This window comes from Cibotium barometz, chromosome 25, assembly GCF_041138505.1.
Source record: "Cibotium barometz isolate CiBa-2024 chromosome 25, ASM4113850v1, whole genome shotgun sequence".
NCBI classification, from domain to species: domain Eukaryota; kingdom Viridiplantae; phylum Streptophyta; class Polypodiopsida; order Cyatheales; family Cibotiaceae; genus Cibotium; species Cibotium barometz.
In genome coordinates this window covers 23,632,465-23,704,553 of record NC_141070.1, presented here as the reverse complement: position 1 = coordinate 23,704,553, position 72,089 = coordinate 23,632,465, and the positions used below count along the sequence as shown (strand labels likewise).

At 43.9% G+C, this 72,089-nt stretch overlaps 1 protein-coding gene and 1 long non-coding RNA gene across 6 annotated transcripts; both read right to left on the bottom strand.

Annotated features, from left to right (window-relative positions):
* Positions 1-2,004: 2,004 nt before the first annotated feature.
* On the bottom strand, positions 2,005-12,579 carry LOC147624369 (uncharacterized). 2 transcript variants are annotated; one of them, XR_015269088.1, is made up of 2 exons: positions 12,347-12,567; positions 2,005-2,434 (listed from the first exon to the last, which is right to left on the bottom strand). It is a non-coding gene; the product is annotated as an uncharacterized LOC147624369 (long non-coding RNA). The 2 variants fall into 2 exon arrangements; XR_015269089.1 differs by lacking the exon at positions 2,005-2,434 and adding an exon at positions 2,453-3,829 and having other exon boundaries at positions 12,347-12,579.
* A 19,787-nt stretch (positions 12,580-32,366) lies between these two features.
* LOC147624368 (PHAF1 protein At3g51130-like) lies at positions 32,367-57,087 on the bottom strand. Of its 4 annotated transcripts, none has more exons than XM_086819356.1 (14): positions 56,940-57,087; positions 56,740-56,816; positions 52,098-52,172; positions 51,916-51,983; positions 51,672-51,777; positions 51,497-51,548; positions 51,222-51,397; positions 50,774-50,836; positions 50,481-50,528; positions 50,268-50,381; positions 50,070-50,169; positions 33,220-33,290; positions 32,900-33,004; positions 32,367-32,796 (listed from the first exon to the last, which is right to left on the bottom strand). In XM_086819356.1, the coding sequence occupies exons 1-14, from the start codon at positions 56,995-56,997 to the stop codon at positions 32,740-32,742; spliced, it is 1,170 nt and encodes a 389-aa protein (XP_086675482.1). In that variant the 5' UTR covers positions 56,998-57,087; the 3' UTR covers positions 32,367-32,739. The 4 variants fall into 4 exon arrangements, with proteins under 4 accessions (XP_086675482.1, XP_086675480.1, XP_086675481.1 ...); XM_086819354.1 differs by having other exon boundaries at positions 51,488-51,548; positions 56,940-57,084; XM_086819355.1 differs by having other exon boundaries at positions 33,220-33,287; positions 51,488-51,548; positions 56,940-57,084.
* Positions 57,088-72,089: the final 15,002 nt, after the last annotated feature.

Here is a 72,089-nt window from a genome sequence, read left to right as displayed (position 1 = left end):
CAACCTTAACTCCATGAGAGACTACTCACAAAGCTTCAAAACATCAAGTGAAGATCGTGCTTGCACAAATAAGACCAAACCTTTATCCATCACCATATGACCTGTCTCCAAACTTACTCCAATTGATATATATGCCAATGGTAAGTTTATGTTATTTTCAAACTTTAAAAAAAACAAAGTGCAACCTTAACTCTATTAGAGACTACTTCCAAAGCTTCATAAAATCAACTCCCTCACCCACAGCATAGAATATGTGATTTGGCACCGTCACTCACATCATGAGCACCAAGAGTAGGTGTATGTTCATGCATAAAGATAGAGTGCGCACACAAAGTTGAGTAGACATTTCTGAATCAAGGCTGCCACTCTGCTCTCAAGGCATGCTTCTTAGAAGTGATATTTCCCAAAAAACCTACGTGTGCAATCTTTACTCCATGAGAGTATTCTCAGCTTATCATGCATAGCAAACACTATGTGCCACTCACAGTAACACCACCCAAGAGTTTGACATGTTCATGCATAAAGATGTCACTTTAGTCGACAAATCTTCATAAATGAACCATCAAACTGAGTTTCTATCACTTCTCCAGAGGTGAAGAGAAGACTCAACCATGATAAAGGCATAGACATCATCCATCATAGAAGGGATGTGTTCAGGTGAGGAAAGGAGCAATCGCCTGATGCCCTGGAGTCCGAACTGGGCTGCTTAGAGACAACCTGAGCGAACTGCATTTCAAACTCTAAAGCCTTCAACACAGGCAGCAGTAGCATCACTATTGCACTGGGTTCACCCATGCAGCAGCAGCAAGGTGTCTGTGTTTGAAGGCCTGCACCTCTTGCAATGCTCCTCCCCAATAGACCTGGGATGTAGCAGATCTACCCAATAAGCAGTTTGGGTTTATTGTTTTTTCCTCAGCTGAAAAGGTGAAGCCCCTCAGCTGGGCAGTGGGATGTGTACAGTGAAGACCTGAGAGAGAGAGAGGTTATTGGCTTGCCACCATTGTAGAAGGCAAGTCTTGGCGTTGTATTGCCCAACTTGCATTTTTCTCTTTTTTTTGCCTCTTCTATCGCTTCTCTCTACAATATCCCATGGACCCAAAAATGCTTCTAAATTTCTCCAGTAGTCCCCTCTCTCTCTCTCTCTCTCTCTCTCTCTCTCTCTTATTAGGCAAACCCTTCTCTTGAATTATCATGTTGCTAAATTTCTTAATTAGACACCCTTCACTTGTACCCCATGAAAAGTGCATGTCTACACAGGCAATCTTCAAACTTACGAAGCTCTTCCTTGGAGCCTTTTCATTGAAAGCTGCCTCTGTTGGCATGGCAGTTCCCATAATGATATGCACTCATCATTGTTACATCCATGCTGGGCCCACACAAGCATGAAGACAGGCAAGTATAATACATGCGTTTGTTGTCAGGCACTACTGCTTGCTGGATGGGAAACCCAAAATGAGTGACTGGTCACTGGTCACTGTTGGGTGGGGATACCTCACTGGTCACTGTTAGGTGGGGATACCTCACCGGTCACAACAGCTAGATTACTTGCTTCGAGGGACCACCACTTGCTACAACTTCACAGCTGAGTGCACGGGATAGGGCTGCCCGTAAAGGTTTGAGCCCGGCTGTTGAACTGCCAGTGATGGGCGTGAGTTCATCTGAGCAAACTGATAGTGATGGCAAGAAACATGGTTGAGGTTGGACTACTTCGTGTTGACCTTTGCTCTGCCCCAAAAAACACACACACACACACACACACACACACACACACACACAGCACTAACTACAAGGGGCCCAGCAAACCCCCTATCAAATCTACAGTCTCCTCAACCACATGGTAAGAAAATTCCATGCAATAAAGTACATGCATTACCTTTCATATACCAGAAATTTGATGTTCTGAATTTAAAAAATGAGATTATTTGATAATGCCAAAATGGGAAAAGGTGCACAATAACACCAAATTAAAAAAGACTGCTTCACAAACTTTTGGCTGACAAATACTCGCTTTGTGAACAACAAGAATCTTGAATTATGAAGGTCGCGGAGATGGCCATTTAAGCATAAGCTACTGATTACCTTCCACAATTAACGATTACCTTGCATAATCTACACATCACCCCTTTGACACTGAGAAGGTCAATTAAGCACACACTAAAGATTACCTTGCACCATTAATTATTACCTTGCACAATCTACACATCACCTTTTTGACATTCTCCCAGATTTGCCGCCTCATAGAGCACGATCATGTTGAGATGGCAAAGATAGGGATGTCTCCTCAGATAGCCTTTTAAAGGCAGGAGATGACATACCACACAATCCTATATCAATCTCTGATTCATAACCTCCCTGAGACTACTTCTTGTCTTCCTTGGGAGCAGCTCTCTCATCCGGCTGCCTTTCAAATTCCTTTGGTTTCACTCTTTCAGCTCTGCCAGGGTCAAGTCATGATCAGGGATATCAATACATTTAACTGCTACATTAAGAAACCATCTGCAAATGCAAAATATAGATACAACCACAACCCCTATTTTGTGCAAGAGAAACAATGAGGTACTACTTCAAAAGCCAAAATTCGTACACACCCAAAAAACCCTACATAACTATACTAAAGCTTCAACTTGAGAGGCAAATGGCTGTTGATAAAGCAACAACAGGGTCTGGTGGACAGCTTGCAGCAGCAGGACAAGCTCAGACTCAGGCTCTCCAACAAACGCTGTCACCGATTTCTGCACTTTTACTTCCTCCTAGCCACTTATACCACAATTTCTTTCTCAATGTCCAATCACAAGCCTGAATCAACCATGATCAGCTCATGATTCCATCAGTTTTGGGCTTAGTTCCCAATGTTAAGTTGAATACATAGTTGCCTCTCAATAAGAGAAGTTTATAATTGTGGCTGTTGGAAGAAAGGACTTATCTCTGTGGTTGTTATGGTCAGTGTGTACTTGATCTAAGAGTGAGTGAATGGCTGCTAAGCCGTGTTGTGTGTGTACTTGATGAACATAGTGTGTGTATGTCTGTGTGTGAACCCACTCTTATGAGTGAGGTAGTGTGTTTGTGTATGAACCACCTCTTAGAGGGGTTATAATAATATCTAGATATTTGTGTGTTTGACATAAGCAGTGATATCATTGAGGCAACTTTTGTAACCTATAAAGGTACATGTACTTCATTGAATTAAAAAAACAACTATCAAATCATTTGAGTCGTGTACTTCTCACTCTCTCTCTCTCTCTCTCTCTCTCTCTCTCTTATCACTGTCGTCTTACTCTCCAAATCCATGGCTGTCATCTTCAAACCCCCATAGCTTCTTTCCCTCTTTCACACAAGGGGCTGTCGTCCAACAATGGTATCAAAGCACCCAAGTCTACTACTACATGTCCATGGCTCCTTCAATTCCTATGTCCAATATCTCCTACACCTTCTGCTGCAACTACTCCTACTCGTGAGTCTCCACGCTACCATCATCAGCAGCGGTTGTGAACCTCCAAGCGCCATTTCTCTCTGCAGTAGCAGACGTGGACAATCTGCTTGACATTACGTGCCAGCGTTTGCTCCTTTTGCTCCTTTTGCTGCCGCCCCTGCTTGACATTACGTGCCAGTGTTTGCTCCTTTTGCTGCCGCCCCTGCCCTCGGTGTCCCAAGCTGAATGTTCAGCCCATCATCCTCTCCTTGACAACTACCTCCGTGTGCTACTATGTGCTAAGCACTTTGTGCTGCCTCCACCTAAGCCTGTGCTGTGCCATCTTCATCAAACGTCTGCTCACGTCTAGTCAACCCAAAGCAGCAGCTCAACAGCAACAAGCCCTACATCTACAGCAACCTGCAAAATTCGACATCAAAATAAAACAAAAAAAAGGTACAAAAATATTTGGGGGTTTTCAAGAATCTACCATTTGAAGTGCTCCTGCAAAAAAATCCGGAAGTGAAATCTGGGGCTTTTTTTTTCCCCACAAATCCTACTTAATCAAAGCATTAATCTTAAATCCCCCAGCATTTGTCAAAATTGAGAGCATATATCAAGTATTGGGGGGTTGCTACATCCTCCTATAGCATCAGTTTCAAAAAGCCCTAATTTTTTGGAAACCCTAATTTTTCCCAAGGGATGAGATAACTTTGTGTGTGTTTTTTCTATGTTGGACCAAGTTGTGTTTTGTGTTGTAGATCAAGTGTTTATCATGGTTGTAACCACCTCTTGTCACCTTATGATGAAGGCCATGTGGATTGTGAGTGATTTGGTTGGCCCTTCTTAGCTCTACCCAAGGTGCACCAATGCAGGTATTGTTAGAAGTCATCTCCTGTCTTTATCAGACACCAGGGCCTCTGTTGTGGGTGTGCCCGCCCTTTGTAGGTGTTTTCTCATTTTTCCTCACTCCCCGTCATGGTCACAAGGGACGGGGGACGGTGACGGGGGACGGCCATAAGTAGGGAACGGGGACGGGGGAGGGAACGGCACTCAAAAAATACTTTTTTTTTTCTACTCTACACTTATTCTACTTTGAAAGTACATCAAAATGAGCACAAATTTACACTAAAATGGTAAGCTTTTGAGTCATATTAATAATTAAGTAGATACAAAATGAGTCATGACTCAAGAGTCAGGACTCAGGAGTCAGAACTAAGGCTTAAGGAGGCAAAATACATGGACACAGGCGACTGGCTGCAGGCGATGACAGGTGTTGTCACCAATTGGCCAACCATTTGGTCTTTCCATTTTTTGTGTCTCGTTCACTTGAGGCCAGGCCGGTGTCTCATGTGAAGAGGCCAGTATTTCTGCTTGACATGGATGGGAGCTAGACTGGTGCCACTCGTGTGTTCGCAGGAAGGTGTTGTATGGACGGGAGCCAGACTGGTGCCACCCGTGTATGACCTGGACTGTGTACCTGGACCGGTAGAAACGGTCGGTTTGGACCGGGTTGGAAACGGTGTTTCAGAGTTTCCGCGAGGTCGGAAACGGCAAGAAACGGAGTTTCTTTTGAATTTATTTTAGACATGTAAAAAACATGCATAGAGACATCCTATTAAATAAACTTATGTCAAGAGATGCAAAAAACATGCATAGAGACCTCAAACAAGACACATCAAAGACTCAAGTGGACATTAGAATCATAACACTTAACAGAATGTAGATATAATGGACATGTATGATGTCGCGGCAAATTCATGTGAACCATAAAAAAACTGAAGACTGAAGGCTGAAGGCTGCAGGAAAGGAGGAGCGAAATGAAAAAATCGCACGCGGCCCCCCCCCCTCTCGTTTAACCTGCCAAAAAAAAATGTACGGAAACGGCGTTTCCGTCGGTCTGCCGTTTCCGGAAACGGCCGAACCGTTTCTAGAGGGCGGAAACGCCGTTTCTAGTTACTATGGTCACGCCATGGAAGAACCAGTATTCGTGCCGTGTCTTGCCTATGGGACTGTCACTCCATAGGGAGGCTCGTGCCTGGAACTGTGTCTTACCTATGGGACTGTCACTCCATAGGAAGACCAGGATTTATGTTTTACGTTGTGCCATTTTGTGCCCGACAGATATTTTGTACTTGTTCCATGAACGGGGGATATGTCCATGATACTGTTTGCACATGCACTCATGTTTTGCATGCTTTAAACTGTTTTCGCATGACTTGTATTTTTGTGTTTGCCTGTTTGACGTGTCACTTACTGAGCGGGGACGCCTGCCAGTGAGTCGTGAAGTTTGCTCTGTCTTCTGACGTGTTTTGTTGCATGTGAACAAGTGGTAAGTGTATTGCACATGTTGGTTTAATAGTTTATTCTCTAACCTTTCATTTTATAAAGTTATATGTTCACACTCACTTAAAAGTGGGCACCCACTTAGGGGCCAAGGTGGGGAGCCACACTTAACTTGTGTGTGTGTGGGGGTGGGTGCATGGTCACCTACCCACACCACCATAGAACTGGCCGCCCACATGCAAACACTGGGAGCCAGCCAGCTCTAATGGTTTACTCCCCTCCAACACATTAAAAAAAAAAGCGACCACCCTTCAAGGAGGAGCACCGGCAATCGTTTCCACCATCTTTCGTAAGAGAGGACAGCCGGCGACTACATCTGGCGCATGCTCGATCTCCTTTAGGCAGCTCTTTCCCGTGGCTCTCAGGCGGCTGCAACTCCACAAGCGGTTGTGTGCTTTCCCATATAGGCGGCACAGGCTGCTGTTCCTTCAGCAGGCGGAAGGCTACGCTTCTGCTCCATCTGAGGCTGCTGCATATCTGTATAACTAGGAGGGGACTGTACAAGAACTGCTGCGCTGCTTCTTCATACAGTCGACTGTGTGCTGCGCAGGCTGCGCTGCCTATTCTGCAGGCAGCTGTGTGTACTTCTCCAGCCAGGCGCTGCGCTGCCTATTCTGCAAGCAGCTGTGTATACTTCTCCAGCCAGGTGACCACATAGGAGGTGTGTGCGCCTCCAGTCAGGCAGCCATACAGGCTGTACTGCCAACCACAGCACGCGGCTGTGTATTCATTCTCCAGCTGTTGTGTTCCTACAGCTAGGCGGCCGACGGCTATGCTCTGCAAACTAGCGTCTACTTCTCCATCTCCAGTGGGCTGTTCAATCTATCAATAGGCGGCTACTATGCCTCTTCCTTCCCCACAAGAAGGTGGCTGTGTCCTACACAGCGGGTGGCTATTCTCCTTGGTAGGTGGTTGTGCCTCCTTTCCAAAGGCGGCATCTCCCTTCTTCAAGTGGCTACACCTCCAACACAGGCAGCTCCTCCTCCTCCTCTTTGACAGGCTGCTGTGTCTTCGTGTCTTCCACTAGTAGCTGCACACAGGCAGACACATCCGGGTATTGGTCTTCTATCTGCAAGCTACAAGTAAGTGAATTTCAGATTTAAGTAAAGAACTTTGTGGTAAATCTGATAAGGGATTCTCTCTACGGCTAACACCCGTTTGGTGCCGGGTAGTCCAAGCTCTTGGAGAACCACGGTCCAAAGGTGCTGAGATCGGGAGAGCCAGGTGTCAGTACGAGCGCGCCTGTTTGTGCGTGGTCTTGGAACACCAGTGGGGCGCTCTCCGCGGAGTTCAGTGAAGGCACAGGACCGTAGAGACTGGACCACTCAAGTGGTCGCTCTACTTCGAACATCAACTTCGAGACTGGACCACTCAAGTGGTCGCTCTACTTCGAACGTCAACTTCGGGCCTTTTTGTTTGGTACTGTATTCATTTGTACATGGACATCATCTGGTTCTTTGAACTCATGGAGCATTGTACTTGTTAAATACTCCCAATAAATATATCATATATTGAGGGGGGGGTCGGCCCGTTTCGGCCCCAGTGCTGGTGTCCATCTATTTCATTTCATTTCATTTCAAATTCCAGTTGTTATTAAGTTGTCCATTTCAAATTGTGATATTAAGTTGTGCTATTACGCGTGTGGGTGTCCAACGGAGTCTATCCCCACTTGACGGGATCGCTTTCATTGGTATCAGAGCCACATTGTTTCCCTCTTCTTAGTGGGGAAACGAACCTGTGCATTGGACACCCCGCTTCTACCACACTTAATGGACAGCCCAGACAACCCTTTGAAAGTGCCTAATTCAAGGGGCCTATCAAGTGCCTCGCGTGGTTCTGATGCTTTACAGGGAAGGCACAAGCCCCTTGAGAGGGTGAATGATAGTGATTCAAGGGGACAACTGTCTCAAGGAAAGAGTCATGCAAGAAGAAGAGCCTGATGCAATGGTAAACGAGACTTTTGAGTCCATGGCACGGGAAGTGGACAAGAAGCCAAGGGAGTTGGCACTTTCCTACCTCCTCCGCAAAGGTGACATCAAAGAGGGGGAAGATGGAGAGCTGAAATTCAGAAATCCACCTCGCTTGAACCATGGAAATCACGCATCTCAAAGGTTGAGGTCATCTATGCAAAGGGAAGAGGTGACAGTCACCTCTCGTCATGCATCTTCTCCACAAGGCACAAAGCTTGACAGGTATATGTATGCTAGTGCTCATGGAGGGCATGATGGTCGCATGCATTCACGACATGTATTCCATGGTAGGGGTGACAGGTCTGCTACTAAAAGAGCTTTGCCTACTGAGTTGTCTCATGGAGAGACATTGCCTTATGCAGGAAAGTCACATACATCTGATTCTCACGTTCGTGGAGCACATGCCACCGTGCTTCATGAAACTTCCATGATGGCCCATGAAGCCCATGCAATAGGACTGCCCCGTTGAATAAGGGGAAAAGAAAAAGAGAGGACCATGAGCCTCATGCTAGAAAGTTCAAGAAGAACAGGTTTGGCTTGACTCCTGAGAAAAGGGAGCAATATGCGAAAGACGACGGGAAATGTTTTGCATGTGGAAGCAAAGAGCATATGTTTCGGCAATGCCCCAAACGTAAGCAAGATGCAAGAGGACAAGCAATCTAAGCTTGATATGCATGCAGTTCCCGATATGCAGGGTAGTGTTGATCATGCTGGCAAAGAGGGATATTCCATCCCTATTGTATCTCACATCCGTATCAATAAAGCAATAAAGAAGAATTTGGTAGCAGATGCATTGTTCAGGAGGCCATATGTGGCTGTAGTTTCAGTAGTCTCTCATGGGGACTTATCTGCCATGCGAAATTTATATCATTTGGATACTGATTTTTGCTATATATGGACTGATTTGATGGCTGGTCACACCCATGCCTCTTAAGTTCAGGGATGTCACCAATTGGCCGACCACTTGGTCCATCTCCAGTTTTTGTGTCTCGTTAACTTGAGGCCATGCCGGTGTCTCATGTGAAGAGGCCAGTATTTCTACTTGACATGGACGGGAGCCAAACTGGTGCCACCTGTGTGTTAGCAGGAAGGTGTCGTATGGATGGGAGCCAGACTGGTGCCACCCGTGTATGACCTGGACTGTGTTCTATCCATGGGATTGTCACGCCATGGAAGAACCAGTATTTGTGCCGTGTCTTGCCTATGGGACTGTCACTCCATAGGGAGGCTCGTGCCTGGAACTGTCTTACCTATGGGGCTGTCACTCCATAGAAAGACCAGGATTTATGTTTTACATCGTGCCATTTTTGTGCCCGACAGATATTTTGTACTTGTTCCATGAACGAGGGATATGTCCATGATATTATTTGCACATGCACTTATGTTTTGCATGTTTTAAATTGTTTTCGCATGACTTGTATTTTTGTGTTTGCCTGTTTGATGTGTGTCACTTACTGAGCGGGGACGCCTGCCAGTGAGTCGTGAAGTTTGCTCTATCTTCTGACGAGTTTTGTTGCATGTGAACAAGTGGTAAGTGTATTGCACATGTTGGTTTAATAGTTTATTCTCTAACCTTTCATTTTATAAAGTTATATGTTCACATTCACTTAAAAGTGGACACCCACTTAGGGGCCAAGGTGGGGAGCCACACTTAGGGGCCAAGGTGGGGAGCCACACTTAACTTGTGTGTGTGTGTGTGGGGGTGGGTGCATGGTCACCTACCCACACCACCATAGAACTGGCCGCCCACATGCAAACATTGGGAGCCAGCCAGCTCTAATGGTTTACTCCCCTCCAACACTCATTAAAAAAAAAAAAGCGACCACCCTTCGAGGAGTAGCACCGACGATCGTTTCCACCATCTTTCGTAAGAGAGGACAGCCGGCGACTACATCTGGCGCATGCTCGATCTCCTTCAGGCTGCTCTTTCCCGTTGCTCTCAAACGGCTGCAACTCCACAAGCGGTTGTGTGCTTTCCCATATAGGCGGCACAGGCTGCTGTTCCTTCAGCAGGCGGAAGGCTACGCTTCTGCTCCATCTGAGGCTGCAGCATATCTGTATAACCAGGAGGCGACTGTACAAGAACTGTTGCACTGCTGCTTCATACAGTCGACTGTGTGCTGCGCGTAGGCTACGCTGCCTATTCTGCAGGCAGCTGTGTGTACTTCTCCAGCCAGGCGCTGCGCTGCCTATTCTGCAGGCAGCTGTGTATACTTCTCCAGCCATGTGACCACATAGGCTGTGTGTGCGCCTCCAGTCAGGCAGCCATACAGGCTGTACTGCCAACCACAGCAGGCGGCTGTGTATTCATTCTCCAGTTGTTGTGTTCCTACAGCTAGGCGGCCGGCGGCTATGCTCTGCAAACTGGCGTCTACTTCTCCATCTCCAGTGGGCTGTTCAATCTATCCATAGGCGGCTACTACACCTCTTCCTTCCCCACAAGAAGGTGGCTGTGTCCTACACACCGGGTGGCTATTCTCCTTGGTAGGTGGTTGTGCCTTTACATCGTGTCATTTTTGTGCCCGACAGATATTCTGTACTTGTTCCATGAACGGGGATATGTCCATGATACTGTTTGCACATGCACTCATGTTTTGCATGTTTTAAACTGTTTTCGCATGACTTGTATTTTTGTGTTTGCCTATTTGATGTGTCACTTACTGAGCGGGGACGCCTGCCAGTGAGTCGTGAAGTTTGCTCTATCTTCTGACGAGTTTTGTTGCATGTGAACAGGTGGTAAGTGTATTGCACATGTTAGTTTAATAGTTTATTCTCTAACCTTTCATTTTATAAAGTTATATGTTCACATTCACTTAAAAGTGGGCACCCACTTAGGGGCCAAGGTGGGGAGCCACACTTAACTTGTGTGTGTGTGGGGGTGGGTGCATGGTCACCTACCCACACCACCATAGAACTGGCCGCCCACATGCAAACATTGGGAGCCAGCCAGCTCTAATGGTTTACTCCCCTCCAACACTCATTTAAAAAAAAAAGCTACCACCCTTGGAGGAGGAGCACCGGCGATCGTTTCCACCATCTTTCGCAAGAGAGGACAGCCGGCGACTACATCTGGCGCATGCTCGATCTCCTTCAGGCTGCTCTTTCCCGTGGCTCTCAGGCGGCTGCAACTCCACAAGCGGTTGTGTGCTTTCCCATATAGGCGGCACAGGCTGCTGTTCCTTCAGCAGGCGGAAGGCTACGCTTCTGCTCCATCTCAAGCTGCTGTATATCTGTATAACCAGGAGGCGACTGTACAAGAACTGCTGCGCTGCTTCTTCATACAGTCGACTGTGTGTTGCGCAGGCTGCGCTGCCTATTCTGCAGGCAGCTGTGTGTACTTCTCCAGCCAGGCGCTGCGCTCCCTATTCTGCAGGCAACTGTGTATACTTCTCCAGCCAGGTGACCACATAGGCTGTGTGTGCGCCTCCAGTCAGGCAGCCATACAGGCTGTATGGCCAACCACAGTAGGCGGCTGTGTATTCATTCTCCAGCTGTTGTGTTCCTACAGCTAGGCGGCCAGCGGCTATGCTCTGCAAACTGGCGTCTACTTCTCCATCTCCAGTGGGCTGTTCAATCTATCCATAGGCAGCTACTACGCCTCTTCCTTCCCCACAAGAAGGTGGCTGTGTCCTACATAGCGGGTGGCTATTCTCCTTGGTAGGTGGTTGTGCCTTTACATCGTGCCATTTTTGTGCCCGACAGATATTTTGTACTTGTTCCATGAATGGGGGAAATAAATACCTGCGGGGGTGCCACGCTTTGGGGCCAATTGATCTTTTGTGCAGGTGCACTCCAGCTCCACTTATTCTTTTTCTTCTTCTTCCAAGTTTATTATTCCAATTCATAAAGAGTCTTAAGTGTGATTAAGTGTGCTCACCGCCCGTCAAGATTCTGAAGGCCGGTTTCACTAATATCATGTGGGACCACCAATTTGAATCCTCAACGCCAACAAGAAGCCGCAACTGCACCCGTTAGTATGAGGGTAATCCACCCCCACCGGCCAGTCCCCTCCTGCAAAACTGGCCTGAGGCAGTATAGCCTCGAGGTAGCCACCCACTCTACATATAGCCCTGTCCACAGTCCCCAGCCTTTGCATGTGGGGTACAAACCACCACAACCCCCCTTCACACAAGCAAACCTTTGGATGTGCTTCCCATATAATAAACAGACACTCATTGCAACAAGTCTTTATATGCAAGTCTTTAAGATTCCTAGTGCTAAGAAACAAAGCAGAGGGCACAATTGACAATCCTAGAATGTGCTAATAGAACGTGATTCATATCCTCGAAATCCCCACCTCATTCAGCCACTCTTCTACCTCGTAGTGTGTGCAGGATTCTGGCACATCAGTTTGCCAATGTGGCCTCCCTCCCCAATCCCACGACGTCAAGCTATGGCATGTGGGTTGCACAAACCCCACCTGACAAAGGGTCCTCGTCACTGACGAAGCTCCAGGCTCCTGACGCCATTCCCGAATACGTCTAACCACCGGAACCCTAGTTTGTACGACAGATAGTACCTATTCTACGCCCCCGAAACCCTAACTAGTACAAGTACTTCGTCAGATGTAGAGAATCCAGCAAAAACCCTAATTCGTACAATGGGATAGTGCGTTACGTACTCTGCTGCGGAGCCAGACGAAGCTGCTTCCTTCTCGAGCCAGTTGCGAATGTGGCGCACGTTTCTGCTCAAAGTCGCCGAAGAGTGCCGGAGATCGCTCCTGATGATCATCCACACAGCGCCCACCCCCAACACTGTCCAGAGAAAGTTGCTCAGCGCCATGGTGTTGAGAAAATGTAAACCCCCCCCCGCTATATATTTGATCCGTAACTAATTGAATAAATTTTGCCGCTACCATTGTTGCTTTAAGGACGCACTTCTCTTCTCTCTATAATCTCCTCTCTCTATAATATAAGGGGGCTTGCATTGGGTGCCACGTGTCACAAAATTTAGCCCCTCCCCACGTAGTGCCATGCAAGCGTTTGGGTTGGGCCCTCACCTATAAATGCCGCCTTGCCTCCATGCAGACTAAGGTATTCATCCGCGCTCGCCTCCCTCCCAGTCTGCACCGTAGAGGTTGCCGAGTTGCCTCAGGTATTCGTCCGTCTCACCGCCCTCCCCTCCCAGACTGTTGCAAAGGTTGTCGCGTTTGCTCCGGATTCAAATTCCTTCATCTTCACGTCTTTATTCCTTCCTTGAAGTGCTTCCTCGCTGCTAGTCATTTTGCTCTCTCTCTCTCTCTCTCTCTCTCTCTCTCTCTCTCTCTCTCTCTCTCTCTCTCTCTCTCTCCCCCTCTCTCTCTCTCTCTCTCTCTCTCTCTTCGCCCGCCTCTCTCTCTCTCTGTTCGTTATGTTCCTGCCTTTCCACAGCCCTCCGTCTCCCTTTTCGCTTCACTGTTCGCCCGCCTCTCTCTCTCTGTTCACTTCGCTGTTCGCCCGCCTCTCTCTCTCTCTGTTCGCTTCATTGTTCGCCTCTCTCCCGCCTCGGCTGGCTCATTATGTTCCTGCCTTTCCGCTAGGCCTCCGCCTCCCTTTTCGCCTCATTGTTCGCCTGCCTCTCTCTCTCTCTCTGTTCGCTTCGTTGTTCGCCCACCTCTCTCTCTCTCTCTCTCTCTCTCTCTCTCTCTCTCTCTCTCTCTCTCTCTCTCTCTCTCTCTCTCTCTCTCTCTCTCTCTCTCTCTGTTCGCTTCATTGTTCGCCTCTCTCCCGCCTGGGCTGCCTCGTTATGTTCCTGCCTTTTCGCTAGGCCCTCCGCCTCCCTTTTCGCTTCACTGTTTGCCTGCCTCTCTCTCTCTCTGTTCGCTTCACTGTTCGCCTCTCTCTGTTCGCTTCACTGTTTGCCTCTCTCTCTATGTTCGCTTCACTGTTCGCCTCTCTCCTGCCTGGGCTCGCTCGTTATGTTCATGCCTTTCCTCCGCCTCCCTTTTCCCACCCACCCTTTCTCAGGCCCCCAAGACAGCAACATAACTCTCTCTCTCTCTCTCTCTCTCTCTCTCTCTCTCTCTCTCTCTCTCTCTCTCTCTCTCTCCTCCCTACCTGTGGAAGTGCTGCAAAGTAAGCTCGAGGAATGGCTCCGAGTCTCCAAGAGAAGCTCAAGGCCCTCGAGACGGCAATGAAAGCACTAATCAAGGAGAACAAGAAGACATCCGATTCCAACCTCAATGAGGTGGAGAACAAACTATACCGGCACATCATGGCCCTCGAAGCATGGGTCACGGACCTTGAACAAGAGAACACAGCACTCAAGGAGGAGGTGAGTGCATTGAAAGTGGAACTGGTAGCCGTCAAGAACACCGAGAAGGAAGAAAGGAAGATCAATGACAACACTCTCACGGCCATCAAAGAAGAGATCTCTAAGGAGATCACAAAGGACATGGAGGGAAAACTCAAAGCCAAGCAGTCAGGATGGGTTGAGGTGGTGAAGAAGAACATCCATAAAGAAGTGAGGGAGGTGACTCAAAGGGAAGAACACCAAATCATTCACACCACCATTGAGGAGGAGATGAGGCATGCCCGCTGCCTCAACATTTGAGTCACAGGTATAGCCGAGACACCCGACTCCACTCTCGAGAAAGATGGACAGCTTCTATGCATGAAGCTCGGCTATAGGGAAGAGGACCCTCTCCCCTTCACCAAAGCATGGAGAGCCGCGAAAGACTCAACACGCAAGCGAGCCCTCATCCTACAGTTTGCAAAAGAGATGGAGAGGGTCACCTTCATGAGAAAGAGGGTGATTCTACGAGGATTACAGGGAGATCCCATCTATTTGGATGACAACCTTACAAGGATGCACATAGAACACAAGAAAACATGCATGCCGAGAGTCCTACAGGCCCGGAAAGAGGGCAAGAGAGCATTCTATCTCGATGGCCGTGTCATCATCAATGGCAAGGCCACCGATTAACGCCAGGCGGCCTATGGGACATCGGCTATGGAGGATCCAGATTCACAGATACACATAGCAGTTCGGAACTGCTATGGAACACTTTGGACACATCCTGGGAGGATGGAGGAGGTCATGGAGGTTCGGGACATCATACTACTTACAGAGACACCACCAGAGCCCAGAGAGGGGGCTACCCAAAGTAGAGGGCTATGAGTGGGAGTTTACATACAGGGGGAACCACATGGGAGAGCACATCGTGAGGATCTAGAGGTATAGCGGTACTCTTCAAGTGAGAGCTATAGGAGCGCCTACAGGTGGTGGCACGTGACCAGGAGGCTAGATACATGTGGATTAGACAGCAGCTCTCAGCAGACAGGGTGTTATACATTGCTCTATGCTACTTCTCTCCTAAACGATCGAGATATGCCATGACAGCAGAGGATGATAGTAGAGGCGAGGAGGAGGACACAGGGCCATTGGGAGAGTCACCATATGCATCCCTTTCAGATGAGATCATACACTACTCCAACCTGGGGGAAGTCCTCCTTATGGGGGACTTCAATGCACGGACACAAAGCCGACAGTGCGACATTTATGATTTCAAGCACCCCGAGGTGATGCACACACTAGAGGTGGAGGACACGGGAGCCTGCAAGGTGTCAGAGGACATGGGGCCGGATATAACACCAGATATGGTCATCACTTACTTGAGCTGCGAGCACGACACCATCTCGTTATTTATAATGGGATGAGACAGTGGCAGGATTCAGGAGCACTGACATGCTTTCCACGTTCATGGGGGGTAGCACAGTGGACTACATCATGGGGTCCATGGAGACCACATAGGCAATGACATCTTTCACCATCCCCTCCTGTCCTATTGGTGCAGATCACACGTACCTCTTACTGTCACTGGCGAGCTCCACACCAGCACCCACACAGGCATCGCATACAACCTCCTATCCTATTGGTGCGGATCACACATACCTCTTACTGTCTCACTGGCGAGCTCCACACAGCCCACACAGGCATCGCATACAACCTTCTACTTCACCCATGACTTGGCAGACATATATGAGCATCATGTATATGACAGGCTATTCCAGATGGATGCCCTGTCACCTCTAGACACACTCACCACCCAGCTGTCATCTCTACTACATACGGCCGCCACCCGCAGCTTTCCCCATCATACACACATTGCACACACAGATAGATCTGGGAGCATGCCCCATAATGGGTGGTATGATGATGAGTGCAGAGAGCTATATAGACACCTCCGTGCCCAGAGAGCACTGGGGACCATTATACAGAGAGAGGTGAGCCGACAGATGAGGATCCTCACGCACTGTAAGAGGCGTGCATATGAGGAGGCACAGTACTGGGATATATACCACCTACTCATGAGCAGAGATGCAACCACTGCATGGCGCAGGATGAGAGAGCCTCGCCCTCATACCCCGATTGAGGATCCACACGCATGGCACACATATGCAAAGAACCTCTACCATATCCCTCAGCACCAGCCGCCCATACCACAGCCACCACAGGAATCCCGCCCTACCACCTCTACTTTCTTTACCGCCTCGATGGTAGAGAGAGCTATCCACCGGTTACAACATGGGAGATCGGTTGACCACACAGGTATACAGAGTGAGCATCTTATTTATGCAGCTAACACACTGGGACCCTTTGTTGCTATAGTGGAGGGCCTACCAGCTGAGTGGACTATGCACACCATCATGCCTCTCCCACAAAGTGGGAGACATGCTAGACCCCAGCAACTACAGGACTATCATGATTGGTCATACATTGGCCAAACTTTATGGCGCAATGCTCGAGGTAGAGTTGAGCTCATATGCAGAGAAGGAGGGACTGCGAGCACCAGGGTAGGCTGGATTCCAACGAACTTTCTCCACTATTGACCATATATTCACTCTGAGATGTCTGATTGACCAGGCTAGGGCGCGGGAGAAGAGATTATACTGATGCTTTGTGGATTTCTGCAAAGCATTTGACATGGTGCCAGGAGAGACTCTTCCAGCGCACAGTCATTGGGGATCCCATCAGAGATGGTTTGGGGCATCTATGCTTTATATGAGGAGGTCTTAGGGCGCATACGATGCCCCAGGGGGCTATCGTATGCGCCCTAAGACCTCCTCATATAAAGCATACGATGCCCCAGGGGGCTATCTGATGTTATTGCTAGCACCATAGGTGTGAAGCAAGGATGCCCACTCTCTCCTACACTATTTGGGCTATACATCGATGAGGTGGCTGACTTCATTGGTCACGGTGTTGGGGAGGACAGGGTAGACATCTCAGGTACCACAGTCCACATTATGCTATATGCAGATGATATTATTCTGGTTTCTGAGTCACAGATGGGACTACAGCACCACATCTCCATGCACTCAATGACTTCTGCACACAGAGGGGGCTTACAGTGAACCTTGGGAAAACCAAGGCCATGATTTTCCACACCTTAGGGCCGGTTCGACGATAGGCCATCTTCACACTAGCAAGAGGACAGGTAGAGGTGGTAGACTCATATGTGTACCTGCTGGGGATTACATTTTGGACTCCGCCAGGAAGATTCACTATGGCATAGGCAGCCAGGGATAGAGACTCACATGAGGGTATGCAGCTCTGGCCATGCTAGAGAGACAGTGTCACCAAGCACACTTCTAGGAGCCCCACACAAAGGGGTAGTTGTTTGACACACTAGTCACCCCTGCTTTGATGTATGCTGCACAGCAGTATGGGCACCTGGGCTCGCCACCTCCACATGGTCTCAGATAGAAAGGCCTTAGATTCTCATGCTCTCACAGATGATCCGCCAGCAAACCCTCCATCCCACATGACATTGTCCGGACGGAGTTTGCTGCACCTCCTATGCTAGTAGAGGCCCTCTTCCAGACGATCTCCTTCATACAGAGGATCACAGATATGCCATCAAATCGACTCTCACATAGAGCTTTTGAGGCGTCCAAGCAGCTCGCAGAGAGTGGAGATAAGAGATCATGGTATTCACAGATGATACAGTGGCTCACTCAGCATGGTCTTGACATAGATCACCTGCCACCTTTCCAGTCTGATACACATGCACCACACATCCAGCTCTCTCACAATGAGAGGAATAGAGTCCTTCGGCAGGATTTATGGTAGCGATACACTCAAGAGACTTGGATTACACCCAGTCAGCCTCTACTGCGCCGAAGATGCTATACTACACAGAGATCAGTTTATACATATCTCACCGGATGGATTCATACAGAGACCTGGATACATGGATGTGTACATGCCTCACAGTGCCCAAGTGGTGATTGGCCAGCTCAGTGTGTCATCACACCAGCTTGAGATTGACGCAGGTAGGGCAGCATGGATCCCCAGAGCAGAGAGGATATGCAGACTATGCCAGGAGGAGGTTGTTGAGAGTGAGGAACATTATGTATGCAGATGCAGAGCATATAGTGTCATTAGAGAGAGATACACCACCATCTTCAATGGTGGACATCTCTCACTCCGCCAGATCATGGAGTCCGCAGACCAGCGCAGATTTGGCCAGTTCTTGCCAGAGACACAACGCCACAGAGAGACACTGCTTACGGACTCATACCACAAGGAGAGGTGGGCGACAGCTCTAGCTCACTGATTTCTTCCAGAGATCTATCCCAGTGCCTATTCTGACACAGGAGGGGGTTACACTTCAGCGCGCTGCGGACCTCCGAGCCAAACGGAGACCGAGAGCACCAGGCTACCAGACTCCTAAACTGCATCATAGGGAGATCAGAGAGATACGGGCTCGACATCAGCACCATATCCAGGAGTGGCTAGCTCACTTACACTGACACCCGAAGATCATGCTCCGAGCCAAACGGAGACCGAGAGCACCAGGCTACCAGACTCCTAGACTACATCAGAGGGAGATCAGAGAGCTACGGGCTCGACATCAGCACCAGGAGCGGCTAGCTCACTTACACTCACACCCGCAGATCATGCTCCGAGGTATTTTTGCCTCGCCATCGCCTATGTATCACATATTACACCCCCATTATGGTACTGGTTGGAGCTAGACAGATCTGCATTGCATTCTTGTATACCCTGCGCATATAGGTTGCATACTAAGCCTCTAGCAGTAGTGCTCCATCCATCACACCCCCCCACTAGCTCAGTACTTTCATAGTTTATTTCATGTTCATTTTGTCCTTTTTTTCTGGATATCCAGAAGACATTGACAGTTGTACATTGATTTGTCTCATAGGTCGAGTTCGGCCTCTAGTAGACGTTAATATAGCTTTCTCTCTCTCTCTCTCTCTCTCTCTCTCTCTCTCTCTCTCTCTCTCTCTCTCTCTCTTTCTCTTTGGTGTTGCTTACTCTCTGTTTTTGTGCAGGTTTCACGCTCCTCTCCTCTCCTCCAGATTCATACCTAGTTAGCTCCTCGCTAACGTGCTTTTTGTGGTTGGCCATTTTGCTAGGTGAGCTCTCTCTCTCTCTCTCTCTCTCTCTCTCTCTCTCTCTCTCTCTCTCTCTCTCTCTCTCTCTCTCTCTCTAATGAGATGAGTTGAGCCGGTGGGCAGAGAGGCAGGGACATAGAGCAACTAGATAGGCTGGTTTTAGGAGGGGATACACCACACTGGATCATATACTCACCCTCAGAGCTATTATTAAGGAGGAATGAGCACGAGGACGAAGGATATATTGTTGTTTTGTGGACTTCCACAAAGAATTTGATATACGGTACCACATGCCAGGCTTATGTGAGGAGACTACAGGATATTGGTGTCCCCGAGGAGATGCAGTGGGGAGTATACACTTTGTATGAGCCAGTGAGATAGGTAGAGTACGTGCCCCAGGGGGCGGATGCAGTGAACAGTACTATTGGGGTGAAGCAGGGCTGCCCGCTTTCACCCACGCTCTTTGGGCTATACATTGATGAGGTCTCAGACTATGTGGATAGATTGGATGGCCCAGGGGTGAGCCTAGCTGGGGTGTTAATACCCATCCTATTATATGCAGATGACATTGTGCTTATCTCAGAGACTCCTAAAGGACTACAGAGACACTTGGATGCATTGCAGTCTTTTTGTGTGGACAAAGATCTCACAGTGAACCTTGGTAAAACCAAGGTTATGATATTTAATACCACACAAGCATGGGTGACTAGAACACAAACGCAGTTTACGTTTAGAGGAGAGCCAGTTGAGTATGTTAGATCCTATGTGTGTACCTAGGGGTGACCTTCAGAGGGCCGCCGTTTTCTATGAGGGAGGCAACAGAGGCTAGACTAGCACAAGGATTTGCAGCTTTGGGGGCACTTGAGAGACAGTGCATAGACAGTTTCAAGAGCCACGCACGAAACTATGGCTATTTGGCACTCTGGTTACATCGACACTTCTCTACGGAGCGGAGATATGGGGGCCTAGTCTTTTTCATAAGAGGAGGGAGCCATTGGCAGGACAGGATGGGGACCAAAGAGAGACTATTACGATGGATGGCAACATATGGAGGGGCCATTAGTGATGATGATTGCACGCATGATTCGGAGCAAGTCATCTATACTACATGAGATCATCAGGGCAGAGATGGGGGATGCCCCAGTGGTTACTGAGGCTTTGTTCCGTGCAGTTACTTTTCTCCATAGAATATGGGAGCTCCCTCAGCAAAAATACCATCGCCTAGCCCTCACTTCCTCCAAACAGCTTGCAGATGAGGGAGACACCCAGTGTTGGTATGCCCAAATGCGCACATGGCTGGCCTTGGGGATGGCATGAATATTGATGCACTCCCGCCTTTTGCTTATAGCCTGGACTGCCCATTCTTAGATCTCAACCGTTCAAAGCTGAATCGGGTGATCATGATGGACATTGTGAGACTAGATACAGAGAGGACATGGGTCAGGCCCCCCCAGCCATTGGGCACACGAAAATGGCACACTACCATAGTCATTTTCATGCTTACATGGACACACACCTCTCACATGGTATTCGGAGTGCTATTTGGACAGATTCGCACCTCTTCACACTGGTCGAGGATAGAGATAGGTCGATATGAGGATATAGCACTAGAGGACCACATATGCCACCTTTGCCATCAGGAGGTGGAGTTGGAGGAACACTATATATGTCATTGTACTGTCTACTATGAGATTCGAGGGAGGTACCACTGCCTATTCCGTGAAGACTTTGGACCTTTGCATCGTCGGATCATGGACTTTGAGGACCAAAGGTGCTTAGGGCTCTTCATATTTGAGCTTAGACGCCACAGAGAGAGCCTATTGAGGGACAAGAGGGCAGTGGAACCAAAGCCACCTAGATAGAGAGCCCTCAGATTTTTTCAGAGCCAGCACTATAACCCCACCAGCTTCTACTCCCCCATCTAAAGGCCTACCTGGCAGACCACCCTCCAGAGGAGTCACCTTGGAGAGCGCCATTGCCATCTGTAGAGCGAGACGCCCACGACCACAAGGATTGCGTCCATGACTCCCTCACCATCGGCAGATTCGAGCCATCATTGCCCGCCACCACCAGAGGAGTTTACCGCGAACGATTTAGCGACGATTTAGCGGTTCAGCTTTCAGCTCTTAGCTCTCTTAGGATGTTACTATTTTCATTCTTTCTTTTAGATTTGTTATGATGAGACATCATCATCATCAGTTGTACCTTGTTTTGGCCATTTCGGCCTTTAGGAGACGTTAATATATCTTTCTTTCTTTCTCTCTCTTTCTCGCATTGCTTGATTGCTTCTATGCATGAGTGTGTTGGATATGTACTTATTAGATATGTTGAATCTTTATCATTGATGGATGCTTTGGAGAGAAAATGTGATACGTACTTAGTAGATATATACATTGCTTTTTAAATATACATGATTTTAATATACATGTTCTTTAATTTTTAAATATACATGTTTTTAATGTACACATTGCTTTTTTTTTCATGTTTTTTTTGTAACTACATGTATTTATTTACATATCACATCTACATATGTGCCCTACATCTACTTACCTATGTTAACATCTTACTATTTATGTATGTAAATATGACTGAAACAGATGGAAGAGGTGACTCACATTTTTTTGAGCACATGAGGAGCACTCTTTCATTTGAGGAAAGGGTGAATTTGGCTATAGAGTTTAAGCATCGCTTTATTAATAGTGGATGGGTTGAGGCATGGCGGGTTGAAGATATATACATTGCTTTTTAAATATACATTATTTTTATGTACATGTTCTTTAATTTTTAAATATACATGTTTTTAATGTATACATTGCTTTTTTTCATGTTTTTTTTGTAACTACATGTATTTATTTGCATATCACATCTACACATGTGCCATACATCTACGTACCTATGTTAACATCTTACTATTTCTGTATGTAAATATGACTGACAGAGATGGAAGAGGTGACTCGCATTTTTTTAAGCACATGAGAAGTACTCTTTCATTTGAGGAAAGGGTGAATTTGGCTACAGAGTTTGAGCATCGCTTTATTAATAGTGAATGGATTGAGGCATGGTGGGTTGACGCTGCTGGATGGGATGATATTGATTAAATTATTATACGTTTAGATTCAGAATAATTAGATGAAAATATAGCCCTCATGTATATTAAAGAAAATCTAGGCTTGATAAATTTTTATGAAATAGACTATAATGTCTTTAGTGACAAAGATCAAGTACTACAAGTATTTGATAAAGTTATTAAATGCATTCCGAAGCATAAATTCATTAAAAATTAAACATGGGTGTGCCTTTCTTTTTGTGACCATTGGTGCTAGAAGTTTTCTTTAAGTATTTGAATAGTTTGTAATTTTAATGTTTTTGTATATATATTATCTTTGTCTCTCATTCCTTTTCTTCTACTCTCTCTCTCTCTCTCTCTCTCTCTCTCTCTCTCTCTCATCCAACCAAAAATGAAAAGTTCATGGATTTGATGGATGGCATGATGTTAATCTACGGTATATTTATATAATGTTAGACCCCTATAAGCTAGATGACAATCTCTAGCTGCTCTTAATCAAAGAGGCATTAGGATTACCAAATTGCTCTTATATTGTGGGTAGCACATGTAAGGAAAAGCGCTTCATTTTTAGGGAAATACTGAAGTGCATTCCTATAAGAAAATTGATAAAGATAATGATCTAATAATCTTTGAGATTATTAAATGGATGTAATGTTAGACCCCTATAGGCTAGATGGCAATCTCAAGCTGCTCTTAATCAAAGAGGCGTTAGGATTACTAGATGGCTTTTATATTGTGGGTAGCACATGTAGGAGCTCTGAGGAAAATAAATACTAAAGTGCATTCCAATAAGGAAATTGATAAAGATAATGATGTAATAATCTTTGAGATTATTGATGGATGTCTCTTCTCTCTCTCTCTCTCTCTCTCTCTCTCTCTCTCTCTCTCTCTCTCTCTCTCTCTCTCTCTCTCTCTCTCTCTCTCTCTCTCTCTCTTATTAAAGGGTTATACTAGTCTTTTGCAAAACTACTACAAACTCATCCTCGAAGACTCGAGACTTATGTAGCACGAGTCCTTTTTCAACATCGTTTTAGAATCTACTTGATTGCCACACTACCCTCCCTCCCTCCCTAGGGTGGAGGCTCTGTATCACTTTTTGGTCCCATAGGTCACTATATTGGGCTCCTGTGGATGATAAAATATCATCAGCATCAGCATCATCTCTCTCTCTCTCTCTCCCTCTCTCTCTCTCTCTCTCTCTCTCTCTCTCTCTCTCACACACACACACACATGTAACACACAAATAGTTACTCTTGCCTTTTGTGTGTGTGGCGCAAAACGTAGGTGGGTCAGTGTGAGAGAAATAGAGAGAGAGGGAGAGAGAGAGAGAGAGAAAGAGAGAGACCATCAATTTTTTATATTTTGGTTTCTGTGTGTGATTATGTAGAGGCAAGGCACAAGGTTGATAGCCATCATTGTTGGTGGTTTCGAATATCATTCTCTCTTCAACTTGAGGTTAGTTTTATTGTTGCCCTTTCTCTCTCTATCTATTTGTGTGTTTGCAATTAATGTGTGATGCATAGATTCAGAGATTTATTTATGTTTGGTTAGTTGAGAGAGCGAGAGAGAGAGAGAGAGAGAGAGAGAGAGAGAGAGAGAGAGAGAGAGAGAGAGAGAGAGAGAGAGAGAGAGAGAGAGAGAGAGAGAGAGAGAGAAGAGACTGCATATTAATATGTTTGGTTAGTTGAGAGAGAGAGAGAGAGAGAGAGAGAGAGAGAGAGAAGAGACTGCATATTAAAATATTTTCTATATCTCTTTTTGTCTCATTGGATGTTTATTATATTGATATGCATGGCTCGCTTATCTAGAAACTTTTCATTTATTAGACCATTTCCTTTGATTGTAGAGAGAGTTCTAGAGAGAGAATATATGGACCTAAGAGAATATACATACGTTAAGAATCAAGCTCTGTTACACATGCAAGACCTCTTGCAACAATATGAAAAATGGCTATATAATTTTGAAGGGTTGATATACGTTAAAAATAAAGAAGAACTCACCGTGCCCCTACAACCATCTCAAGAATTTGAACCACCCCTTGAGCAATAGATGGGGCGCCTCGCGCTTGTGGATCTACATGGTGGCTTTATCTCAATGTCAACCATTTATTCCACATAATGTAGGTATATTTATATATATCAATTCAATATTACCGTATATATAATTTAATGAAGGACCTAAGAGAATACACATACGTTAAGAATCAAGCTCTGTTACACATGCAAGACCTCTTGCAACAACCATTTATTCCACATAATGTAGGTATATTTATATTATGTGGAATAAATGGTTGACATTGAGATAAAGCCACCATGTAGATCCACAAGCACGAAGCGCCCCATCTATTGCTCAAGGGGTGGTTCAAATTCTTGAGATGGTTGTAGGGGCACGATGAGTTCTTCTTTATTTTTATAATATTTGTATAAGTAAATGTTTTGCTTTTAACTTGTTTTCATTTACAGTGGCATTATTAATTTTTCTTACTTCGTTCGAAATACTTAACGTCAATAGAGAGAGAGTGTGTGTGACCTCAAAATCGTGCATAAATGATTAGTGAAGTATAGTGTATTGATATCATGGGTACTATTGTTTAGGATGGATGTTGTAAGAAGATCATTTTCATTTATTCATGGCGATGGACAAGATATTGAAGGTATTAGTCTCGACGTTTGCTATAATATAGTCATCATTGTTTACCATAATCTATTTAATCTTCATGGCTCAATTGTAGAACCCCCATCTTGGAAAGGACAAGCAACAACATCTCTAGCGATCAAACTATTAGAGTGCACGTGTGTATTATGGTACGAAAACTTGCTTTTATATAGTTTTGGCGTTTAATTGTAAACAAAATTATTATTGATACATTTTTTTGAAACACGAAATATCTTTATTTTTTGGAACCTAGATTATTGCTAGGTTTGCAAGGTCCAGACACTTATAACGAGAGCTTTGGGCTCCTTGGAATTTACAATCTAAGATTGCATATCACCTTCATGTACATGTAATGTTTGTAAACACCTAATAAATTAGATTTTTGGTGTATAGGCACTAGACATTACAGAATTTTTCGATTTGCTATTTATAAGTGTTCAAACGCCATTCGTCTCAAATGTTGATCCACTAAATGAGTTTTGTAAGGTTTTATCTTTCAGCTTTTTTTCTTTAAAATTATATCTTGTAGCTAATTTTATTATCTTTTATATATATATATATATATATATTTGGAAAAATGGAGACAAGGAGTATAGGCTTCCAAGGAGAGATAATCCAGTCGCTCGAAGATTGTTTTAATGGTTTGCTCACATGTGTTAAGATTGCCACCACTACACTGGGTTGGAATGCTACATGTATATGCATGCCAAGTTTGGTGCTTATTCAAAGAAAAGTAAGTGCTTTAGGAGCTCTGATATATATGGCAAGCATGGTGTGTTCATATATATATATATAGGTTGTCAAGTTGAGGACCATGAGGCCCAAAATGGGTTTCAAATATAAGGCCTTTTTCTCCTCTTCCCAAGAGGACGAGTTTGTGTTTTTATGCATGCACGAATACTCTTGCCTGTCGGAGACGGGTCGTGCCACTAGTCAAAATAAGAATTAGATCATTTTCTATTTAGTATGGAGGAGAGAAGTTTGACACGTGGATTTAAAAAAACCATCTAGTGGTTGTCTATCATATGGCAATTTGTTCAAACAAAGCTTTCATTAGTGAGTTGCAATGTGGATGGACATTTTGATCAGTATTATAGCATTTATCCATATAGTTAAAAGAAGAAGAAGAAAGGACTTTCTCTCTTCGCCTGCCTAACCCTTCCTGATGTGATTCTATTTTTCAATACAACCAAACACCCTCATCATTATGTGTCTAATGCATAGAACTAGTCTCGCTTCATTAGTGATAGTGGACTAAGTTATTGGGCTCATTGTGACATGACTTATGCTTCTATTACCACCTCCATGCCTATATAATAAGCGTATTTCTCAAAATTAGTGGATTCAAGTCATGGGCTGAACATACTTGGATAGTGAGCTCATGTAGTATGGGATCAAGTCCCAAATCAAGTTATGACCAAACACACTCCGATAGTTAGTATGGGACACCGGGTTTTGGGCAACATGCATGGTCAGTGTATTTCTAACCTTAGGCTTGGGGTGCTCCAAATAGGGCTATTGTTGAGTGGTGAGCCTTACCACATCAACCCGTTTGATTGTGGTCTTGTGTGTGTGTGTCTGTGTGCAAGATGGTGTTTTGAGAGCTACTCGAGTGAAACTTTTATGGAGCGCCTATTTTAAGCAGTATCAAAGTTTCTTTCTTGTGGACACATCCTATCTTTGCTTTTTTCTTCCCATGATTTGGATTGCACCAAAAAGAGGAAACATGAAATCTCATTAGCCTAAACTTCAACATGTAAGCAAAATTTTACTCAAAGATTCTAGGGGAGAAGCAAGGTGGGCATGTGGATTTTGATAAGAGGCACATGCTAGGCAAAGTGCATGCTTTCTTTGGGTGCAAGTCGAGATCCTCTCTTGATTGTTTCATGTTGCATGTGACTTGCTTCTTGGAAAGGGGTTACCAAGCATTTGGCTACTATTAACAATAAGAAGTAGCATCATCAAGGTGCCCCTTATGGGTCACTATCATGGTTGGAAACTCAAGTTGATTTTGTGGTGTATAGAGGTGTACGAAGGTGTATTCTAAAAAAACATTAATTGTTAGGACCTCTTATTCACTTTGGAGAATAAATCGAATTGGCCACGTATATTAGTTGGATAGAAGCTTAGACTTCCCACAAATTAACAAGACAAGCATAACATAAATGAATTGCAAGAAGAAAAGATAAACATCACCATCAACACCAACTGGGTCGAATCTCCCCCCCTCCCTTCACGCATGAGTATTTTATAGTTGTACTACAAAATTTATCCCTTGGAGCTAATAATAGTGCCACATACAAAATTGGGCTTTTACATGCCAAAAATAGCAAAGCACTAAAGCTTGTTCACAATAGTGTATAAACCCAAAAAAAATACTAGTTCTCATGCACTAAAAAATAATCGACACCCATACACATCATGAATGGATAAAATAATATATGCAACCATGACATAAGACCATCTAAAAAGAATAATGTCCGAGTGCGAAAAATACTCGCACTAATGTACTCAACAAAATCCCTACAACACCTCAATCAGTGACCCTCGTACAATGTGACACCTTGATCGATGACCCTCGTACCACTCATTACTCGTGCGACACCTCAGCCCACAACCTCGCACACATGTGAAACCTCAATCGGTATCCTCGCATGCGTCACCTACATACAAAATGACAATCAAATCATGTTAGCTGATAAGGCACAAACACATAACACCAAAATACACTAGCATAGTATCAACACGGAAAATATCGCCCCCAATACATAAACACTAGTTTGGTCCCATTATGCATATGTCAATAACACTAACACATTAGTATTTTATTGGTGAAATCACTCACGATACCAATAAGTTAGCATGACACTGGCTTCTTGAGCATCTCCAATTTGCCATAGAGGGCATCTACTAACATATGTCAGGACCTCTTGTTCACTTTGGAGAATAAATCAAATTGCCCACGTATATGAGTTGAGAAGAAGCTTAGACTTCCCACAAATTAACAAGATAAGCCTAACATAAACGAATTGCGAGAAGAAAATATAACCATCACCATCGACACCAATTGGGTCAAATGTTCACCCTCATGCATGTAGCTCCCTTCATGTATGAGTAATGTTGTGTTGCAAAATTTAGCCCTTGGAGCTAATAAAAGTGCCATGAACGAAATTGGGCTTTTATATGCCAAAAATAACAAAGCACTAAAGCTTGTTCACAACTAATGTGTAAATCCAAAAAAAAAATATAGTTCACATGCACTAAAAAATAATCGACTCCCATACACATCATGGACAACTAAAATAATATGTACAAACATGATACAAGACCATAGTATATCCAATGGTGTATATCCAATTAGCCATAAAGGGCATTTGCTAACATTAATCTATCAAGCTTGCACTTTTTGGTGTTGGATTCACTTGTGTGATGGCATTGAGATTTGAGAGGTAGAGTGAGCTCCATGGCTACATTGTTTTGTATGCTAGTCAAGCCATGACATAGAGCATGTCTAGAGTGATAGCCTTGTTGCATGGCAAGCTATGACATTTGAGATGCTCGATGTCTTGGCTTTCCAACTAGGTTGATGGAGTAGTTGCATTTTCCTAGTGACAAGGAAAGCAAAGGTAATTTGGAAAAGCATGCTTTTGCTAAAAATAGATTCTCATTTGGCTTGTTTTTTTGCCACAGCTACTACTTATAATCAATTGCCTCAACTGAGTTGTTAACATTTTCATTAAAGGTTTGGAACCTCAATGTTGTAGCACATATTATATAGTCTTTAGCATCACGATACTTGGCTAAATTGATATGTCACTTTGTTGACTTTGTATCAAGACAATCATATCTTGTTTCGACTTGTTTCTTTTTGTGTGTGCTTTTCATAATATTGACATATACTTTACGTGTTATTTTTACACCTCCTCTTCCATCTATATACACACGTTGAATCTTGATTAGCATTGTTGTTGTGTATGAGCTCCACTTTCTTTATGTGTAAGAGCTCCACTCTCTTTATATGTAGGAGCATCATTGTTGTGTATGAGCTCCACTCTCTTTATGTGTAAGCTATATCCTTTATCATTACTAAGATTATCTGCTTAATTATAACTTTGATTACTGTTAGTGATAGCATAGCTATCCACTCCATTATTTTTTTATTATATTAGAGCATCTTCTCTAGGTCTTTGAATCCCTTACTTAAGGCAATCACTTAGGAAACAAGACATACAACTGTAAGTTTACAAGACTCCTCCACAAGCCTCATGCTTACAATAAGAACTTCATCAAGTTTCTCAACAACTTCAAAGCTTAAAGTATGCAACTTTAGCTAAAGTTCAATGGCAATACCAATTGTCTCATACTAGGGAAAATATGAACTAAAAAAGGATCTCTTTACTCAAGATTTAATCCATTTTGTAAATAAGAGAGATCTAAGGTAGACTAGGGGGGGGGGGGGGGGGAAGAGAGTACACATTGTATCCTAAAGCCCTCAAAGCTCATTAGACCAACTTTTAGGTGTGCTCATCATTTGCCCAATTTATTCACTACTTTTTTTGCCTCTTTTTGTGGGTTGTAACCTCATTGGCTACCAAAAAGTGACCTAAAATTTTAAAAATTTTGTATTCCCACCAAAGACGCCCACAACATTGATGGAATGAGTTCATCAATTCAATAATCAATTAAATTACTAGCAACAACTAAAGAAGAAACTTGGATTACAAATGTCATGGACTTGGGCATGCTTAAATACCCCTTAAATGGAATGACGTGTCTTGACCCCTAGGATATCCAACCACCTCTTCATATTTATGTTGGATATAATAATCATTATAATGAACCTTAGTCACAACCATACAATGTTCTAAACAAATAGAGAATACCTTAAGTACTTAACATTATATTTCAAATCTCCCCCTTCATGATGAGCTTATACCCACTCAAAATTGAGTTTTCCAAATGGCTTTGTGATAATATCTGCTACTTGTTCTTCTAAAGCAACAATAGATAAGTGCCTGCTTTTTTGCTTAATTCTTTTCATGAACAAAATGATAATGAACTTCAATGTCTTTTGTTCTTACATGAAAAGGGGATTCTTTCTTAGTTAAATCTTCTTGATCCTCTTTGATTTTACCAAGTAATCTCCTCAACCAAACACATTCACACACCACATTCTTGGCTAAATTTTACTCCACATTAATAGAAGATAAATCTACAGTTGCTTGCTTTATGCTTTTACATGAAATAAATCCAGAGCCAAGAGAAAATGCATATGTGGATATTGATTTTCGACTATCATTATTGCTTGCTTGATACATTGATTTTTTATTAACACAAAATCCTAAAAGAATAAAATCACAATATGATGTGTACTCAAAATCCAAATTAAATGTTCCCTATAGACTCTTGAAGTATACACTTTGCTACTCCTAAAAGAATAAAATCACAATATGATGTGTACTCAAAACCCAAATTAAATGTTCCCTTTAGGCTCACTTTGTTACTCCCTAGCATGATTCTTTCAAATCAAGCATATGTTGACTTATATGGTACTCACAATAGAAGCTATGCCAAGACGAGTAAATGTCACATAGACAATGCTCTTGGCAAGTTGTCTAAAAAGAGTACAATCAGTACTTGATTTATGTGTATTCAATTCCATTGGAGGAGTCAAAACGGAGTTGGTATCCATCATGTTGAATCTTTCCAAAAACTTCTCAATGTAATTCGATTAAGTAAGAAACATACTTGATTATGTACTTCTCAATTCACTTCGATTAAGTAAGAAACATACTTGATTCTTGTCTCCAAAATTCAATCCTAAGGCAATAATGAGATACACCTAAGCCTTTTATATCAAACTCGCTTGAGAGAGTTTGTTTTACTCTTCCAATGGTCACATTGCAGCTACTTGTGATGATTAGATCATCCACATATAAAAGAAGTAACATAATGTAACCATCCACATATAAAAGAAGTAACACAACGTGACCATATTTGTAAATTATATGATGTTTTTGATCAACTTACTTATGATAACTCCATTCTTGAGGAGATACTCATCCTTGAGTACCAAGCTCTTGGATCTTGCTTCAAACCACACAAAGCTTTTGTCAACTTGCATACAAGATGTTCTTTTCCTTTTTTCATATATCTCTCTAGTTGTTGAACATTTACTTCTTCTTCAAGCAAGCCATTAAGAAATGCACTCTTCAATATATCTTCTTTTTAAACATATCCCTTTCCTACTAACCTCATCTTGTATGTGTTTACCATCTAAGTTTTACTTCAGCTTGTAAATGCATTCAATTCCTATTGTCTTCTTTCCCTTTGGGAGTCACAAAAGCTTCCATCAATCATTCTTCAAGATGGAATTAAACTCATCATTCATGTTTCCTAACTTTGGCAAGCTTCTACATAAGATGTTGGCTATGAATTTTGCAACACATTTGACATTAATACAAAATTTACATACATATTTGTCTTTCTCTCACTAACAAGACACTCTTTGAAGCTTATTCACTGATTTTGGATTGATCTTTGTGCATGCTATCTTTAGTAATCTTCAAGTACCATTTTGGAGGCTTCTTCACCACCTTCAAAGGTGACTCCATTTCATGATCATTTGCATTTTCTCTAGGACTAAAGTGATATCATTCATACCATCTTTATGTTGAAGATTTTTGTTATTACATCGTTATCATTATGAAGCCAAGATAGTCCTGATTTTGATGTGGAAATCAACACTCTTTTGTTCATTAAAAATGACGTCATTGTTGATGATAATTTCTTGGACAACGTAAACATGTGAAAACTTATAAAGGAGTGAAACTTACAAAGGAGTCATTACTTTCAATACCTTTGTTGGTCTCAGATGCTCCAAGAACCATCTGATGGCTTACTTTGTTTATTCTATTCTAATGACCTTAGAGACCACACCTTTGCTAGTTTTGATCAACCTTAGGATCAAGCCTTTCAAAGATTCCTTTGAAGCAAGAATAAATCGTTCCATGGCATTAACTCTACTTATTCATCTTTGAAAAAAAGCCTAAGAGAGCACACATTGTCACTCGTTTTACTACACTTGACCTTATGTCCCACCTATCCCTAAGGTTACATTAAACCTTCAACCCTAGGGGCTATGCAAAGCACACATTTATTCCATCGATCACTAGAGTGCAATAGGATAGGTCACGAGAGAAAACCTTAAACATCAATTACACCTTCAAAACCCATCCTTGCTTTACATGACAATAATAAAGATGTCATACCTGTGAAACCTAAGCAAGGCATTATCATAGCAAAAAATAGGCAACCACATGATAATGTGCTCTTTGATCTTTCATGAGGCTAATTTCAACTTTCCAACATTTTGAAGCTACTTGACCCAAGCTTTGAACCTATGTTCACATTGCAAGACAAGCTAGGATTAAGTGATCTAAAAAAACTCTTATTTTGGGCCCAAATTTTTTAAAACAAAAATAGCCTTTTTTTTTAATCCAAGGAAGATGGTATGAAGCTTTAGGCTTGTGTCTGAGCAAAGAAAAAAAACTTAGTAACTTTGGGCAGTATACTCATACAAAGTGTTCTTTAATTAATGGTTTAACACAATAGCGAAACACTCCCGAGTTATTGGTTTGGGCCCTTGAAGCGAAAGAGAATATATACGTGCCCTAGTTTTCGAGACTGGAGACGACAAAGCTAATGACAAAAGCATTTCTTTGTTCGAGTCTCAAAACGAGCGTGCTCGTTTCAGTTCAAAAGGCCAGACAGTATATTTGGCAGCCCGCCTCCATATACATTTACACAGTGGAACTCCTGCCCGGTAGTCCATGAAAGAATTGAAGGTTTCTATATTAAACCTATGGTATGTTTAGCCATTTACAGTCAATTTTTTACACACATCCATGAACTGTACACAATCAACACTTTATTTAGACTGTTGCTGTGCTATGCCATGGTGGATTGGAACAACGTGACTGTAGCTATGTGCCCATTCTTCATAACCTGATACAAATCACAGTTAGTATAGAGCTAACAAAACAGCAGAATCTTGAGAAGCAGCGCCGCAGGTTTAGTAAATGAAAAACTCTATAAAGAGTTGGCAAACCTCGAGAGCAATGTTGCGATAGCTATATACAAACGTAGGGCCAAATGGGTTGCTGACAGAACCCTGTGTCTGTATTGCAGCACGGCCACCATCTCCAAGAAGCTCCTGCATTAAACATTTAAAGAGGCATGGTGGTCATGCTAAGGAGAAACATGTTATAAATGGACCTACAACTAGCTCTTTTGAGTGCCTCCTGTATTGCCCAGGTTTGACATGAGCTCCTTTTCCAAAGCAAATGCAGCTCCCTGTATGCATGAGCTCCTTTTCTAGAGCAAATGCAGCTCCCTGTATGTAAGCGACTCTGTGTCTTGTCACAATACCTTCACTTGATTCCACTTTGTTTCTGGCAGTATGTAGTTTGAAGAGGCTTGATTGTCCCCATCATCAGCTACTAAAAGAAATACACAGCCATGATTAGATAAAGGAGAAAGGAGTAATTTACCTTTCCTTGCATCCAATTAAACCTTCAATAAAAATGTTACATGTGTGTGGAAGCATGACTAGATTAATGCTAATTAAATGATGATTAACAGGCTAATTAACATCAATTACTTAATGCTGCAAATACACAAGAAGACCACAGAATGGACCTAATGTACTGTATATTGCATGAATGAATATATACAATGGATAAAACACAGATCTAGAAAACATCCGGCTGCATCTTACTGTGTGTTAATGCATGACAAAAGGTTACTTGCTGTTCTGGCTGTTCCCAGGCTGAAACTGGCTGCTTAAGAACACCCTTCTTTTAATCCACAGCTTGAGAGTTCGAAAGAGAGAAATAAAGACCTAGAGAGGAGTTAAGGAGAGAGAGAGAGAGAGAGAGAAAGAGATAACTGTGTTTTTGATGGTTAATCATTTTCTTGTCGGCACCGGGCCTATGAGACCATAGATACATCGAGGATGGCAGTATGTTTACAGAGAAACTCATCAAAGCCCCAGGGGAGGGCTACCCAAGGTGAAGGGTTATAAGCCTTCAAAGGTTGGGCACGCACCACTGGAGGGGTGTCTAATTCAGGAGTGGCATGCTTGTTTCCGCCTCATCCGAGACAGATGCTCACAGTGGTCAGATGGGATGACGAGGCCTGCATTATGTGGATGAGATTAGCCAGGCCTGGCTTGAGTGTAATGCATATTGCAGTACCGGAGAAATCAGAATTTACACGTAGGGTGACAGAGAGGGGAGACCACATATGCATTATTATTTGCAAATATTGTTAAGTTCTCCCATATATATAATGGGCTGTCCAGATGGCCACAATCTGACAGCCTTAACATGTTTCCCACATAGCGGACATACACGTGCCAGACTAGTCTATACCACAAATGTCACACATCCCTCGGCCTACATCATTTTACCTCTTTTGATTCTCTCAATGTCACTATGGCTCTATAATGGTGAGGATCTACGCATGGAACAATGTGCCCACCGGCACCACGTCTTGTTTTTTTTTCCAGGAAAAAGATTCTATTAGTTACCGAAAAAAACAGCCAAAATGGCTAAGTACGAACCCGTCCCCAAATGGGAAACGAGAGTCAAAATGTATAAAAGGGGAGGATGCTCTTCTCCTCCGGCTAGGAGGACAAGGCTATCTCATACAATGGGGGGAGAGGGAAACAACCACATAGGTGGTCTAAAATGCCAAGTGGGCTCACCACCACTATCTGTAAGAAAGGGACCGTGCCGCCAGATCCTCAAGAAGGCCTCCCAACGCTTCCGCCTGCGTTCTAAGCCACCCTGAAGCTGCCGCCGCTAACCATGGAGGGTGTGAATGATATCGAGCCATATGCTCCGGATAGACTCCGCTGCCGGGGCGAGGGTGCCCTCGATGGCTTCGCTGCATCAAGCTCTCCATATATGCCACGCAGCTGTACTGCTGCAAATCTCCCATAACCTAGAATGTCGAGCGACCTATAGGAGGAGCTGGAACTGGCACTCCAAAAATACATAGGTGAGAGACCTGAAGGGCTAGTCCACCACCTTCCTCCTCATATGGCATGACGATCACGGCCTCAATGGCCCAAGCAACTATGCCCCATGTAACAATACACGCGGGGACCCAATCCATAGTGAAAATGGGTACGATCCTCTGCCAAAACTTCCGAGCCTTTGAGCAATCCCAAAGACAATGACACTGAGACTCTTGGAATGGCCACACCTCTGAGCTTTGAGCTTGGATTTATTTATTTTTATGTCATATTAGAATCACTATCTCCCCATACAGAGGCCAAGAGGTTCATTGTTCATCTCACCATGCATGTGGATTCATGTTGGGATTGTGAGAGGGCAATTCAATGAACACTCCACCATACACGTGGATTCGTGTTGCGATTGTGGAGTGAGTGTTTCATTGTTTCCACACCATGCTTGTTGATCAGAGTTGGGATTGTATGGGAGAACATGGGAACTGTTGGGATTGGGAGAAAGGATTGCCAGAACTATGGAGAACCAACTTTTATGTCACCATGGTTTGTGCTCTTGAATGGCACCAGTTTGTGTGCATAGCACATGTTTCTGTGCGAGGCACTAGTTTCTTGTGCATGGCACTTATTTAAGTGTCTTAGCACCTAGTTGGTGATTTTCATTGGCATATGATTATCTCATTGATATTGGTGATTGAGACACAATTGGCTCTTGTGCCTGTGTATAGCATATCTTCCATGGAATTCTCGCCCATTTCTTTTGGGACAAGATTTTGATATTGATATTATGGAGACTTATTTAGTCTCACCCATTTCTTTGGGACATGGATTCTTCAGTTATATTAGATTTTTGAGATTGTCTGGTCTCGCCCACTTGATGGGACATGATTATATCTTCAATATATGGCTTGAAGCTTAAAGTTGTGGACAACTTTTAAGAAGCTAGGGAGGATGTCACCAGCCTGGACGTTTCCCAGTATGAAAGGGGTCTGGTGGACTCCAGGATGTCTAAATATTTGGAAAGTACAAGCTTTGGGAATGGGGGATTATCCTAGAATACAAAGGACCACACTCCTCAAATTTAGGAGTTGATATTTTTGGCCCGACTCTGATGGAAATTCTGTTCGCGTCATTACATCTGGAATTGAGTAGATACCAAGAGTTGGCAAAGTGCCTATGACAGAATGTCTACCAGTTGGGATATTTTTAGAGATAAAGTTTATGGAAGAACCCATCTCTTAGATTGGGACATGTGGCAAGAAAGTGGACCAAAGTGAGACAAGTGGCCTGACACTTGTTAGAAAGTGAGACAAGTGGCCTCACACTTGTCACTTCAGCTATTGTGTGGCTCTCCACTTGTCATTGTAGCCTTCTCTTGCCATCATGGGAGGCCTAAATCTATAAATTGGAGCCCTTTCTCTTCATTAAGGGAGGCTCTCTTGCTGCACACTAACCTCTACCACTGTTACAGGCTACCCTAATGATGGCTACTCTCTTTCTCTCTCTTGAAGGCTGCCCATGAAGAATACCAACTGTTGGGGACTGTTTTGGAGGCTTCCATCACGAAGAAATACCGATGGCAAGGGTATTTAATCATTTATTATGATTTCTAGCCATTGTACTTGTTGTACCAGCTTTGTACCTGCTGTACCAACCATTGTATTGACTGTACCAATCCTTGTACTTGTTGTACTTGTTGTACCACCCATTGTACCGATTGTACCAGCTTCTGTACTTGATATACCAACCACTATACCTGATGTACTAGTCATTGTACATGCTGTACCAACATTTGTACTTGCTGTACCAACCACCATACCTGTTGTACCAACCACTGTACCTACTGTACCAACCACTATACCGACTGTACCAACCATTGTACCTACTGTACCGACTAAATGGAGAGTTGTACTTGCTGTACCAGCTCTATTGCATGAAGACCCGTGGTTTTTGGGGAAGAATCAGTACCCACATGGAGGTATATGGGTTATGTTGTTGGCTCAGCATTTCTACAGCCTATGTTCCGGCTTGGTTGCCTCGTGTTGGGCTGTGTTATGGCATTTGTATATGGATAATCCAGCATCTCCCGAGGGGAGAGTAAGGCCCTCAAAGCTTGTACATGATATTATTCTCCTTGGGTAATAAAATACTCCAAGGGAGGGGGTCGGCCCATTCCGGCCTCTATGCGGTGTCACACGTGCAAGCTCCATTTTCAGCATTTGTGGATTTTTTGTCCATCTTTTATGTTTTATGCAAAGTGATGATGGATATGTGTTAAGGCTGTGGCAAGGTTTAAATGTTTTAATATGCATTGATGGTATCAACAAGTGTGTCAAAGGCCCTAGTCCCCCGGACACCTGCCGCGAGTTACAGTTGTAGAGGAAGAGTTCTTTGCTTCTTCATCCCGCTTCTTCTTGTGACATTGGGGAGACTTATGACCCTTCTTGCCACAATAATCATTCAATGTCCTTGTTTTTAGAAGATTTGCTTTTGTCTTTATCCTTGGAGTTCTTGTTAGAATCCCCTTTCCCTTTCTTTTTATCTTGCGCTGCCAAAGCTCCATCAGAACCACCAGAGGTGCCAGTCCGCTCCTCAAAGCGAGACTCAATCTACATAATGGAGGGGAGAACTTCCTCCCAAGTAACTGGAACAGGATGAGAAGAAACAAGAGACTAAAAATAAGCATCAAACCTCTCTGGAAGCTTGGAGAGAAGCCCTATAGCCATATCCTCTGTAGAGATATCCTTGCCACAAACAGAAAGCTCGTCCCGGAGATCTTTCATCTTCGAGATGAAAGCAGATAAAGATGGAAAGGTGAAAATTGATAAGTTCATAAACTGCTTTTCCAACGCTAAAATCCGACCCGGAGACTTAATCTCGTAGAGATCTGCAAAAGCCTTCCAAACTTCATGTGTAGTACGGGAGCGTCTGTTTGTGCGTGGTCTTGGAACACCAGTGGGGCGCTCTCTGCGGATTCCAGTGAAGGCACGGGACCGTAGAGACTAGACTTCTTCAAGTGGATCGCTCTCCTTCGAACGTCTACTTCAAGTCTCTTGTTTGGTAACTGTATTCATTTCAATTGTACATGGACATCATCTGGTTCATTGAACCCATGGAGCATTGTATCACTTAAATACTCCCAATAATATATCATATATTGAGGGGGGGGGTCGGCCCGTTCCGGCCCCAATGCTGGTGTCCATTGATCATCATTTCATTTCATTTCAGTTTTCACTTGTTATTGAGTTGTCCATTTATATTGTGATATTTAAGTTGTGCAATTACGCGTGTGGGTGCCCAACGGAGTCTCTCCCACTTGACGGGATCGGTTTCAGCTGCCCCAAATTCAGCCCTATTTACAGCCCCTTAACCTCTGCGTTTTTTCTCAGATTTGCAGCCCTCTGGTTGCTGCGTTTTCTGGACAGCTTCTGCTGATTGCTTTCCCTTCAGTTTGGCTTCATCGCTTGCAACCAGAAGGTAATTTTCTCATCAGCGTTTTACTTCTACTTGGAGTTTGGATCTAGGCGGCCTGTTTTTTCAGGACAGCAGCCCCTCTTTGGCTGCGTTTTCCTCTCCGGTGGACATTCCCTTCTGCAGAGGGGGATTGTGGTGGTTCGGGCTTTGGTGGCACCCTACCTGTGGAGGACACTTTTTCTTCTGAGATTGTGCATATTTCTGAGATTGAGCCCAAGCTTTTGTGATGGCTGCCTTGACTACTCTTCATATGTTCTCTGAGTTTGCAAAGTTGGATGGTTCCAACTACACCTTGTGGAAGGTGAAGGTGAAATCAGCCTTGCGTGGCATGGATCTTTTGGATTGGCTTGTTACACTTGCCAATGCCACCCCTCCCACCCTTGCTTTTGGTGGTGTGACTCACGCACAGATTGATATTTGGCAGGCAAATGATCGTTGTGTTTTCTCCTTTTTGATGTTGAGCTGTCAAGATTCTGTTCTCTCATGTGCGTACAACAGATGCTAACGCCTGGCTCTCCCGATCTCAGCACCCATGGACCGTGGTTCTCCAGAAGCTTGGGCTACCCGGCACCGAACGGGTGTTAGTAGCAGAGAGTCGCACTTTGCATCAATGGGCAAATAATTCTTGAACTTCACAAGGTATCTCCTAGAAAGCTTTCCTGCAGGTAGCTTTCTCTCCTTGTGAAAGACAATCTGTTCTAGCTGGAGGATCTCCTCAAGCTCATCAATCTCTGGCGGATCTTCTGTGACAGGCTCGTCAAGTTCTGGCCCGACGTACTTCCGCAAAAGACTCACATGAAATGCATTGTGAATCTTCCAATGACTAGGTAAGGCAAGCCTCTATGACACTTCATTGATCTTTTGAATCACCTTGAAAGGTCCATAATAGCGAGGAGAAAGCTTAGGATATGATCCTTCTCGTCTTGGCCTCTTCTGACGCCTAGCTTTCTCAAATTTCAGCAAAACCCAATCACCTTCTTTGACTTGCATGTCTCTTCTATGCTTGTCAGCAGCCATTTTATGCTTATCTTGTGACCTTGCAATGGCTGTCCGTACCTAAGCAAAGGCTACATCCAAGTCACGTGCATACTCATCAGCTGCAAAAATCTCATCCTTTGTACGAAGGATGGGTGGCAAGACCACTCTGCCATAAATAATCTCAAACGGGGCCTTTCGCATGAAGGCATGGATCATATTGTTGTAGGCAAACTCAACAAGTGGAAGATACTTCTCCCATGCAGTCTTTTGATCTCCCACATAACACTTCAACAAATCCAACACGGCTGAATTTGCAGCTTCACTTTGGCCATCCGTTTGGGGATGATAAGCTAATGAAACTCAAGTTTAGTGCCCATGTTATTAAATAAAGCCCTCCAGAAGAGGCTCGTAGTCCTGGGATCTCTATCCCCAACAATGGATTTAGGCATACCATGATGCTTGAAGATGTTAGCAAGAAAAAGCTTCACCATATGATCGACTTTAATGGTTTTCTTGACGAGCAAGAAATGAGCTTGCTTGCTAAAACTGTCCACAATGGTCCAAATAGCATCATTCCCATGCTGGGATCTAGGCAAGTCCATAATAAAATCCATAGTAATACTTTCCCATGGCTGCGAGGGAATAGGTAATGGCTGAAGCAAACCTGGAGGTTTTTGCATGTCAAATTTTACCTTTTGGCAAGTAATACATGCATGTACATATGCCTCAATGTCTTTACGCATGCTTGGCCAAAAGAAATATCTCTCAATCATGCATGTAGTAGGCATGATACCTCTATGACCAGCATAAGGTGGAGCGTGATATTCCTCCATAACCTTTGGACGCATATCCTTCACCACACATAAGCAATTTTCATTCATGAGATAGCCCTCTTTGATCACATAAGAGGCATGAGTGTGACCAGCCATCAAATCAGTCCAAATATGACAAAAATCAGCATCCAAATGATACAAATCACGCATAGTAGTCAATTCCCCATGTGAGGCTACTGAAATTGCAGCCACATATGGCCTCCTGGTGGACAATGCATCTGCTACCAAATTCTTCTTTATTGCTTTATTAATATGGATGTGTGATACAAATAGGGATGGAATCTCCCTCTTTGCCAGTATGATCAACACTACCCTGCATATCGGAAACTGCATGCACATTAGGCTTAGACTGCTTGTCCTCTTGCATTTTGCTTACGTTTGGGACATTGCCGAAACATATGCTCTTTGCTTCCACATGCAAAACATTTCCCCTCTTTCGCATATTGCTCCCTTTGCTCAGGAGTCAAGCCAAACCTATTCTTCTTGAGCACACTATCCATGGATGAGGTATTTTCAGCTTTACCTCCCTTCTGGATCTCCCGAAAACTCTTTTTAAGTGGCTGTCCACCTTTTTGCAGATTTGGGACAGCCTTATCTCTGCCCTTTGAACCTCCTTGATCTTGCTTAATTTTGAGCACCAATTGCTCCGTAGCAAGAGCAGAGGCTATAAGCTGTTGCAAAGTGTGTTTCGGTGCAATTCAATGCCCGAACGATAAGCTGGTTGGAATCCGGAGCGAAACTTCCTCTTTCTTTCATCCTCAGTGATTAGCATAAAAGGAGTTACCTCAAGCAACACTTTCCAAAACTTATTAACATACTGTTGCACACTTTCATTATCTCTTTGCTCAAGTCTATCCCACTTTTGGGTGAGAGTTTGCTCCGCATTAGGTGGCAAGAACTGGGCATAAAATCTGTCCTTAAACTCTTTCCAAGTGCAAATGGGGTCTTTGGTGGTCTTTTCAGTGATCCACCAATGAGCAACGGTCCCCTTCAAGAACATGCTAGCATGGCGTACTTTAGACTTCTCAGTGAAGTCCTCATTACTAAAAGCAATATCAAACTCTGCCACAAATGCTAACACCTTGGAAGCATCATGCTCTCCATGAAAAACATCAAACTTAACGGACTTGTCACCTGCTTTGAATTCCTTGAGTTTTCTGGCATGAGGCTCATGGTTCTCTCTTTTTCTTTTCCCCTTATCCAACAGGACAGTCCTATCCGCATGGGCTCCGGGCCATCATGGAAGTTTCATGAAGCACGGTGGCATGTGCTCCACGAACCTGAAAATCAGATGCATGTGACCTTCCTGCATAGGGCAATGTCTCTCCATGAGACAACTCAGTTGGCAAAGCTCTTCTAGTGGCAGACCTGTCACCCCCTCCATGGGATACATGCCTTGAATACATGTGACCATCATGCCCTCCACGAGCACTAGCATACATATACCTGTCACCCTTTGTGCCTTGTGGAGAAGATGCATGACGAGAGGTGGCTGTCACCTCTTCCCTTTGCATAAATGACCTCAACCTTTGAGATGCGGGATCTCCATGCTTCAAGCGAGGTGGATTTCTGAATTTCAGCTCTCTATCTTTCCCCTCTTTGATGTCACCTTTGCGGACGAGGTAGGAAAGTGCCAACTCTCTTGGCTTCTTGCCCACTTCTCGTGCCATGGGCTCAAAAGTCATGTCCACCATTGCATCGGCTTTCCTTGCTTCAATGGCACTTTGCCCATGGGGATCTTCATGCAAAAATTTCAGCTCTTGCTCTTTTGCCTGCAAAAGCTTTCTCATATGCTCCAATTCAGCCCTCATTGCATTAGGCTCCTCTTCTTGCATAATTGTCTTTCCACGATATGGTTGTCCCCTCGAATCACTATCAAGGGGCTTGTGCCTTCCCTGAAAAGCAACACAACCACGCGAGGCACTTGATGGGCCCCTCGAATTAGGCACTTCCAAAGGGTTGCCTTGGCTGTCCATTGTGTTAAGTGTGCTAGAAGCGGGGTGTCCAATACACAGGTTTGTTTCCCCACTAAGAAGAGGGAAATAACCGTACTCTGATACTCAAGTGGGAGGAGACTCTGTTGGGCACCCACACGCGTAATTGCACAACTTAAATATCACAAAATAAATGGACAACTCAATAACAACTGAAAACTAAAATGAAATGAAATGATGATCAATGGACACCAACATTGGGGCCGGAACGGGCCGACCCCCCCCTCAATATATGATATATTATTGGGAGTATTTAAGTGATACAATGTTCCATGGGTTCAATGAACCAGATGATGTCCATGTAGAATTGAAATGAATACAGTTACCAAACAAGAGACTTGAAGTAGACGTTCGAAGGAGAGCGATCCACTTGAAGAAGTCTAGTCTCTACGGTCCTGTGCCTTCACTGGAATCCGCAGAGAGCGCCCCATTGGTGTTCCAAGACCACGCACAAACAGGCGCTCCCGTACTAACGCCTGGCTCTCCCGATCTCAGCACCCATGGACCGTGGTTCTCCAAAAGCTTGGACTACCCGGCACCGAACAGGTGTTAGTAGCAGAGAGTATCCCTTGTAAGATTTACACCAAAGACCTTTGCTTGAATCTCAATCCACTCACCTTGTAAAACAATGAATATGGCTTTCAGTAGTACTAGGCACCCACGTATGAAAAGAGAGAAGCCTTTATTATTGCTGTTGCTGCCAGCTTGAGAGATGGGGGAATGAACTGTCAGCAGCTGCCCGACAGTACGGGGAGCTAGAGTCGCTTGTGCGCAAGCTAGATAGAAGTCCTGTGTGTAAAACCGCCTGCAACGTGAGAGATGGGAACCTGTACGCAGCCACGCAGCCGCCTGTGGGCAAGCAACAGAGGAGACCTGCGCAGCCACCTGCGTGCAGCCGCTTGTGCGCAGTCGTCTCTAGCAGGATGAAGAGCTGGCTAGGCGCAGTCGCCTATGTGAAGCCGCTTGCAAAGCAAGTTGCAAAGCAAGGAGAGAGATGGGAGAAGAACCTGTGCGCAGTCACCTACAAGGCAAGAGGATGGTGGCCTGTGCGCAGCCGCCTACAGAGCAAAATGAAGAGAGACCTGTGCGCAAGAGCAAGCAGAGCCGCCTGTGGGCCAGCGTCGAATCCCAAAAGGTGGTCATGCACAGCCGCCTATATACAAGAGTATCACGCCTGACTTGCATGGAGGGGCACACGACGAACAGCTGGTCGGCCCACCTGAATCGCATGGAGGCAGCCAGTTCCGAAGTCCCAAGGGGGGGTGGGTAGGTGGCCATGCACCCACCCCCACACACATGATTAAGTGAGGGGTTCCCTCCCCACCATGGCCCATACGTGGGTGCCCACCCTACCAAGGGCACTATGAGATATTGGGGAGGGTGCCCACTCATTAATGAGTGTGAACCTGCAACCTTATAAAAACAAAGCTTAAAAAAAGAATGCTATAAAATAAACAAATGCATTACACTTACCACCTGTTCACACGCAACAAAACTCGTCAGAAGACAGAGCAAACTTCACGACTCACTGGCAGGCGTCCCCGCTCGGTAAGTGGCACGTCAAATAGGCAAACACAAGAATACAAGTCACGCGAAGACAGTTCCAGGCATGCACACAAGAATACAAGTCACGCGAAGACAGTTCCATGCATGCAAACATGAATGCATGTGCAAACAGTATCATGGACATATCTCCCGTTCATGGAACAAGTACTAAACATTTCTGTCGGGCACAATGATGGCACGACAGAAAACATAAATCCCGGTCTTCCTATGGAGTGACAGTCCCATAGGTAAGACACAGATCCAAGCACGAGCCTCCCTATGGAGCGACAGTCCCATAGGCAAAACACGGCACATATACTGGCTCTTCCATGGCGTGACAATCCCATGGATAGAACACATTCCAGGTCATACACGGGTGGCACCAGTCTGGCTCCCGTCCATACAACACCATCCTGCTAACACACGGGTGGCACCAGTCTGGCTCCCGTCCATGTTATGCAAAATACTGGCCCCTTCACATGAGACACCGGCCTGGCCTCAAGTGAACGAGACACAAATCTGGAGATGGACCAAATGGTCGGCCAATTGGTGACAGCAAACAGAGGGAATCGTTGAACCGGGAGCGATGATACCATGAAAGAGTGCACAGAGCAGAAGCAAATAAGCACTAGAGTGTGCTGAGTAGAGAGTGCAAGAGAGAGAGAGATATGGAGCAACTATGCTGAATATACTGAAGTGATACAGTTCGAAGCAAGAGACAGAAGTAGTCTCATAAGTGAGGGAGCAAAAGATAGACTAGGCAAGATACAAAACTGAGAGGCCAGCCCACCTATTTAAAGGTGGGGAGAGCTGGCCGACTGGAACTGCAAAAGCTGGCTAACTGGAAGAAAAGGCATCCAGGCTGGGAAAAATCCCAAAAAAATATATAAAATAAGGGTGGCCACAGTCCACAATCAAGGGCCATGCAAAAGGGACCAAAAGGACACCAGACATGGGCAGAAACTGGGGATGAATGTGCTAACAGCATCATCATCATTGAGCATTGCCCCAATCGGGGCACGGGGTCTATGAGAACAGACAATTGAGGCTAGCCGTATGGAACAACAACGGCACTATGTGGTCTGACCCAAAAGGGATGAGCGGGACTCTCACAGATAGGGACATCATCTTCTACATAGACACACCAGAGCCCCAAGAGGGGATTACCATACATAGCGGTATAGTAGCATCAAAGACACCAGAACACAACCATAGAATGTAAGCACGGAATAGTCTCAAGGCCTCAAGTCCACGTCTGAGGAGCTCTCTCTCAAACACACTCATAAAGTCACTTGTATAGGCCTCCTATAACCTAGGAGCCAAATATAGCACATGTCTCCTACCCCCACTTAAGATGCCTTACCCATAGGCTATGGTTAACCTAACCAGAAGGTCTTAACCTTGGTTAGCCATGGGATGTACCCCCCTTAAGAACCATTGATGTCCTCAGCAAAGTATCCGGGGAAGTGACTCTTTAGACTAAGCACTGACTCCCATGTATCCTCGACCACAAACTGTCCTTTCCATTTGATCAAGTACTCTGAATAGATGGTATGCCGAGACCGTCTAGAACCAACTCAAGTTCCATTGGAATATACCTAGTCATGTCCTTGAGATTAGGGATCTCCTCCACTAGCACAATCTCATCACCTTCACCCAAGCATTCCATTAAATGACTGATGTGAAACACAGATCTTGATTCCAGGAAGTAGTGCTAACCGGTAAGCCACATCACTAGTAATCTTCTTTGCGATCTCGTAATAAGGACCACAACATCAAGATCATCGTCTTGGGACTTCAAGATATACGCACATGCCTTCATGTAAGACTCTCAGGGTCTATCGTTGGCTAGCGTAATACTCAACATGATCCTGGGCACTCTTTATGCTTTCCAATGCACATGGCATACAAATGGACTGTCTCTCCCCATTTCAATGCAGCCTAGATTCCCCCTACCTCAACCTCTGGCGATAGAAGATCAACCGAACATCCGGTTAGATCTACTCACTCTACACATACACCGGACGTGAGAGCCCCCGTCAGAGATGTAAGTTATACAGAGATCATATCTTGAGATGTACTTGATGGATCTCATATGACACAGGGATGTACTAAGGCACCACGCTGAAAGAGGCCTAGCCTCGATAGGACACCTCTCAAAGAGCCATCACAAATTTCTTCACGTACAAGCATCCACATCTGAGTCCACTACCTGTACTAGTGCCTTTGCTCCAACATCACAACCCACCACCCATACCAACGCGCTTTAGCTAAGCACCCCAGAGGAGTTCTCAAAAGCAAGCTTGATCTATCTTGCAGGCCATCCAAAGCACCATGAACCTCCTTCCAACAGAGGCAGATCCAGGAGATTCTCCACTGATATGACATGCTCCCATCACAGAGGGAGCCCAACATTCCCTTTGCCATCAGATCAGTTCTAGCTGATGCGGGTATCATCATTAGCTGATCACGGCATATCTCACTCTACAAAGAATCATCTACTAATTACAAGTACATACACTAGTGTTAGATGTTTTTTCTTTCAGTTTTCCGTGGCTCGGTATACCCGTGGTACTATTGTATCACTCTTGGTCTCATAGAGCCTTGGGGCCTTTCGTAGACGTTAATGTTACTTTCTTTCTTTCTTTCTCTTTCTCTAGTTTTGGTTTGGGGGAAGAGGAGGAGAGAGAGAAAGAAAGAAAGAAAGAAAGAAAGATATATTACGCGTCTACTAAAGACCCAATGGGCCTATGAGACCAAAGTGGTACAATAATGTCCATGGCATATCTCATCATGGAATGGAAAATAAAACAGAATGAAAACATAAATATAGCTATCTCACTGGGGTGATACAAAACTCTCCATGGAAACTCGTCATGGAATACTAAGAACATAAAAACATGGGAGCAACATCAGCTCCGAGTAGATGGTATACCACTCTCCAAAATGTCAAGCATGGGGTTGACGAGTATGGCAGAGAGGTCTCCCTCAGCTATGTCACGTGGAAAGGTAGCTCGATGGCGGTGGAGCATGTTCTAGATCTGGACCTGATGAGGTGATCATGACCGACGGGGGAGTCGAGGGCGTCAGGCACGTTGGAGTGTAGAGGCTCGGTCAGAGGTAACTCCTCTCGGGTGAGGTAGGTCCAGAGCAGCTCGTGGAGGGTCCACAAGATCCACTATGTTGGTGTCCTCCACCTCCTGGGTCCGGAAGAAACTAGTGATGGTTGGCTGCTGAGGGAGGGGGCGGGGTGGCTGGGGCCTATGTCTCAAGGTGTCCCTGTGTCTGCGGAGCTCAAGCAGGAAGAGGCCCAGGCAACGTTGGTCGTGGAAGTCAATGATCCTGGAGAGTGGACCGAATTCCTGATGAAATAGACAATGAAACCTCCCGCGGATCTCATAGTATACTATGCAGCGGCATATGTAATGCTCCTCCGTCTCAACCTCTGTGTGGCATAGTCGGCAGATCCTCTCCTCTCTAGGTGTCCGTACGAGCTTCCCGGCTCTAAAGATGCGCTTAGCTCTACTTGTCTCCACTCTGAGGCGGTGGGAAGAAACCCGTATCTAGCCAATCGCATGACATGGGACATGTGAATACTCAAGTAGCCCGGCTGCTAGATGAATCCATCCTCAGTGAGTGTGAGGAAGTGGTCTCCGTAAAAGTGCATCTTCGTGGGGAGCTCCGGGGGTGTGATCCATGTGCAATGTGTGTAGAGGCTAAGAAGATCTGACGTGATAACCCGGTTGGTATCCTCGTGAGACAGCCGGAAAAAAGGGGAGTCCAAACTGTACTGAAGGGGGGGTAGGCGGTCCATGCAGAGCCCGTATACTGAGAACCAAGTGGAAACCAGTGCATACCATACTCCAGAGTGCCCCTCAAGTGCTAGCTGTCTGGACGACTCTAGGGTAAGCCTCGTGTACCTGTGGGGATCCATTTGACTGATGGTACATGACTGTCTGGAAGAGTGCCTCCACTACCATCAGGGCTGCAACAAACTCTGCTTGCATAATCTGGTGCGGGACTGATGGTTTGCTACGGATCATACGGGACAACATCATGACCTGGGGCCTCTCAACTCGCTGCCAATCCTCGTCGGAATCTGGCCCCCAAAAAGCTGCTCCAGACATCAAGGCTGGTGTGACGAGGGTGTCAAAAAGCCAGCCCTTCGTCCTGGGCTCTTGGAAATGTGCCTAGAAGCACTGCCGCTCAAGTACGCTCAAGGCTGCATATCCTCGCGTCACTCTGGCATGTGCTGCGGGAAGCATGGTAAAGTGTGGGCCACTGAAAGTGACACCAAGGTAGACATAGGATGAGACAATCTCCACAGGATCCCCTCTATATGTGAAGCTCAATTTGGATGTGACGGGGCGAGAGGTATTGAAGACCATTACCTTGGTTTTACCAAGGTTAACAGAGAGGTCCCGTTGAGTGCAAAAGTCATGTAAGGCATCCAACTGTCTCTTAAGCCCTTCGACTGAGTCTGAGAGGAGGACAATGTCATCTGCATAAAGTAGTTTGGAGATCAATATGCCTGCCAGTGTGGGACCAGCCCCGCCTAATCCATCAATGAAGCTCAAGATCTCATCAATGTAGAGGCCGAAAAGAGTGGGTGATAGAAGGCAACCCTGTTTCACCCCAATGGTGCTGGAAATCTCCTGTGATGTACCTCCTGGGGCTCTCACTCATCCGGTGACGGACTCATAGAGGGCGATGATGCTCCAAACCATGTCAGATGGGACTCCGATCTCCTGTACATGGTGTAAGAGGCGGGCTCGGGGTACAGTATCAAAAGCTTTGCGGAAATCCACAAAGCAGCAGTCCTCTGGTGTCGTGCTCTACCCTCCTCGATGATGGCACTGAGGGTGAAGATGTGGTCAAGGGTAGAGTAGCTCCTCCAAAAGCCAGCCTGTCCTGAGGCTCTGCATCCCTGGCTCTCTGCAAATGAACTGAGCTCCGCCTCTAGCACTGATCCATAGAGCTTGGCCAATGTGTGGCCAATCATGATCGTCCTATAGTTATTAGGATCAAGTGGATCTCCAGCTTTGAGGATGGGGCTGATGGTGTTGGTGGACCAAGAGGGTGGAAATCCTTCACAAAGGGCTCTATTGAACATGTAGGCTAGTAGGGGCGCTAGGGTATCATGGGCATGCGAGATGTACTCGGCAGTGAGTCCCTCATGATCTTGGGCTCGCCCATTGCGTAGTCTACGAAAGGCCTTGAGGACCATGCCCTTTATGAAGAAGGTGGAGGTGGTGGGGCAGGTGGGGGTAGGGGTGGCTGATGGGGGATATGATAGAGGGAGCGTGCATAGGAGTGCCATGTGTCTGGGCAGGTGATAGGTGTGGGAGGGCGATGTTCTCGGAATTTCCTCCATGCCTCTTTGCAGTTTGGCCCTAAGAAAAGTCGGTATAACTCATCCTCTTTCTAAGCATAGAACTCCCGTTTCTTGCGTCGGGTGAGCCGTTGAGAAATCCGTTGCGCTTGGCGCTTCGTGATTTGCCCAATCCGTACCTCATGCTTAAGACAAGAGCGTGTGGCCCGACAATCGTCATCATACCAACAGTTCTGGGGGCATGGAACCGCAAGGTGGCTTGGCGGTAGACCGCCGCATGCATATGAAAGAAGCTGTGGCGGATATGTGGAGTATGGTGGTGAGTTGTGTTGTGAGGGTGGATAGGGGGACAGTAGGTTCCACATCCTAGAGTTGGCGGTAGATGTGGTTGGAATAAACAAGGTCAAGCTCGTGATCAAAGAGGACCTGAGTGTAATGTGAGATGGGGGGAGGTGGTGGAGGGACGGGTGGTGTGCAGGTAAGAGTAAAAGAGAGGTAGGCATGGTCAGCTTCAAAAGGGGGTGGCGGAATGGAGAAGTCGGGGATAAGGTGTGCCAAAGCCAGAGATCCCATAAGGTAGTCCACAGTGCTAGTACCTCCTGAGCGAGGGAAGGAGGTGAGGATGCCGGAGGAGGGCCATCGGGACATCCCGTTTTAGATAACGAGACCATGTGCAGCTCCCAGCTCTAAGAAATATCTCCCGGACACTCTGACCACCTCACGGTCCTGTGATGATCGCTGCAGCCCTATGTCAATGATGTCCAGCTCCTGTAGTCTGATAGGGTCGTCTAGATCGAGTAGTGGGACCTGCTGACTTCCTGTCCTGGCGTTGAAATCCCCAAGTAGGAGGACTTCCCCCAGTTGAGAGAGAGAGGGTACAGGACGGGACGGGACGGGACGGGGCGGGGGTACACATGTGCGTGCATGCATGTGTATATGGGCAGCAGAAGCGAAACCTTTGTAAATTGTCTTTATAACAATATAAAGAAGAGAGCATAACCTAATCATAAGCAGTAGGCATAAACAAAGCCAAAAACGTGTAAAAAGCTGGAATAGACAAGAAGAGTTGAAAAATGACGGAATCTTACAAGATGAACAATGAATAATAAAGTTGCACTTGACATAAGAGTTGAAATCAGTATGGCCTGGAAAATTTGTGTGCAGAACAAATTTCTTGATACAATTTGTCTGAAATTATCAAACACCAAAGCTCATAAGGTTATCAAAAAAAGAATGGTGAGCATGCTATCAAAAACCTTATACCATAGAGTGGACAAAAAAAGCACCTGGCCATCAAACAAGATATCAATCCCTCGTGAGAAGTAATTATAAAAATAGTCCCCACATAACGTTGTCCTTGGTTTAGACTCAGATGCTGAATGGATCACCATTGGGTCCACCTATTACAGGTCCGCATTTTTATAGATAAGAACCAAAAATTAAAGTAATGCTTAGTTCAAGCTCAAAATTTCCCAGCCTTCCTTGGAATCGAATGATACCTGCTTTTTGTGGATCCCACAAGGTCGACCTAGCTCCGCCCAAACATCCTGAATATCAATTATACTACCATGAAGTGTTATTAATCAATCACCTAGTGTTTTTTTTAATCGATCTTCAAGTGTTCAAAAAAAATCATGTGTTCAAAAAATCAGAAGTTTTTAAAATCAGTAGTGTTAAAAACAATTATTAAAAACAACCGCAATCTATAAATTTTGAGTGTGTTCACAATATGCAACACATTTGTACTGCCTCATGTTACCAAGTAAATCCAAAAAAGGATTTAATGATATACCTGAGGAGATGCACCAAAGGTTAAGTGTTGGCCTCCACTCGTAAACAAGATCTCCTCCCCAAGCTACACAAAACATCACAACTACTTAACTCAAGAAACCACACAAATGGAATATTGTTACAAGTTGAATTGCACTCATAGCTAGTAATGTTGGAAACATATCTACCAAGGGCACACACTAGCAATAACTTACCATGTCATACACTCTACACACGTGTGTGTATGTATAAACCCGTGCACACACGTGCGCATGCATTTATGCCTATGCCTATGTATGTACATTTGTATGTGTGTCCGTGTATATGTGTGCATGTGTCTGTCTGTCTGTATGTATGACTAACACTTGAGAGGATAATGATGTTTCTTTTCTCTAGAGGAGGATGATGTTTCTTTCCTCTATGTTTTAACAGTGAAGACAGGAAGTGAAAGAGAAGAGAGAGGAGGCAACCTTGGCATGCACTTCCTCAAGATAGAGGTTTCCAGCAGGAAGCTGTGGTGGTACAGCCTTCTTTAGTGACGACCCAACTCCCACACCGACTCCTCCGCTCCCTATCGAACTGTCGTAAACACATACTCGCGACACCACGGGCGTGGTACTGTCCGGAAACTCGAGAGGTAGCTCAGCTGTCCAAGAAAAAAGCAACAGCACAATCCTTTACGTGTTTGCATAATTTCACAAATGAATAAAAGATACTTTGTCCATTTAATGCCTACCTTCCCGACCTTGGCAACTTACAGCATACTGGGCCGGTATTGGAAAAGCAAATGATAGACCCTGGCATCCAATGGAAAAACTCAATAATTCCAAATATTGATATCAAGTACAGGATATAAATGGTCCTCAAGTCACATAGTGAGACACAAAAAAATTAACATAAGGATGCAGTGAGATCAATACGGGGTAAAAAAGGGTGTATGTACATCGCTCCGTGTCATACATTCCAGGGAACGTTGGACCAAAGAGGGAGTAAACGGCTACAAATGTGGCTGCAATATTTGCACCACTGGAAAAAAAAAAAGAGAAAGCAAATTTAGAAAATAGATGTTGTTTTGAAATTTAAAAAATCAAACCAAAATTGATGGATGGAAAAGATATCATAATATATATCCATAACCTTCATGCATGAACATCTCCAGCATACCCGATTGACGATGTTGCGTATCGCATTTGAAGTTGTTGCACATCAAAAACCTCTATGAGACGCAACCTCTATTTGGGGGGGATAAGCATAAAATAGAATCAACCCACATTTTCATAGAGCAAAACAAGATGTGTCCAAAACCAGACTACAAAAACAAGGATATGTGAACTCTTTTCTGATACCTGAGAGCGGGGCTCGAATCGTAAATGGAACCCATGGTTGGGAAAACTAATCACTAGATCGTACGATAATGGCTCCTGTATGCACAAAACAACAGCATTTAGAAGAAACTTACCAACATAAAGCAGAAAAAAATCAAGTAGCAAGCATACTAAATTATGCTTCCTGAGACAAGAGTTGACCCTTTCTTGCGAGAGAAAGTAGATCACTTCATATAAAGAGGAGCATTTTCAAGACCCTGATCATGTGAGATGGGATTACAGATGCCAAAACGTAATAGGCACAGAATTTTTGAGAGGGGCCAGAACAGGAACACCATGCAGCAAGGTAGGGACGAGCTGGGAGAAGAGGAGAGAGGGGCAAGGAAAGCATTTGAGAGGAAATGAAAGCAAGCAACTTCATATATCGCCATATCAAGCACGCTATCATTGAGGTGAGGACCGTGAGGTGTGCCTTGCTTTATGCTCTTGAAAGTTGAGTGACGAGTCTTAGTCATTCGTGGCATGGAAGATTAAGTTACTTATTTAAATGTTTTGGCATGTATGATGTAGGTTGGCCCAGAAATGTGGTGCAAGTCATCACCGACAATGCATCAAATTGCCGACGGATGGGTCGCTTGTTGGAGAGGGATTATCCCTCCATAGTGTGGACACCATGTGCGTCTCATTGTGTAGACTTGCTCATGGAGGACAGGGGCAAGTTGGAGTGGATGAAGAAGATAATGCGGCAAGCCACCTCCATCGTCACCTTTTTCACCTCAAAGGTGAAGGTGCTTGCCATGTTCCGCGCACATAGCACCCTCGAAGCTTCCACCACACGCTTCGCATACATGTGGCTTCTCTCGGAGAGGCTATATGATGTGAAGACACACCTTCGCCAAACAGTGGTTGGCCTGGAGTGGATGGATTGGGATCAGAGAGAGACAAGTGACACAAAGGACATGCAAAAATTGTGCTTGCGTGAGGATTTTTGGCCCGAGGTGCGGAGCCTTGTCATTGCCATAACCCCCTTTGGGCCTCTTGGTCCACTTCGTGCGAGAGGCCACCACCGAGTTGCGTGCTTGTTCTTCCCTCGATGAGGACAAGTGCAAAGATCTTTTGTGCATTAAGGATAGGAGATGGAGGTGGATGCGACGACCTATCCATGGTCTTGCCGCCTTGCTACATCCAACCTAAAAATCACCCGCCCTCTTCGCCAACATTGAGTTGCTAGAGGACCGCAATGCCTTCTTTTTTAAGGCATTGCCAGAGGAGTTCCATGGGAAATTCATGGAGGAGCTCATTAGCTATAATTACCAAAGAGGGGGAACTAAACTTGGATCAGGAGAACCCTCAACCCGATGGGAAGCCTATTGCGGTTGGGCAGGAGGAGGTTGAAGAAGTGGAAAAATGTCCAAACTCTCAGCCATTTTATGAAGCAGTTGCAAGACCATGTGATACTCCTACAGCGGGCAATGCTTGGATCAGCCCCTACTCCACGTACGGTTGCAATCGCGCCTTCTTTCATGCCGGACGCTTTTGCGGGCGAGAAGGAGAGGACACACGAGGTTGTAGACTCTTGGCTCCCCTGGTGGAATGTGCACTTCAAGTTTCACCCTTTTCTAGATGCCCGAAAATTCAAAATGGTGAGGGGTCTCCTAGAGAGGAAAGCCCTTACTTGGTGGAGAGAACTCAGGGATAAACCCGCTTCTCGAGCGGATCTTGAGACACAGTTTCACGACGAGTTCCTCCAGGCAGGGGACGAGTTTGATGTTGTGGCCAAGTTTGCAAACTTGGATATGCGCAACATGTCTTTTGACACGTATCTACATAGTTTCAGGGAATTGCACTCTCAAGCACGGCATACGGATGCTACTACTTTATGCGGATTCTTTATCCATGGACTTACTCAAGATCACAAACTCCAAGTGAGGATGCCATCAAGTATGCTAGGATTTATGAGGAGACCACGGTGAGCCAAAATCACAAACAACTCTCTCACCTCAGAGATCTCACACTCCAAGCAATTCTGAACAGGGTTCCATATGTAAACGTAAGTTTAGGTTTGGCAAGGCTCCACATAACAATCAAACCCAAGCTTCGTGTGATTCCAATCCGAAGAAAGAGAAGAAAATCCACCAAGGTCTCCGAACTTTTCAAGATGGTAGGTGTTTCATTTATGGCCAAAAGGGCCATATGAGAGCAAACAATCCACACGTGAAGAAAGCACCCAAGGCAGCTCATGTGAAAGAAGTAAAAGGTAACCCTAGAATCTCTTCCATTGATACTACAGTTCTAGATCTGTCATGTGCATGACATGCTCATGTACCTTCTTAGGGCTCATCCAGAAGGGGCAACCAAAAAAAGAGCAGTAGAACCAGAAGATGGAGCATAGGGTGCTGAAGTGGCCAGTGTGGGACAGTTTGCTGCACCTAGAAGATGTCGGCTGAAGACAAGAGCCTGTCGGCTGTACTAGATCATGGCGGCTGCAACAAGCGCTTTAGGTCATGAAGAGGCGCAGCCCGACTAGGATTTATTGGGGCCCAAGCACCAGTCGGCAGCAGTCGGCCAACTCGTCCATTATTCAAGAGCCTATAAATAGCATAAGATGCTCATTGTGTTAATTCTTTATGAGTTGGATCCTTAGGGTCCTTAGAGTAGGGTAGATTTTGGTGATGTTCACCCTGTTTACAAGGCAGCCTAGGGCTGTGGACTGAGTACCTTTTTGTACTATATGAATATACTGAATTTCCAACATTTCTCTCTCTCTACTCTCTCTTCATGTCTGCGTTTTGCATCAGCATGTTTCCAGTAGTGTTTAGGGCTGAAAGAAGACCCCCAGAGCTTCCGCGTGTTACAAGATCATAGTACCTACAAGGTGTGTAACTTCAACATGTCAGTCTTTAGTCCCAATGATCTCATACGGATGTATGGGAAAAGATTGTGCACATCCTTTTTAACCCTGGTAGTACTCACAACTTTGTTAATGCCAAGCTTGTGTAAAAGTTGAAAGCGGAGACGGAGCCAAGTGATCATGTTTACCGTGTGAACCTAGCGGCGGGGCATGGCCAAATTTGGGACCAACAAGTTTCTCAATTGCCGATCTCCATCCAAGATTATACAGAGGCCCTACATTTTTTTATAATGGATCGAGATAACGTTGATGTTATTCTAGGAAAGGAATGGTTTTATAGCCATGATGTTCATGTCGATTGGAAGGGTCATACTTTGTCCTTTGTTATGGAGGGTCTTCCAATTTGTCTTAAGGGTGATTTTGCGATCCCACCCTCTACTTTTCTTAATTTAGCAAAACTTGATAATATAATTGAAAATTCAAATTATGAGGTGTATCAGTGTGTTCTTGATCCCCAATTTAAATACGGGTAAGTTGGATGCTTGGGAGACACAAGCTTTAGAGGACATTAAGGCGGATTTTTCCCGATGTCTTCCCTACTGAATTGTCTTATGGTTTTCCACCTAGTAGGTGGATAGATCATAAGATTGATTTGCTTCCAAGGGTCTGTGAGTCTAGCACCTTACAAGATGAGCCAACTGGGAGAGAATGAGATTACCCGACACGTGTTAGAATATCTCCGGATGAGACAAATATGCGGGAGTAAATCTCCCTAGGGACGATACTTGAGGGATGTGTGAATTATAAAAAGTTGAATAAAGTTACGATAAAGAATAGGTATCCTCGATCAAGTACATTTGTGACAGACCTGAATTGAAAGGAAGAAAGATAAGGTGAGCAGAGCTTATGCAAGACTTTGATGTGGAGATTCAGTATAGAAAGGACAGTTTGAACCAAGTTGCAGATGCTTTTTGAATCGGATTGGAGAGGTGAATCTTTTGAGTTTCACCGAGATTAGTACTGACTTGTTGATTCCTTGAGAGGGCTGTGTCTGAAAAATGGTGGTTGGTAGTCGATACTTGACCTGGAATAGATTATTGTTTCGGGATAATAGAGTCTAGATTGTACTGAGATTAGGAGGAAGATTCTTTATAAATATCACGACTCTCCTAGTGCAAGTCATCCGGGGATACATCAGACCTATGACTTAGTAAAATGGATGTTTTACTTGCCTAAGATGAAGATGGAAGTCCAAGACTATAAGATGATTTGTCATCAATGTCAGTTCGACCGTCTTAGAGCTGGAGGATTGTGACATCTTCTAGAGATTCCTTTTGGGAAGTGGGAAAGTATTTCCATGGATTTTATTGTCGGATTGCCACGAACCAACAGAGGGCATGACAAGCTAGGATGCAAACATCTGAACAAAATTGGCAACGGGGCTACTTGAGAATGGGGGACCTTGCCAACGCTAAGTTTTGGTGACTATGAATGCCGCCATTTACATGTGCACACACACACACATGCTTGCATACACGAGAGATCAATTGAGTTAGATGTTATGCTCCTTGGTCTCCCATGGCTACTGTGCACATTCCAATCAATAGGTCTCCAATAGGAAGAGTGGCCAAAGCCTACCCCCCTCCTTACACACACACACACACACACTACATACACGCATGCTTGTACACGTAGACAGCATATACAACATACAGAGAGCCTCATTTTCAAAGGCACCAGAGGTATAGCTTACTGGTTTATGTAAACAAAATACTAAGAAGAGAATTAATTTTTTGTTCTTTTCGGAATGACCTCATCGTGATATTTGACTTGGACGGCATCGAAGGGATGTTGGTCCACGTATGCAAATGCGTCACACACAGGCATCCCTGTACGGCACATCAAAGTGTACGATTTCTAGGGTTTCAGAGATGGGAAAAGAAAAGCTTACCAGATTTGGAAAAACTGTGCGATTAGAGTTTAAGCTGTGGGAGTGAAATGTGTGATCTTACCAAGACGGAAAGGTCCGAGGCCCGCCCCAGGCATCAAATCAAGCGTTATGGTGCCCATGACGAAGAAAGCAGGGAGATTCGCGCACACAAAACTCCAGTCGCAATTTTTTTTTGTTTAAATTTAGAAAAAAAAAACCGCCCCCCCTCAACGTTATATGTATCTTATCACAATACTTTAATATATTATTTATATGTTTTTCTTTATATTCAACGGGACATGCTAAAAAATAGCTAGAATGATGGCATCTTCACCTTTTTATTAATTATTTAATGCCAGAGAACCTTAGGTGAGACTAAGGTTCACAACCTTATACAAATCCATGTGCCACATAGTCGATAACCATGTGCCCAACATGGCAAAGAATGCATCCATAGGAAAATGTTCCATCCCTAAAGAACATATGCTTGTGTTGACACCTGTGGGAGCCAAAAGAACATAGCTCAAAGTCAACGTCGTCCTGATCAAGTGTGAACCAATGCTATCGTCCACTAAAACACCACTCAAACAATCGAAGACACAATACGATGTGTCGATGTGAGTAGAAGCACAATCCGAACCATGCACTACATCCTCAAGTGCAAGATCCTCTATGTGTGCGTGATCCATCAAGATAGAAGCATGATCAATAGGATCACTGTAGACCTCAGCATCACTGGAGATGGATAGAGTGTCTACACATGAGAGGTAAGTAGAGTCACAAACCTTGGAATCTGCAAGATCACTAAGGTCACCCCTATAAGAATGATCTATACACTATCACATGTGTCAGTGGCATCATGTGCACGTGTATCACTATCAGTATGTGTGTGTGCGATACATCAATATCATCATGTGTGTGTGTGTGCGATACATCAATATCATCATGTGTATGTGTGTGTGATACATCAATATCATCATGTGTATGTATGCATGATACATCATCATGGTCATTTGAATCTGAGTCAACATAGTCTACATCCTCAGAAACATAATCGTATGTGTATGTATGCATGATACATCATCATGGTCATTTGAATCTAAGTCAACATAGTCTACATGTGTATGTATGCATGATACATCATCATGGTCATTTGAATTTGAGTCAACATAGTCTACATCCTTAGAAACATAATTGTAGCGGCTCAAGAGTGTGGGACACTCAAGCAAGGTGCCGTAATAAGAAGGCTTGTCCCATGCGAACAATGCCAAACCATCCGTATCGAAGTGGCAAAGTAATGAAATAATGAAAATTGCCATGACCACAACATCTAGATCATCTGTCATGTACACTCCCATCCGTATCGAAGTGGCAAAGTAATGAAATAATGAAAATCGCCATGACCACAACATCTAGATCATCTGTCATATACACTCCCCTCATCAAACAAATACTTTTAGAGATCAGGTAGTATCAATACCTCGAGCTCAAACAACCACTAATGGCATGAGTAATCCACTGCATCATAGCGTGAAGTTGGTGAGTGAAGGTCTAGAGGTCTGAGTCTCGAAGTGCCAAAGGTATGTGTGAAAGCGGTGAAACATATGTGGTATAAGGCACAAAATGGTAAGTTGAAGTAGTAATCCTGTAAAAGATAGTGCCCAACTTGATCTCATGCAATCAGGATCGATAATAAAATCGAAACGATGTTGATGTCGATAATGGTGTGTATAGTGCCGGTCATAAGAGGGATAGAGGTAGTAAGAAACACCTAAAGCAACGAGCGAACACTCCCCACAAAGCACACAATATGTGTAAACATACTCTCAAAGCACTAAATGTGTGAACAAAAACTAGAAGTCCCCAAGGAAGCGCAATCGTGTGAATAAGGCCCACAATACACCAATGCACGTGAACAAACACTAATAAAAGCATGAAATTGTGTGAACTTCTCCCACAATGCACTAGATCACACCACAAATGATTGTCCCTAGTAAACACAATAAAAAGAACCCCACAACACGCAAAATTATGTTAAGTATGAACAATTCCCAATAAACCAAGTGGTTTGTGTGTGTGTGAAGCGGCCAAAGATAGTGACTGGGTGCCCACAATCTAAATGGACAAGGGACTTGGAGGTGTAAAAAGACCAAATTGTGGGAAAGCCCTAAGGTGTGGACAAGAAGGTGTAAAAAAACCTAAAAGTTGAAGACTTTACAAAGAACTAATACTTTCTCAGGCTTCTGGCGGCAGTGTTTTTTTTCCCTGCCTTCTTCTTTCTTTTTCTTCACACCACTGGCGGCGGGGTGGGGATATATTTCATGCGCTCCCCCTTGTCCTGTAGTAGCGGGGGAGTGCACGGAACACTTTCCACCTGGAGGCTGGAGCCCCCTCTCACGCCAACTCAGCAGAACCAAGCTCACGCTGGCAAGTTTCATCCTCCTCTAGACTAGAATCGTTGACAGGGTTGATCAATTCCAGCTTCAAGCACCCATCTTTTCTTGACACTATGAAATACTTGTGGGTTGGGGCTTTCACCTCTTGCAGCACAAACCTTCCGTCTCTGCGGAGGGAGCGAAGGCAGTAACCAGCACCACATGCTCCAGGAGCCTGACCCCTCTTGTCACAGTAGCTTTGCATTGCCAAGGAACTCAGAGGAGGGGGGAACCTTCTCCTGTGTCCCCTTCCCAGAGACGAAGCAAGAGAAAAAGCACCACCTTCCCAATCACTCTCCTCGTCATCGGATCTATGACAGCTCGACTCACAATCAACAATTGCATCATGAGCATTTGCCTCATTTTTTACTAAAATGGATGAAAACTCGCCCATCTCTGAAACCGATGGTGTTATTACACTTTCCAAGAGATTTGAATCTCTCCACAATGCGCCTCGAAGGAGCTTGAGATTGAGACAGATTGTTTTGACCAGGAGAAAGATTAGGGTCGGCATGAGCCAGATTAGTGATGGTATGAATAGAGTGGACATGGCTGGAGGAGCCCTTGCGAGACAGCTGCTTTTCTTTATCACCATACCCACTTGCTTTTTCTTTTGCTTTTGCTTTTGATCTCCTCATGAGCGAAGGGAAGCCATAGCCACCACCCTTTGATTTGGGTTTTCTGTCTTCATAGAAAAGACCCAGATAGGATTGGACACTCTCAAGCACGGTCCTCATTGCGATTCAGAAGAAGGCCTGTGTGGCTAGCAAGCTGTTGATGACGCTTGTTGAGCTGAGCACACTGGCTAGCTATGGCACATGAGCTCCTGTCTTCTTCTCTTAATTCCCAGACTGGCGGCGGTTGAGATACTGAAACTTGCCAGCGTGAGCTTGGTTCTGCTGAGCTGGCGTGAGAGGGGGCTCCAGCCTCCAGGTGGAAAGTGTTCCGTGCACTCCCCCGCTACAGGACAAGGGGGAGCGCATGAAATATATCCCCACCCATGAAGCTGACGCCTCAGAGGCGATGAAACGTGACTGTCTCGTGGTTGATGATGTTGCTTGAGCACTCAGTGTTGCTGAGTTTGTTTGCTTGCACGCACGCTACGTTAAAAGCTAAGCATGGAGTTGAGTGCTATTGATGTATAGGAGCTTAGCATTGAACCATGCTTAGACACCTCCCCCCCCCTTCTTGAGCCTGATATGTCTGCAGAAACTTACAAGCCAAAAGGTGAGGCTGCATCATTAGCATTAGATGAAGGGTAAGGTGTTTGATGACCTAGATGTAGCTTTGGTTGTGGGCTGAGCCTTTACCCAAAGGCAATTATCCATGATGGCTTGTTGTTAACAATTTCTCTAGTTTCTTTTTTCCCTTCAATTTCTTTCTTTCTCAAGTAACTTTGCTTTCTTTTCAAATTGATTTAAATTGTCTCGCAACTTTTGCATGTACTGAATCAGAGTACTTCTACTAGAAGAATTTTTCTTGCATCATACGAATGTAGTGATTCCTTTACTACATAATCTGTTTGTATTGGTGCTAAGTAGACTGCTCACTTGTCTTGTGCACGAAGATGTTCTATAGTGCTGGCCACTTAAGGCTCTATAATGCCAAGATTTAAGCTGCCAACTGTTTGCCTTCTCAATGAATCCATGCACTATTGCTTGCATACTAAGTTTTGTAGATTGAAGATCTGTAATAATTCACAAGAGATCTTCACACTCACTTGAAACCTTGTATGCAAGCTAGGAGAACCCTATGGTGTATGGGGAACATTAGCGCACACCAGTGAACTGGGTTCAATTTCCAACAGGGCCATACTTGTAAACATAGTGTTAGTTTGAAATTCTGCACTTGACATTGTTAAGCTAGCAAACTTTTGTATCAATTATTTACCAATACATTCTATGCATACCACTAATACCTCGATCTGTAATAGAATAGCATGCTATACATTTCTTGATGAAAATGGACTAAAATGTTTTAATCTAGAATATGAGCTTGCAAACAATGTCTTCTCAACACTTTTTGCTATCTTAACTTGTAATATTTTAAGATCACACTAATGTGTGTAGATATGTACTACTCCAATAGATTTTTAATCCTTCTAACTTCTTTACAAGAAAATGACAAGATTAGAAGGATTTTGATCAAGAATCACTTCCTGTTGTTGCTGTTTTACATCAAGATTTGATTTCAGCATAATAAACTACTCTACTCTGCATGAGCTCTGCATTGTAGATTTGCCAATAGAACAGTATTTTGCACTTTAATCTTCCATTCTACTCTGATCTTGAAATAGATTTGCACAATCTTCATTCTGCACTTGAATCTTAAACTTTGCACTTGAATCTACACAATAATTGTATTTTGTAAATTTTTTTGAAATTGCACCAAGATTTTGCCATATTTGTAAAATCTTGGTGTGTAATAAACTTTGCATAATCTATAAATTGCTCTATTCTGTAGTGTAGATTTGCCAACATAACTTTATTCTGCACTATAATCTTCAATTATGCACTGATCTTTTGAAACTACACCAAGATTTTCTAATATTTGTAGTTTGTCTCCAGTATCTTTGATAATCAACACCTTTCTTGATGAATCTTTCACCACAAATTGCACAGCCACCAAGAGTTCCCCCAAGCCCCTAAGCCCCACGCACCTAGGCCCATCTCCCATACGTATGTGCACACTAAAATCCCTTTGAAAAATGTTTGAATGCTTTTAAAAATCACATTTCTTATTTTTGTTCTCCTTCTCATTGGGTACATTCATTTAACAAGGAAAGTATTGTTAATCACATTCACTGTATTATCTAAAGATAGAGTGTTTTATAAAATTAGATTAATACAAGGAAGATTAGCATGGACAATTCACCAAGGTCACACTTGCAAAAACTTCTTAGACCATATTTGGGAATATCTAGTGTAGGAGAGTTTTCATGCTTCCTAGTCCATAATTGAGAATATCTAGTGTAGAAAAGCTCGCACCCTTTCTCTTCAAACTTTAGAAAATCTAGAAATAGGTCCTTTCCTTTTATGTTTGAGCAATAATTATGAACAACCATTTAAGAACAATGATTTTGGAACCAACATGCAATTATTTAAGTGTTGGATGTGAAAGAAGATGCTCTACATAGACTCAGACAAAACACTCACATGAGCTCAGAGAGCAACAGAGACAATAGTGATAATAGCTGGAATGTACTCATTAATGAGCGAGTGGAGTACAACTCTGGTAGTCCTAGCACTAGGGTTGGCGTGGTTGCTAACACATTAAGGGTGTGTTCTCACGGGAAAAAAACCCTACCAACACAGAGTAAAAAGTGCCCATGATCAGCTCGATTTATAACTGAACTTCTCAGAGGCACAAGGCTAATAAACCCCCTTAAAGTGAATGGCGTGAATGGATACAGGGCGTAGTAGACTACCCTGGTAGAGGAAACAAGTTTAGAGCTTGTCGGAAAGCTTCAAACTCCTCCTTGGAAAGGGGTTGGTAAATCCATCTGCCACATTGGCCTATGTTGGCACGTAGGTCAAGGCTATCTCTCCAGCATGGAGCCGTTCCCTGACATAGTGATAATACACCTCAATGTGCTTCGTCCGTGCATGGAAAGCTAGATTCTGCACAACTGCTGATGCGCTCTGACTGTTAGTGTAAAGGGTGGATTTCGTACAACTGCTAATGCACTCTGACTCTCAATGTAAAGGGTGGTAGCAAACTACTGATACCAAGATCAGCCAAAAGATAGCGAAGCCAGACACTCCATAGTAGTTAAGAATGATGCCCTATCTTCATCTTCACAACTGGACGTGACTATTATTGGTTGCTTCTTGCTGAGCCATGAGATGCATGAACTGCCAAGAATGAAATAGTATCCACTAGTTGACACTCTTGTGTCGGAACATCCTACCCAGTCACTATCTGTGTCGGAACATCCTTCCCAATCACTATCTTATATCGCAATGTCCTACCCAATTCATAAATCTGCTCAATTGTGACACTGCATACTAAACATCTAGATGGGTATTGCACACATATACAAGGCATCCAATAGCTTGCTGATAGGTGGCTACATCAAAGGGCTCAGAAGAGTCCTCAATTGACAGTCAAAGACTAGGTTGCACAGGAGTAGAAACAGGTTTGCAATCTATCATTTGAAAGCATTCCAAGAGTTGCTGAATGTATCTTCTCTAAGATAACAAGATGTCCCCCTCAATCAGAACAAATTGGATACCCAAATAATAATGCAAAAGACCCATGTCGAAAACATCAATTGTATTTTAGAGGTCAGCGAGATGAAAGCTGCAATGTGCCCCTCATCAGGGCCTGCCACCACAAGCAGATCATCCACATAAATATTGAGAATAAGGAGATTATCCCTTTCTTCGTAGACATAAAGAGTGCTTTCAGTGGGGCTATTTTGAAACAGGCAAGAGATCAGGTAGGCATGTATCTTCTGATACCAAGCACGAGGAGCCTATTTAAGGCCATATAATGCTTTGCGCGATTTTCATACTTGATACTATGCACCCTACTGGAACAAAGCCAGGAGGTTGTGTGACATAAACCTCTTCCTGTAGATCACCATTCAGAAATGTAGTTTTGACATCCAACTGATGCACGTTTCAACATTTATGCGTAGCCAATGCAACCAAAGTTCGAATGGTCATCATACGTGATGTAGGTGCAAAAGTCTCATCATGGTCAATGCCTTCTCTCTGGGCATAGCCCTTGGTGACTAATCGAGCCTTATACCAATCAACAAAGCCATTACACTTCCATTTTAGCTTAAACACCCACTTGGTGCCTATAGCATGCTTGCTCGGCAAGCATATCACATAACTCCCATGTATCATTTTTGGCAATGGATTCCAATTTCGAACGCATGGCTGAAACCCAATTGTCATCCTCCAAGGCATCAAAGTGAGAAAGTGGTTCCTCATGTAGTGCGATAGCAAAAAGGCTGTGTCTACAAATGAGATGCATGTCTAAAGGCAGCTCGTGTCCTTCCTAACAAAGGTTCAGGCAGCTTGTTGTGATGCAAAGTAGCCTAGAGCCATCGCAAAATCCGCTAATAATCACATGAATAGCTCTATCCTCTTCGATTCGTGCATCACCCAAGGCATCCAAATTAGAGGATTACTGATTTGGAGCAATAGGGATATTGTTAAATTGCTGAATTTGTTGATGGGCTACAACAACAGTAGGTGGCTAAGTCGGAGGTAAGGCGAGCTCAAAGGAGTTAGCACCAGTACCAAAACAAAGGCAGTAATGTATCAAATACATCCGGAGCATCAATGGATGGTTGTAGCTGACAGGAAAACATGGGTTGAGATGCAGATCCATCAAAGTCGACATCTCTGGATACAATCAGGTTCCAACTGGACAGAACATATAGCCGATATCCTTTGCTTTCACTGCTATATCCCACAAAGATACATTTTAAAGCCTTTACTTCGAGCTTATGTTTGTGATGTGCTAATACATACACATAAGCTAGACAGTCGAATACACACATATGAGTGATGACTGGGATTCTGCCATTCCAAGCTTCATAAGTTGTCATAGATTTCAAGGCCTTAATTGGACAACGGTTTAATACATAATTGGCACACATGACAGCTTCAAGCCAAAATCCAGATGGCAAATCCTTTCTTTTGAGCATACATCTGGCCACCATAAGAGTAGCACATCAAAATCAATTATGTCGTGTGAATGGAATAGCGATGATCAGAAAATTAGATTTTCAAGCTAGCTTTGGAAAGTGCTGAGACAAAAATGAGTTGTAGATTCTGGGTACATACAAGGTGTCAACAAGAGTATAAGGATCCCTAGAGCATGAGGTCAATTCCACATTGCCAATGACTTTGATGGCATAAAATGCATTGTTAGCACACAAAATTGTTCCACCTAACAGAGCATCTCGCAAGGTAGTAAATAGTTGCTTACATGAAGTAATGTGCTTAGTGGCACCGGAATCAAAGTAAGTCAGCATTTGACAAGGACAAACAAGAGGCAGGTAGAGATTACTACATGTGCAATGTAGTGATCATAAAGCTCAGATTAGGGACAAATTATCATGTGGATTAGCATGCAATTAACAAAAATCACACATAATGCCTAAGTGATTTAACCTCTCACCATGAGGATGGCTATAAAGCTTCCCATGAGCCTTAGACCATGAGTGGCCATCTCCAAGAAAGGAGCCAAGAGTACATGTAGATGTCAAAAGGTCAAAAAGGTTCAAAAGGGTTCCAATGATAATTCATGAGTCCCCTTTTATACTTGAACCCATGGGTCCTACACCTATTTTAAAGGTTCAAAAGGGTTCCAATGATAATCCATGGGTCCTAAACCTATTTTAAAGGTTCAAAAGGGTTCCAATGATAATGCATGGGTCCTACACCTATTTTAAAGGTTCAAAAGGGTTCCAATGATAATCCATGGGTCCTACACCTATTGTAAAGGTGTTGCTTCATTACAAACCATCCCCTCCTATAATGATTTCATCCTCAAAATCAAAGGGTGGTTGTGCACAAAGAAAAGACATATAGAAGCGGCTATGTACATAAGCCAAAAATCACATCCATGGCTGAATGTTAATGTAGCGGAAAACCCATACATGAATCATATGACCCCCAGGGTTAAATGGAAAGGATGAAGGGCTCCTATCAATGATGAGGCTATCTATGCAACCGCCTGGATCAAAAGGAAATCCAAGTCAATGGTCCCACAATAATCTAGTGCGAGTGGAGAGGATGAGGAACCACTATCAATGATGAAGCTAGTCGACTATCCTCCAGGACAAAAAGGATATGTATGGTATACATCCCAAACCGTCAAAGTTAAGATGGTGGTAGCTCCTGGGTTAAAAGCAAAGCTCAAATCCAAATCCGTAGTAATGGTAGCTCCTAGATCAAAAGGATAATCACCCATGTTGATGACGTATCTTACTATACCTCCACCTGGGTCAAATGGATAGCCAAAGTGTAGACCATCTAACCATGGAATAAATGTGTGACCACCTAGATCAAAAAGGAAGTATCCTACAAGCTCCTCATCCAAAGTGAAATGGCCACCAAAAATATCATCAAATCCATGGTCCAAATAACTGCTCATTTGAATGTGAAGCATGTAAATCCACAAAATGCGCCACATAATCAGATACCATGCATCCCAAATGACATATACTACATCCAAAAGTAAATGTCCTAGCTCCAAAGAAAATAGGATCGTGTCAACACCCGTGGGAGCCAAATGAACATAGCTCAAGGTCGGCCTCATGTAGAGTCAAATGTGAACCCATGCCATCGTCCCATGTAGCACCACTTGAAAAGTCAAAGACATGATCCACCATATCAATGTATATATGAGTATGATCCGACCTATGCACAATATCTCCTTGTGCAAGACACTCTATATGTGAGTGTCCCTCAGACAAAAGGTGGATCACCATCACTAAGCACTGACAAAGTGTCTACATAAGAGAGATAAGTGATATCAACCAACTCACTCTATCAATGGACTCTCCAAGGCCACGAAGGTCATCCCCAAAGCTATAGACGATTAATCACCATCAATAGTGTCCCTATATGACCTAAATCCCATGATAAATTAATCTCCAATAACACTTGATCTAAGAAAATATCTAGATCAAATGTAAAGCTCTCGAGGTCGATGCCATAGAGTATGCTAAAACTATGATCAATATGCATACTCCTACAATCTTACCTCCACAAACTCACACTGCTCAATCACAACAACTCGATCCACACAAATGCTACCAAGAATGCTATGAAAACTAGGAGTAGTGGTTGTATCTGAAATCTCTCCACATCTAATACTAGAGCCTCGGGTCTATGCTCCTCATGGTCTATGATATGCTCATCAACATGTGAAGTGTCATCCCCACATGTAACTAGGGATGTATGACTAGCCGAATGATCATGACTAATCAAATGCTCATCAAGATTGTCGGATGCATCACTATGGTCATCTAATGTATCCCCATGATCACTAGGAATAGAGATAGGTCGCTCTATGATGCTCATCATGACTAATCAAATGCTCATCAAGATTGTCGGATGCATCACTATGGTCATCTAATGTATCCCCATGATCACTAGGAATAGAGATAGGTCGCTCTATGATGCTCGTAATGCTCGATGTGCTCGCTGACATGCCTACCCCCATGATCATGTCCTCATGATCTAGATCACACACATCACTACTACATATATCATTATCATCATCTCATGATGTATGTGTATGTCATCATGTGTGCATGTATCACTATCATCATGTGTATATGTGTCATGATATGCACATGTATCACTATAATCATGTGCATGTCTGTGTGATACAACATCATGTATATGTGTGTATAATACATCATCATCATGATCTGAATTTATATTGGCGTAACTGCATCCCCAAGAACATAATCATGGCGGCTCAAGAGTGTGGGATACTTGTATAAGTGGCTAAAGAAAGAATCATCCCATGCAAACAATATTAAACCCTCCGTGTCAAAGTAGCCAAGCAACGTGGCAAAGAAGTCATCGTGTACGGACAATCTAGACCATCTGGCATGAATCTCTTCCTCATTGAAAAAATGCCTCTGATGGCTAGGCACCAAAATCTTAAGCTTGAACAACTAGTCATGACAATGCCACCTCGTAATAACGAGAAGTCCATGAGTCAGGATCTAGAGGTTTAAGCCTCGATGTGCCGAAGGTATGTGCGAATGCCACAGATGAGATGTGTTCCCTAGCAGAAAGTGGTAACTCTTGATAAAATAGCATAGAGCCATGATGACAATGCATGCGTGACCCTCCTAACATCAAAATCTGAAATACTATCATAGTGATAGCGATGACGAGGATGATGCATGATGTGTCAGTTATAAGAAGGATAAAAATAGTAAGGAATAGCTGCATGTGAACACCACTCAACATAACTCCATGTGAACACCACTCAACATAACTCCAAGTGTGTGAACAAAATCTACAAAACCTAAAAATGTTCTAAAACATGTGAACACGCCCTATAAAAGTCCTAAGCATGTAAACAATACCCAATGAAAGCTCAAAGCAAGCGAACACCTCACACAAATGGACTCATGTGTGAACAAGGATCACAATGTGTAAAAGCATATAAATCAAAGGCTAAAAATCCCCTATGTCCCACACATAGCATGTGAACACACTCCATAAGAAATCTCCCAAATGTGTGAGAAATGCCCACAATGTGCCCTCAGAACCACGACACTTAGCTGTTTTCTATGTGCAGAACTTCATCACGCATTGCTCTATTTATAGCCCTTTTGCTGGCATTCAATGCATCACCTAAGCTTTGCAAGCATCACAACGTACTATTTGGGTTTGTTCATTTCTGTCACATCGTAGCATCTAGCGTATTTAAAAAATAAACAAACAAAACAAAACAAATAAGCTTCACAACCTTCTCATTAGAAGGCTCATCCATTTCAAGCACAAAGCCAATGCATAGAAGAGGCTGGTGCCAACACCAAAGTGTGAGAAAAAAGGGACAAAAAAAAGTGTTGCCAGTGGTGTCAAGAAGGGGGAGAAAGAAAGAGGTTGAATGTTTAGGTTTTTCTTCTTTCCTTTTTTCGCACCCTTGTCTTTAATGTTTAGGTTTTCTTTCTCTTAAACTTTTTACATTCCCCCGTCTTTTACACCATTTCCACTATGCCCATCCACACTTTGTCTAGCCTCACCTATTCATGGATATTTGGACCTTAGGAAATATTAACATGCTTTTGAAGTTGTTTGGGCTTATTCACGTCTTGCGTAATGTGGGTGTTATTCGTTGCTTCTGAGGAGGAGAGAGTAGCTGAGCAAACTATAGAAAAAAAAACGTAGACTTTCTGCTCACAACAAACTTAAAAGCTCAATGATGGCTTGCCAATTTAGGATCGGTGTCGAGAGCTGCTCACTGTGCGCTAATGGTGTAGTTAGAATCTGCTCATGTTTCACTGAATGACTTGTGCGGCTGAGGATATATCCCAAGCTCCCATGCTTGTCTTATTCTAATTTGGAGGGCCCCTGCCTTTTCAACCCTCATTTTCCAGTCAGTCAAACCCCTTTTCCAATGCCAGATTATTCTCCCTCACACGCACATACACACTATTACACATTCTCTCTCTAACACACACACATAGACACTATTATACATTCTCTCTCTAACACACACACATACACACTATTTCACACTCTCTCTCTAACACAGACACTCACAAACACTATAACACACACACATACACACTATAACACATGAACACACCCTTGGGGGCAACAAAATTTCACAGATGCCTTGGTAGGATTTGAACCGTGTACCTCCTACTTTAGACTCACTAATGTTTCCATTACACTACACTTAGTTGATGACAAACCCTGCAAGAAAAAGTAATATAATATTGTTTTAAAAACCTAATTGCATAAAAACGGGCGTCGGAACCCACTAGAGCCCAAAAAGTGATCGGGCCGATGGGCCCGACGCCCTTTCCACCGTGTCAATACGACAAGCATGGGAGATTGGGATGTATCCTCAGTCGACTTGTGCACTTGTATTTGCTGCTTGTTTGCTAAAAGCTCAAAGCGCGACTGGGATACCACATATGCCCATTGTTCGCTCACTGACTAGCGCACTTGTTTTCGCTGCTTATTTGCTACAAGCTCAAAGCGATTGTGATCATTGTTTTTGCTGATTGACTTGTGCACTTGTTTTCATTGCTGCTCAACTTTGTTTGTTGTTACAAGCTCAAAGCAAGACAATGATACCACAACCTTGTAGTGCAGCTGTCACACAATCGCTTGCTCCACTATCAATGGCACAATAGTGTTTGCGTGCATCAAAAAAATGATAAAGGCTTTGCTTGTTCATCTGTGTTTTCATGGAATGGTGGAACAGGACGATTAACCTTATCTTGACAAGGCATGGTTGCTCAAGTAAATGGGCTTTTGAAAATAAAAATAAAAATAGATGAGAGTGGCAGAGAGACGATGAAACCATGTTTCCTTCTCTGCGTTTTGAATTACTTCACTTACTGTGTTTGTTTTGATGTGTTTATTTAGCTGAAATCTTGTGCTTATATCAACCTCTGTTCGATGCCTTGATCGCATCATCTCACTATTCCACTACTATGCCCTTGATCTGATGCTTACTTCTGGCTTTACCTACACGAATATCGTTAGATAGAGTGTTGTGCCATTTCCCGGCTAAGCATTTCGCACACCCATCAGAATCATCTCCAAGCTCTCTCACATTGACAAATCACTATGCGTGCTCTCCCTGCCAGTTTGTTGATGATGGGGTTTTTTCTGTCCAAGAGGAGACTTCACATCAGGATGTGCTTCACAATTGGCTAAATTTACCGTCATTAGAAATGCTTCCTTTTCATCAAGGCATGACCATGGACTCTTATTAATTGAGTAGTAAGGGCACTTGAGCTTTACTAACTCAAAGTTGTCCTTTTGCACTCCAATGGTGCTGCAAACCACTATCTAAGAGCTGTTGTAGCTCAATGAAGAGACTATGTGTGAGCCTACTGCTCTTGTCAAGAGTTTCTTGGTTATTTGTGATGATGTTAGGCTTTGCCTATTGTTTGTCAAGACCTTTTAATGCTCCCTTGGCCAAGCAAGGTTACAAGACCCCTCCTATGTTGCCCAACTAGCTGTAAATCCTTGAAGGGAGCTAGAAACTCAAGGCTTAATGATGCCAAAATCCAAGTTGCAAATTGTTTGCCTTCTGAACCAAACTCTACATTATTGCTTGAAGATTTTTACACTCAAGAACCCTTGTATGCAGGTTAGGAGAACCCTGTGGTGTATGAGGTACACTGGCTCACACCAGTGGACCGGGTTTAATTCCCAGTAGGGCCATACTTGCAAACACAATGTTAATCCACAAACTTTTTGAATTTTTGCACTTGAAGTTGTAAAGCTTGTACACTTTTGTATCAAAACTAGTATAGCTTGATCAATCTTTGTTGTAGAAGTGTGTTTAGCATTAATCTATGAAAGATTATCACTAATCTATGATAAGACCTTGCTTTTGCACAAATCTGAAAAGATTTAACAATTTCTGCACACTTTCTTGCTCAAGAACTACATCATTTCATTGTTGTTCTCTATAATTCACTACTCTTGAAGCTTTCACAATTTCTTTGCAATTCTTATGCAATCTTTGTAAAAAGTTGTCAAGATTCACTTAATCTTTCACCAAGAATCATTGTCTTTCAATTTGTTGCTTGTTGAGAAAGCCTTAGTTGCACAATATTCAAGAAACATGAAATGAAGTTAAAGTTTGTGCACTTACTCCAAGATTTGTTGAAAACTTCATTAATCTTGAACTGAACTAAAATTTGGACTGAAATCTGTTTAAAACTGCAATGAATTTGCACACTCGGCACAATACTCTACAACAGTAATATGAGAACTCTGCACAGTAATCTGAATATTCTACAACATAATCTGAAAAACTTTGCACATCAACCTTGATTATCTGCACACTTCTTGAAACTGCACCAAGATTTTGCATTTTCTTGAAACAGATCTTGAATGTTCTTCACTTTGCACTTGAATCTTTAACTTTGCATGGAAAGTGAATAGCAATGTATTCTGCAATTGTATTTTGTAGACTTTCTTGAAATTGCATCAAATTTCTGCACAATAACCTTTTTCTTGCAATATTCCTTCAAGAACTCAAAGATTTGACAATTTAGGGTTTGATCTTGAAGAAATAAGGGCTTTAAGGATTGATATTTGAAATTGTGG

Bases quoted from the DNA above. Each gene is read 5' to 3' on its own strand.
- LOC147624368 (XM_086819354.1), bottom strand. From the start codon at position 56,997: ATGGGCACCATAACGCTTGATTTGATGCCTGGGGCGGGCCTCGGACCT. The intron at 33,291-50,069 runs GTAAGATTCCGT...TATTTCTTTTAG, and splicing joins TATTATTCATTGTTCATCTT to TAGCTGATGATGGGGACAAT. The intron at 32,797-32,899 runs GTTTGCCAACTC...GATTTGTATCAG, and splicing joins ATCGCAACATTGCTCTCGAG to GTTATGAAGAATGGGCACAT.